This window comes from Macrotis lagotis, chromosome 7 (assembly GCF_037893015.1).
Source record: "Macrotis lagotis isolate mMagLag1 chromosome 7, bilby.v1.9.chrom.fasta, whole genome shotgun sequence".
Classification (NCBI taxonomy): domain Eukaryota; kingdom Metazoa; phylum Chordata; class Mammalia; order Peramelemorphia; family Peramelidae; genus Macrotis; species Macrotis lagotis.
In genome coordinates this window covers 201,558,035-201,630,123 of record NC_133664.1, presented here as the reverse complement: position 1 = coordinate 201,630,123, position 72,089 = coordinate 201,558,035, and the positions used below count along the sequence as shown (strand labels likewise).

Below are 72,089 nucleotides of genomic sequence, written 5' to 3'. Positions count from 1 at the left end.
ATATCCAGAGAAGAAACTGGGGAATTTAAATGAAGACTAAAACTTATCTTCAATTTTTAATAGTAGTATTATGTATTATCATTTTTTTCTAATGTTTTCTTTCTTCTGTTTGGATCTTATTCTTCTCTCACAATATGATCAATATGAATCTGTTAGCATGACTATAAATGTAGAACCTATATCAGATTGCTTTCTGTCAGGGGGGACAGGGAGCAAAATGTAAAACTCAAAACTTGCAAAAAATGATTGGAAAAATAAATAAATGAAATATTTTTAAAAAACAGTCCTATAGGTAGATGCTGTTATTATTTTACAGATAAGGAAACAAAAGCACACAAAGGTCAAGTGATTTGCCTAACATCACACAGTAATTAAATGTTGAAGGCAACTCAGATCTTCCTGATCCCAGTTCCAATGCCTAATCTAACTCCTCAAACTACATTACTTTTAAGTAGTTTAGGTGGGAGGCCAGAGTCAATAAGACAGACTGCGTTTGCAATTTTAATAATTTCCCAGAGTGCCCAAATATAAGTTCATATATGCAAACTTCAGAACTTTCTTTTTTCTAAACACTGTATAAGAAAATTCATTAAGGAAAATTAATAGAAAGAAGTAAGAAAAGCTGGAAAAAGCAAAGAAATATGAAAAGAAGCTGCCATTGTACCTTAAAGCGTATTGAAGCTGGTGTGGGATTGGGAGGGGTAGCATTTTGTGCTTCAGTTGTTCTCCTCAGCAAGTACAAATCTCCTTCAAACCAAAGAAAGTCTATTTTTCAGTGCCTCCCCCTCATTCAAAGACATTCCTACCTAACTGAAGGGGATTACACAATTGAATTATTGAATGAATGAACAACAACTTGATGTTTAATACTAATGTTAAAAAAGAAAAATACTCAATGTTAGAAAGTATGTGGGAAGGGGGTGGCTAGGTGGCATAGTGGATAAAAGCACCAGCACCAGTCAAGAGTACCTGGGTTCAAATCCAGTCTCAGACACTTAATAATGACCTAGCTGTGTGGCCTTGGGCAAGCCACTTAACCCCATTTGCCTTGCAAAAATCTACAAAAAAAAGTATATGGGGAAAACTAGGACATTAATGCACTATTGGTCAAGTTGTGAACTGATCCAACTGTTCTGGAGAGCAATTTGGAATGATGCCCAAGTTACGACCAAACTGCAATCCTTTGCTCCAATAATACCACTACTACATCTATATGCCAAAGAGATCATAAAAAAGGGGAAAAGATACACATGAACAAAAATATTTATAGTAGCTCTTTTTGTAGTGTAAAGGACTGGAAATTGAGGGAATGAATATCAATTAGGGAATGGCTGAACAAATTTGGGAATATGAATGTGATGGAATATTATTGTTGTGTAAGAAATCATGAGCAGCCAGACTTCAGAAAAGCCAGGAAAGACTTGCATCAACTGATACTGAATGAATTGAGCAGAACCAGGAAAACACTGTATACACATTAATAGCAACATTGTGTGTTGGACAATCTTAAGGTGATGAAAAGTGACAGCCACATCCAGAGGGAAAAAAACTATAGACTCTAAATACAGACAAAACATATTATGTTCCCTTTTTAAAACTTCTTTTATGTTTTTTTCTTTCTTTCTCATTTTTTTTTCTTTTCTTCTTTCACAACATGGCTAATATGAAAATTTGTTAAACATGATTGTACATGTGTAACTTATATCATATTATTTGCTGCCATATGGAGGGATGAGGGAAGGAAAAGTGGTAGAAAAATATGGAACTCAAGAGCTTGCCAAAATATGAATGTTTGTTTATTTATTTTTTAGGTTTTTCCAAGGCAAATGGGGTTAAGTGGATTGCCCAAGGCCACACAGCTAGGTCATTATTAAGTGTCTGAGACCGGATTTGAACCCAGGAACTCCTGACTCCAGGGCTGGTGCTCTATCCACTGCACCACCTAGCCACCCACTATGCCACCTAGCCACCCCAAAATACGAATGTTTAAAACTATATTTGCATGTAATTGGAAAAAATAAAGTAATTTTTTTTAAAAAGACTAGAATTAGAAGGAAGAATGGTAGGAAGCATATATCTTGTTTGATTCCTTTTTCAATTTGAACTGGTGAGTCAATGACTATCTGCTAAAGGAAATAGAGATTCAGAAGTCACAAGCTCAGAAATCTTGCTGGTTGACTTCACCCTTCAAGTACACAGCATGTATTTGTAGCACATTCTGTGGAGAATTTGAACATGAGTTATCTATTTCTTATAGGCTTTCACTGCATTTTTGACAATTAAAATCTAAGGTTCTCTCTTGACTCATGTTCAAAGCCATCATGCTACACCTTCCAGGTCATAGAATACAAGTGAATGGTACAGTAACAACTGCTTTCTGGTACAATATATGAGATCCATTACAGTCCAGGAAGTATGGTTCCCACTTTTACCATAGTCTTTCCAAGAAGTTGTCTTCTGGGGTGGCTAGGTGGTGCACTGGATAGAGCACCAGCCCTGGAGTCAGAAGTACCTGAGTTCAAATTCGACCTCAGACACTTAATAGTTAATTACCTAGCTATGTGGCCTTGGACAAGCCACTTATAACTCCATTGCCTTACAAAAACCTTAAAAAAAAAGTTGCCTTCCAAGAAATGAGACTTCAGCTCCTAAAGGTTAATCCATCCCTTTTTTGCTTGCTGTCTTTCATCAAGCATCTATTCTAGTTACCAATTATCCAATGAAAAAACGAATCAAAGAGAATAGCTTTGATGCAATGAAACTCGTATAACCCAGTGATGAAAATCTCAAGCTCGTAGTAGTACTCAAGTCCCAATTCCAGTGTGCTTCTCCCACAGACAGCTGTCATCAATTAATGCCAAATTTCCATTTAATCAATTGACATTGATTAGTTTTTAAAAAGGAATATTTCTGAAGATATGGAAAGAATGCACTCCATTTCTGACTACACAATCAAAATACTTTCACTTTATTTTAATGATTAGCAAACCAAAAGCAAATTGTCCACACATGCTCTAAAGTCCATGTGGGGATTGCACTGGCTGAACATTCTGTACACTCATATAATAACCGGGCTCATTGCCCAGACACCATTGCATGGAGAGCTCCAAAAATGAGTAAGAAATTCTGTAACAACTATAAGCATACAGTTAAAGAGGTAAAAAATGGATTTTCCACAAGGACTAAATAAAAACCTAAAGAAATAAAGCAAGAGAAAAAAAGAAACAGAAATTTTGGAAGAAAGAATTGAAAAAGAGTATAAAAAAATCTTAGAACCAAATGTAGTAAACCTGACCCAATAAGTGGACTACTAGAAAACTGGAATAGGCAGAATGGAAATAAATAACTCCATAAAATAGCAAGAAATATTGAGAAAAAATAAATAAAAAGAATGCAAAAATAGAAGAAAATATGAGATTATAATATTAAAACAACTAACCTGGAAAACAATTGGGGGGGGGGGGAATGGACACTATATATTTTAAGATCACAAATGGAAAACTACCCAGTTCTATTAGAACCAGAGGACAAAGTAAAGTTAGAAAGAATCCAATAATTACATCCTGAAAGAAACTCAAAAAGTCCCTGAAGTATCATAGTGAAAATACAGAACCTGAGGAAAAAATACAGCAAGCATACATAAAGAAGTAATTAAAGTACCAAGTAAGCAGCTATTATAAATTAATAATGAATGAATATATCATTTATTGAGCACTTAACTATATGCAAAGTTTGGACTAAGTTCTAGGAATACAAAAAGAAGGGGCAGCTAAGTGTTGAAGTGGAGAGAGCCTGAAGTCAAGAAGTCTCATCTTTCTGAGTTCAAATCTAGCCTCAGACATTTACTAGCTCAGTCACTAGCAAGTCACTTAATTTAATGTAAAATCATTCCAGTATCTTTGCCAAGAAAACCCTGAATAGCGTTACAAGAATCTAAGACAATGAAAAATAACTGATTAACAAATACAAAGAGAAAAGTGAGACAATCCTTGATTTCAAGGTATTCAAGTCCTAATACAGGAGGAAATATTTGTGGAAGTTTCCAACTTACTAGTTAAATGGAAATCAGCCCTGGCTTCTAGGATAGTAGTAAAGTAGATGGTTATTAAACATTTTTAATGCCATTTCAACTGATAAAATAACATTGGTTTCTGATGTTGAACTATTTGATAGTGTCAAGGACTTTGGGGGCAAGAATTTCATAAATGAGATAAGATCTTGAAATGCAATATTCTAGAAACTAAAAGAAATAGACTTGCAAACTGGCAGACAGAAAATTTTCCAAGTGCTACTAGAACCAGATTAAAATGTAATTTTAACAACAAAATAAATACAAATACAATTCAAGATGGATAAGGTTAATTTGTGGTTTTCTTTCTTTCAAAATAAATTCCTTATCTATTTATTTAGCAAATACATGCAAAAATAGTTTTCATCTTTTTGCAAGCTTTTGAGGTCCACCCTTCCTTCCCACCCCTCTCCATGGCAGCCAAAAATCTGAAATAAGTTGTACATGTGCAATCATGTTTCCATTTTAGTCATGTTGTAAAAGAAGAATTAGAACTAAAAAAGAGGAAAAACCATGAAAAAGAAAGAAAAATATAAAAAGAGATTTTAAAAAGTGAACATGATCTGCACTTGGAGTCCATAGTTTTTTCCTCCAGATGTGGATTGCATTTTATGACTCATTAGAATTGTTCACTGAATAGTTGATTATCATACAATATTGCTGTTAATGTATACAATGTTCTCCTGATTCTGTTCACTTCATTCAGCATCAGTTTATAGTCTTTCCAGGCTTTTCTGAAGTCTGACCACTCATGATTTCTTGTTGCTGTTGTTGTTGTTTTTAGGTTTTTACAAGGCAATGGGATTAAATGGCTTACCTAAGGTCACACAGCTAGATAATTATTAAGTGTCTGAGGTCAGACTTGAACTCAGGTACTCCTGACTCCAGGGTCAGTGCTCTATCCACTGCAGCCACCTAGCCACCCCCACTCACGATTTCTTACAGAACAATAGTGCTCCATCACATTGATACCCTATGTTTGTTCAGTCATTCCCCAATTGATATGTATTCCCTTGATTTCCATGAATCTTTGCAATACAAAAAGAGTTGCTATAAATATCTTTGAACATGTGATTCTTTTCCCATTTTGTATGATCTTTTGGGGATATAGTGGTGGTCTTGCTGTGTCAAAAGATATGCACAGTTTGGTCACTGGGCATAGTTCCAAATTGCTCTCCAAAATGGTTGGATTAGTTCACAACTCCACCAGTAATGCATCCCAGTTTTCCCACATTCTCTCCAACATTGCTTTTCTTTTTGACTCTAGTCTTAAACATCAAGTTGTTCATTCATTCAATAACTCAATTGTTTGTATAATCAACTCTGGTTAGGTGGGAGTGCTCTGAATGAGAGGGTGTCACTGAAAAATTAGACTCTTGATCTGATGAAGGGGATTTGTATTTGTTTAGAATAATAATTGTAGGGTGGCTAGGTGGTGTAGGTGGATAAAGCACTGGCCTTGGAGTCAGGAGTACCTGGGTTTAAATCCGGTTTCAGACACTTAATTACCTACCTGTGTGGCCTTGGGCAAGCCACTTAACCCCATATTCCTTGCAAAAAAAAAATAATAAAGAGAATAATAATTGTAGCACAAAATGCTCCTCCCAATTACACCCCAACTTCAGTACCCTTAAGGTACAATAGCAGATCCTTCTCACATCTCTCTGATTTTTTCAGCTTTTCTTCTGCTCATTTTCCTTACTAAATTTTCTAACACAGGGTCCAGAAAAAAAGGAAAGAAAATTCTGGTGTTTGCAAAAATGAACTTATATTTGGGCATTCTGCAAAATGATTTAAAATAGCAAATACAGTCTTTCTCATTGACTCTGGCTCCCCACTAAATTTAATCTAGTAAAAGTAATCTAGTATGAGGAATCTAAGATTAGGAACTGGAGCCAGAATCAGGAAGATCTGAGTTGCCACCAGTACTTAATAGCTGTGTGACCTTAGACAAATGATTTGACCTTTGTCTGCTTTAATTTCCTCATCTGTAAAATGGGGATAATAATAGTATCTACTTCCCAGAGTTGTTTTGAGAATAAAATAATATTTGTAAAATTCCATGTGAATCTTAAAACCTCATATAGATACTAGCTATTATTATTATTATTATTATTATTATTAATATAAGGAAAACTTGCAAGCTTGGACATAATAAAAAGAAACTCAATTAGCAGCTTTAAGTAATATAGAAACCTTTTCAAGCATGTAGAAAGAATACACTTTCATCTGCAGGATGGAATATTACCACAGCTGACATGGTACTTGGTCCCTTTTCCTCCCTTTCCTATCTTCCATCCCTTCTTATATTCTCTGAGAGATGATGAGAAGTAAATAGGTTTTAAACAAAATAAATACAAGAACAATATAACATATATCTTAATTTGTGTTTTCTAAGTCAATATGGGCCTCCTGGGATCTCTTTGTATTTGAGTTTGATGCAGCAAGTTTACAGATCAAAGATGTCAAGGTCTTTCTCTGACTCTTAGGGCATCACCAGTTGCCTTGATCTTTATGCAGTCACTGGATTTCACTCACTCTAGAAGAGAGAGTAAGGTTGATGATTTTGCAAACTTTCTCACTTCAATCCAATTCATGAACAAGTCAGGACATCACCCCATGATGATGTGATTGGTCCTCTTATAAAGAAATGAAGAGCCAACAACAACAGGTTGTAAAATCAAGAAAACTTACCCTGAAAAGTTAGTAAGTGGAGGGGGCGGGGGTCAGAGAAAAGAGAGGGAATGAATCTTTAATGCAAATAGAGAGTATTTAAACATTTCTCATAAAAAGACCACAGTTCTGAATAAGAACACAAAAGTCAAGAGAAAACTAGACAGCAAATTTATATGAGCAAATATAAGTTATCTGTTTGATATTATATTGCTAGTCATGTGGGAGAAGAAACTAATGTCTCTCCAGAATCTTCTTTTTTTTCTCCAAATGATATTGAGGATCTTTACTAAGAAAAATAAAGGATTTGGGGGTTAGTTGTTTTCTGAGGATTTGAAGAGGGGGAAAAGGAGACAGGGTAAAAGAATAGTATGCTAATGAAGAAAGGAAAAAGAGAACAGAATTTGTTACTGCTTTTGATTAGAAAGTACATGCTAAAAATATTCAAACATGGAGAAACCTCTCTTATCCCAAATGGACAAAGAAGGGTTAAAAACACACATAATTTGGTGCACAAAAAATACATCAAATTCAACATGAAAAAAAGAGAATATGTAGGGATAAGCAAGAGGAAGAATAATATCAGGAATAGTTACAAGCAAAACAAACCACCTGATCTGAGAAGAGGACAATAGATGGGGGGAGGAGGGGTAACTTAGACTCTAAATGAGTGCTTTAGTTGGCCTCTTCAATAGTTGGAGAATGTGGTATATGAAAGAATGAAATGGAATATTGCTATATCATAAGAAATAATGAAAGAGATGATTTCAGAGAAACCTGGATAATATAAACTGATGAATAAAATGAGCATAATCAGACCAATTTATATTAGAATAGAAATATTGTAAATATCAAAGTGTAGTAAAAATAACAATAATAATAATGTTTTTCAAAATTATATTTCTGGTAAAAAGCCTAATTTCTTTAGAACAGTATTCAGCCTTCATTTTACAATAAGTAAGAAGATATTGACTTTCTGCCCCTATGTTAATTACAAACTCAGGAAGACAAAGATCAGGATGTTGGAAGACTTGCCTGCTGAACCCAAAGAAGTGAGATGGAGACCAAGCTATGAATTTTGGGGAGTACATTTTATTACTAATAACTATGTGGGGATACCTCCCCAAAGCACATAGCACCAAATGTCCAAAGAACAAGTTTTTTATAGTATGGGGGGTGGTATTGTGAGTAAGCAAGATACAAAAGCAGAGATAGCAGTTAGATATATTTCCTTGTCAAACTATTAAAACATATGCAAACATATGGCCTAGTATAGATCTTGCTTCATGTCTTAACATGTTTCTTGGGACAGAGGGATTCACATATTCATGGGCTTCCCACAGGTTCAAAGTGAGTGGAATTTACTATCTTATGGTTCCAGCTGCATCTGGGGGAAGGGAGGCAGTCTTGGGAGAAAGCAGAAATTTTACAGATACAGCAATATGATTCGGTTAACAAGATTGTTCCGTGTATCTCAGACAAATTTATCGTATATCTCATGATCCCAGAGTTAAGCATTTGGGTCCTGTCAGATTATTCTTAGCCCCAAGGCGCCTAGCCAAGTTTATATTTCTGAGGAGTTTCTCAGGGCATCTTAAGGGCATCATATATTCTACAGGTCATTTTCGACATCATCCTGCTTTTCTATGTGTCCTTTTGAATTTCTTTACATTTTTTCTATACATTAAAAAATTTTTCCATGACCTTTTTTTTGGAGGTTCTTTACTATTGCCACCCATCCCCAAAATTCTCCTCCCCAATAAGAGCTGAGAGAAAGAAAAAGAAAAAAACTTTATACACGGATTACACAAATACTAATATTGTATTTCAACCCTGCCCTCCTGATGCTTAAAGCTCAGGAAGAGATAACAATTAATCAAATAATATTGTATGAGGATGTTTTGAGGAGCAATTGGGTAACTAAAGATTGTGCTACCTTCGATATCCTTTATCCTTCTATTTTTGAATAAATATGTCTGTGTCTTCCTAAGTTTTTTGCGACCTTACTATAATGGCCTCTACCTATAGGGTTCCAGAGGATAAAACTTCATGTCTAACCTATATTTTCAGTCATTTTAGTTTAACCCTATATTTTTTAGGTTTACGGGTTTTAGAGTTCACATAAAGAAAAGTAATTGTGAAAAACTTAAAATCTCTGATCAGTGTATCACTGCATGGACCTATGGAGAAGCATTTTACCTATCTGGTGATGGACACAAGGAGCAGAGAAATAATTTTTAATATAGTCACTTTTTGGATTTATTTTCGCTAATTTGTTGCAAAAGTTTTTTTCTTTTTCTTTCTCTCAGCTCTTATTTGGGGAGGAGAATTTTGGGGATGGGTAGCAATAGTAAAGAACCTCTTAAAAAAGGGTCATGGAAAAATTTTTTAACGAATAGAAAAAATATAAAGAAATTCAAAAGGACACAAAGAAAAGCAGAATGGTGTCGAAAATGACCTGTAGAATATATAATGCCCTTAAAAAAAAGTAAATGGCATAAAATGGAAGTTCACAGTTTTTTATATAGAATTTTTGGGTGCTATTGAGTGTATGGAAATCCTAACTCCCCCCATTAAGTATTTACACTCAGAATTTTTTTAAGGGAAAGAAAAGTGTTAGGACCATTCTGTAGAGCAATTTGGAACTATGCCTGAAAAGCAATAAAACTGTGCATATCCTTTGATACAGTAACACCACTACTAGATCTACCATATTTCCCCACATACAAGACACACTCTTTTTTTGAAAACTTTGGGGCCTAAAAATTGGGAGCATCTTATATAGTAGTTGAAGATTTTTTGACTTGCACCTCCCCCTTTTTTGTGCTTGTCTTTGCACTCATTGTTTCCCATTTATTATTGATATATTAGGTTATATTTTGCCATATTCTGCCCAGAAATGCCTCAGAAAATAGCCAAACATCGGTTTGATCCTCCTCCAACTGAGAAAACAATCTGAAACTGGCTATGGGAAGAAGAAACCCTATTGAAAATGCCCTGGCAGACCTTCTGGTCATGAGAGGCAAGGCATTCAAATGGCCTGAGTTAAAGAGGGAATTGAAGAGATGGATTGAAGAACAAAGGGAAAATAGAACTCCTATGTCCACAAAGATGGTTCAGTAGGAGTCCAGAAGAATTGCTGATAAAAAGTGACTGATTTCAAAGGACAAAATTGGAGCAAAGCATACTATGTTCACTTTTTTTTTTTTAGTTTTTTGCAAGGAAATGGAGTTAAGTGGCTTGTCCAAGTCCACACAGCTAGGTAATTATTAAGTGTCTGAGGCCAGATTTGAAATTAGGTACTCCTGACTCCAGGGCCGGTCGGTGCTCTATCCACTGCGCCACCTAGCTGCACCCTATGTTCACTTTTTAAAACTTTTTTTATGTTTATTTCTTTCTCATAGTTTTTTTGGTTTTTCCCTTTATTTCACAACATGGCTAATATAGAAATATGTTAAACCTGACTGTACAGATATAACCTATATCAAATTATTTGCTACCATGGGGAAATGGAAGAGAAAGGAGAGAAAAATGTAGAATGCAGAAGCTTACAAAAGGATGAATGTTGAAAACTATCTTTGCGTGTAATTGGAAAAAAATAAAACAATATTTTAAAAAGCAAATACAAGATTAGGACTTGGGGAACAACTCATAGGATATACCTCACTAACTTCTAATATTTTTTGATAGATCTCAGAAATCATCAGAAAGAACTGCAGATCAATAGAATGATCAGCTTCCAGTAGTCACCTATAGTAATACTCACTTAATCCTCATGTAAATCCAATTCATGAACAAGTTAAGACATCACCCTCTTAAATGATAAAAAGTCAATTCCATATATAACCAGTTGTTGTTTTGATGTTGCTGTTTTTTTAGTCCTTTGTTCTTGAAGACTATAACATCAGGGAGGTAATGTCATGACAAATAATTGAATTGGATTTGGGGGAGGGAGTGCTTCACTAAATCACCAGTCTCACTTTCTCCTCCAAAGCCATCTGGGTCCAGTGGCCAGATAAAATCAGGATGACAGGAGATGGTGCTGGATGCAAAGTAATCAAGGTTAAATGACTTCCCCAAGGTCATACAGTTAGTGTCAGGTGTCTGAGGTTACATTCAAACGCCTATCCTCCTCACTCCAAAGCCAAGGCTCTATCCACTGAATCAATTGGGTGGGGTTCAACCTAATTAACAGAACATGTACCTAGAGGGACAGGAGCAATATCATTACTCAGCCACATGGCCTTCAGAGGCTGACTGACCTTTTCAGGAGTTAGTCCTTAATGTAAATAAAAGGAAAAGGTAGATCACAAATTAATAATTAGTTATTAATGTAATAGTATAATATTAGTTCCTCTCATTTTAAAGATGTAGAGGGCATGGAATAAGATATTTCAAAAGGCAGAAACAATAGGTTTACAATCAAGAATAACTTACCCAGAAAAACTGAATGTAATCCTCCAGAGAAGGAAAAAAAAACAAAAATACAAAAACTTTGCCTTCAATGAAATAGTTTCCAATCATTTCTGATAAAAAGTCCATAGCCGGGGGCAGCTAGGTGGGGTAGTGAATAGAGCACGGGCCCTGGAGTCAGGAATACCTGAGTTCAAATCTGACCTCAGACACTTAATAATTACCTAGCTGTGTGGCCTTGGGCAAGCCACTTAACCCCATTTGCCTTGCAAAAAAAAAAACCTAAAAAAAAAAAGTCCATAGCCTAATAGAAACTTTGAAATACAACACAGGAATTTAAAAAATTTTTAAAAGATAAAATAAACAAGTAATTGAAAAAACTTTATAAGAATGAAGTGTTTGTATTCCAAGGGGTGGGGGCCCACTTTAAGCCTCCCTTAAGAAAATAATGTCATCAGAGATCATGAAAGGAATCAACTAAAATAGAGGGGCCTGAGTGATGTTTTTGTTAAGTTTTGATTATTTGTTTTGAAAGATTAAAGGAAAGGGAGGAGAGGAAATGGTATAATAGATAAAGAAAAGAGAATGGGGATTTATTTCACATAATCAAGGGGTACAAGTAGAAGGGACAAAAGAGGTGGGGAGGGGCAGCTAGGTGTCATTTAAGAGGGTGATGTCTCAACCTGTTCATGACAGGGTAAAATGTAGTGGGCTAAAATTTAGGGTAGAACATGAAAAAGTTAATATCAAAGACCAACTCTGACCCAGAAGGAAGTTTAGAGACAAAAAAGGTTTATTTAAGTATTACTTCAGAAGTCAAAGAAGAAAGGAATCAGAGGGAGCAGAGGCAGTTGGGGGTGACTGATCCCCTGAGGGATGAGAAGCTGGACAGTCTATCAATAAAAGAGGGGGCAGGAGATAGGAACAGCTGCCAGTGGCAGCTAGACTGATGAGAATAGCAACTTTCATTTGTAAAGACCGGACTTAGAGAAGTCACACATGTAGTATGTGCTGGGCAGAATATGCTGGGAAAAGATGGGACATGTGAAGCAATTCTCATCTTCAGTGGATTTGCATGTCAGAAGGACCTGAGGTATAATCCACCACTTATCTAAGTATCCCATTTCTGTGGGAAAGACCACAGGGATAAGTATGGGAAAGACATGACATTTACCTACCAGTAGGTCTCTGAGTTTCACAATGAGGAAATATTTGTCTAGCTAACAATGGAATGGAAACCAGAAGTCTACAGAATATATTGAGGTGTGCACAACAATATTTCTCCCACCCAAAGGACATTCCTGGTGACAGATAATACCTCCTTACTATTTTTTTTCATCATAGGGAGAAAGGAAAGGGATCAATAAGAGGGAAAATTGATCTAGGAAGGGATTAGTTATAAATAAAAGAAATCCTAAATTCATGAAATGAAAGAAAATGAAGAGTAAGAATTTGTATTTGAAACTGGATGAGGGAAGAGAAAGAGAGTAAAAGTTATTTATATCAAACATAAGAGCATTGATTCTGAGCACACTTCTTTTCCTTGCTGCTCTTCTTTGTAAAGAGGAGGCAGGAAACAAGATAAGAAAAAGTATAAGAGAACAAGGGGAATAAAAATTGTAAAAGGTTTGTACAGAAAATCCAATGTAGCTGAGATTAGAAGGAAGTGTGCTCAAACTATCCACTTTGCTATTCTCTCTCAACCATCTCTTCTTTACTTAACCTTATTACCTTCCTAAACACTCACCTTCTTCACCTTGTTAAAGTATCTAAACTTGATTCCCACTTAACTACTTTCACTCATTAGTGATCTCTCACTTTAGCTCACAGTAATACTATCCAACTGCCTCTCCAAAAGACCTAAATTGTGAACTTTGCAGTAGCTTGTAAACTTTTGTGCAAACTGTGAATTAGACTCTAAGCCTTTTTGACCTCCCTGAGTCAGAAATTGGTGAATTCTTCACTCAAAAGAACCACAACTGTATCTCCTCACCCCACTTACTCCAACAATTTTACTTCCCTCATTGGACACAGCTGTCCCTCTCTCAGACAGCAATGTCTCTATTAGATAAGCACCTTTAGGTGATCAAAGAAAGAAGAAACAGTCCTATATCCTCAAAAATATTTATCACTGTTCTTTTTGGAAATTCAGGGGGGTGCCCACTATTTGGAAAATGACTGAACAAATATTATATTAATATTAAATAATTAAATTAAATATTATATTAAAATTAAATAATATTAAAGTAAAAGAATTATTGGTGTGCTTTAAGAAATTTAAAAAGATAACGTCAGAGAAACCTGTAAAGATTTGTGAACTAAAACAAAAAGACAATAAGAAGAATCAGGATTTTTTATATTTATACTGTATAATTTATACTATAATACCAACATGGTAAAGCTAAAGTGGAAGACTTAAGAACTCTGATCAATATAATGATCAATAGTGATTTCAAAATACTGAAGAGGAAGAATGCTGCCCACCTCCTGACTTAGAGGTGATAAACTAATATGAAAATGAGGAACACATTTTTGGGCATGACCAATATGGAATTTGTTTTATTTGATTATGTTTAATCATTAATCATTTCACCTGGGACAGGGAGGCATGGGATGGAAGAAAGAAGGAAAATAAAAAATAAATCCTTGATAATTAAAAAATAAAATTTTATTTTAAAAGTAGAAATTATTTCCTCATCAATTGGAGAATGGCTGAACAAATTGTGGTATATGAATATAATGAGATGTTGCTGCACCATAAGAAAATACAAATATAATTGAGTCAGAGAAACATGTGAATTGATATAGAGTGAAATGAACAAAAAATTTAATGAAAAAATAAAATGAGAGGAAAAAGCTCAGCCAAAATGTAACATGAGAGGGGTGGCTAGGTGGCACAATGGATAAAGCACTGGCCCTGGAGTCAGGAGTACCTGGGTTCAAATCGGGTCTCAGACACTTAATTACCTAGCTGTGTGGCCTTGGGCAAGCCACTTAACCCCATTACCTTGAAAAATCAAAAAAAAAAATGTAACATGAGTTTCTCTGACTCCAATCTCTGAGAGTGTCAGACTTGCTATATTGTACTTTTACAGTGTTCTCCAATACCCTGAAATGGTTGGGAACTCTCTTGCTTTAGTTCAGGTCCCACCAATTGTATTTCTCCCATTTTAGGGGCTCACTTCTTAGTATCCCAGTTCCATTTAATCACTTAGCACCAGATTAGCTTCTATGAAGGGGTATTTACTTCAAAGATATAGCAAGAACAAATGTATAAATAGTTCCCCTCAACAGGTCAGAGACATAATCTTCCCTTATACCACCTTGGTCTCTTAGAAGAGAGGAGTAATCTCTCAGTTTAGCCCAGTTACTACTAGATAGCTCAAGTTCAAGTTTAAAGCTGATAGTGGATCTTTCAAGTTCATTGCCTAGATTGATGTTCTTCAAGATATTGCTGCTGGGTTGGTGGCTGAATTCCTAGATACCCCAATCCTCTGGCTTACTCCCTGTACCTACAATGAAAAAGCACAAATGGAAGTCTCATTTTGGGGACCACATGGCCTTAGAAGAATGGAAGGAACAGAAGACAGTGGTCCTCAGGCTCTTTCCACTTATTGTTTCGTATAACAAGCTATAAGTGAAGATTCAAATGCAGGAAAAGTTCTTAATGTTTTCAGGAAGTTTAAAGATGCAGAAAATTCTGTTTGGAGCCAATAGAAAAAGGATACACCTAGTAAAGTAAAAAATCAACAAAGAATGTCCATGAATAGGCCAGTTTTTCCAGTCTCTTAGAAGTAGTTCCCCCATTAATCTCTACATGTGTTATAACTATCTCCACAATCTAAGCATGTATAAAACTCCCATTAATAAGGTCAATGAACTTTAGTGAAGTACCTTGTCTCTTGCTTGACAAGGACTAGGCAAACTCCTGCCTAGTCTGAAAGGATTGTCTTTGAGCTTCTGCACCTACTCCCCTCCCATTGTCTACCTAACAGATACCACTTGAAGACACTAAATTGATATGTACAATCTATGTTACCCATTCCTTAATCCCACCCTAATTTATGCCATCCATTTTATCCCTTTCCAGCATATACCATATATAACCCTAGCCTTATCCTGTACTAGCTGTTGATTCTGCCTGGTTGCCCTGGGGTGGCTACTGTTACCAGCTGGTTGCACTGCCCTTGCAACTGTCCTTAATTTCTCTTAGTTTTGCTAAATTGTCTTAGGGAAGTCTATTTCTCTATGAAACATAGCTTATGTTCTTTATGAATCATGTTACTGCTCACTTTCCACAGTAATATATAAATAAATTTCTTTTGTTCCTAAATTCTTTTAGGTTTGAGTTATCTTTTAAGTAAATTCTTTCACTTAAAGAACCCCATGGGTGACTCAGTGGCTGCAGTGGATAAAGCACAGGCCCTGGAGTCAGGAGTACCTGCATTCAAATTCTGTCTCAGACACTTAATAATTACCTAGTTGTGTGGCCTTGGGCAAGCCACCCCATTTGCCTTGCAAAAACCTAAAAAAAAAAACAAAAAAAAAAAAAACAAAACAGAAATCTCTAGCTGAAAGTGTTTTCCAGTAACACCAACAAACCCGCCTCACTGTTTGAAAATTTTGCCATCTCTAGCAAATGGACAAAGAAGCATTTTATTTTTTTTTGTTTTGTTTTTTGCAAGGTAAATGAGGTTAAGTGGCTTGCCCATGGCCACACAGCTAGGTAATTATTAAATGTCTGAGGTCACATTTGAACTCAAGTCCTCCTGACTCCAGGGCTGGTGCTCTATCCACTGCACCACTTAACCACCCCTCAAAGAAGCATTTTAAACATACTATCTAAATCCCCAATCTAAAACAGCTCTTTGATTCTCTGAGAGAGACTGGTGCCATATAGGAAAGAGTCTCAAAGTCATCACTGTGTCATAATCTCTTACAGTCTCACAGTAAAAAATCACAATCATCCCCCCAGTGCAAAGTTTTGCAGATTCAGCAAACAAAAAAACATTTCACAATATTTTCTAAAGACTATTTATTGCTTGCTTATTCTCAATAGGTGTCTTACTTGGTGCTCAGATGGACTTCCTCAGCTCAGAAGCAAAAAGAAAAGAAAAAAAATAAAGACAAAGTAGACTCTTGTTTCAGATGCAAGCCTAGTCTATAAAAAGTTTTCCAGAACATATGGAACCCTTACCACAGAGATGTAGAACCTAGGCTTGACTAGAAATGACCTTTTCACTTGAAGATGGAGAAACAACCCTGGGTAAAAACTTTTTTTAAAAAAATTTCACTTTTTCCCCATTCATTTTTTAAAAATTTGAGTTCCAAATTCTTTCTTTCCCTCCTCCCCCCTATCCCTTACCCACCCCTTTGAGAAAGCAAGCAATTTGATGCAGCTTATACATTTACAATCCTGCAAAACATATTTCCATATTAGTCACATTGTGAAAGAAAGCATAGGAAAAAAAGAAAAAGAAAGTTTATTTTAAAAAAAATATGCTTTGATTGGCATTTACATTGCATCAGTTCTTTCTCTAGGAGGTAGATAGTATTTTTCTTCATAAATCTTTTGCAATTGTCTTGGATCATTTATTGCTGAGAATAGCTAAGTCATGATGAAAACTGTTTCATCATTTCCTCTATGCCTGTAGTCATCTGACTGGGATCTGGACAAGATCTTTCAAATGTCCCTTTCTTCACAGGGGACTCTGGAATAGAAAGTGAGGCTGAGGACTTCACATAGCTCTGCCCCACTCATATCCAATTCATCCTCCTCAAGTCAACACTTTCATCATGATGTCATTGGTCCTCTTTGAAAGCAAAGTAGAGGGGGGGCTAGGTGGCGTAGTGGATAAAGCACAGGCCCTGGAGTCAGGAGTACCTGGGTTCAAATTCTGTCTCAGACACTTAATAATTACCTAGCTGTGTGTCTCAGAGATTTAATAATTACCTAGCTGTGTGGCCTTGAGCAAGCCACTTAACCAAAAAAACCTAAAAAAAAAAAAGCAAAGTAGGAATAACAAGGATTCTGCATGACATCTCTACATAGATAGAAGGGCTTCGAAGCAAGTATTGTGATTTAAACTCTGTCACACATATTTCTTAAACTTGTGCTTCACTACAATTATAGGGGTATAAGTTTAAGCTTAAGGAGTTTACTAGATTCTTAGAAGGACATTTTGTATTTATTGTTCTTACCTTGTTATCTGAGAGTAGTAGTCATTAACCTCTGGGAATCCAAGCTACCAATCCAAGCAAAGTTAAAGACTACTGCTATTTCTTCTTTTTTTTTTTTTTCAAAAAGCTGGGACAATTTACTTTCTGTCCTGAGTAGTTTCCATTTTTTATTTGATTTCTTGAAATATAGCTCTGAAAAGACAGACTTTAAAAATACATTGTGTAGGGGTGGCTAGGTGGCGCAGTGAATAGAGCATCGGCCTTGGAGTCAGGAGTACCTGGGTTCAAATCTGACCTCAGACACTTAATAATTACCTAGCCCTGTGGCCTTGGGCAAGCCACTTAACCCCATTGCCTTGAAAAATCTAAAAAAGAAAAAAAAAACCCAGTAAAAAATACATTGTGTCTTAAATGGAGCCACTTGACCACCTTAAAACCCAAATCACTTTGGTTTTCATTGAAAGAACAAGTAAAAAAAAAAAGAAAAAGAGAGAAAAAAGAAAAAAAAGAAAGAACAGTAATATCAAGTGTCACAAGTCTCAGTGACTCATTGTTTAGGTTTTGATTTAATAGAAGCCACCAGGACCAAGGGAACATTGTATCTAGTAATAGCAATTTTGTTTTATGAACCACTTTAAGTCATTTTGGCTATTATAAATACACAAGTTAAAAATTGAGGACATATGAAGAAAGATGATATCTGTATCTAAGGAAATAAAAAGGGGGAGAGCTAGTTGGCACAGTGGATAGAGTACCAACCCTGGACTCCAGAGGACCCGAGTTCAAATCCAGCCTCAGACACTTAAGATTTACTTAGCTGTGTGACCTTAGGCAAGTCAGTTAACCCCACTGCCTTGCAGTATATATGTGTACTTTGATTTGTATATGTTTTATATATATCATTATGTATAGAATAATTTTATACAAATTTATATTTTTGTATCTAATGATAACCATCTGAGGGAGGAGGAAAAGGAAAGAAAAAGAAAAAAATTGCATAATAATGTATAAATTTGGAAGGAATAGCAAGTGATACACACACACACACACACACACACACACACACACATATATATATAAATAGTGTATTTTATGTATTTATTTATGCATATTTATATGACTTATTTTTCTGGGTCTTTAATAGCAGAATTTGTAGATGAGGTCAATTTTCACATAGACTAAAAAAGTCCTCCTTTTAATTATATCAAATTAGCAATTTGTAAAGGGTTCTTTGGGGTGGCTAGGTGGCAAAGTGCATAGAGCACCAGCACTGGAGTCGGCAGTACCTGAGTTCCAATCTGGCCTAATAATTACCTAGCCCTGTGGCCTTGGGCAAGCCACTTAACTCCATTTGCCTTGCAAAAAAACTAAAAACTAAAAAAAGGAAAAAAAGGGTTCTTTGAAAAATCTTCCTCAATTGTAAACAGATATAAAGTCTTGGCATCTTAATCCCATTAAGATAACCTCTACAGCTATCTCCTTACTTTTATAGCAGGGAGAACTCCTGGGGGTGGGGGACTGCAAGTATTGGGGTGGTTTGTTTATCAGTGAAGAAATCACAAGGCTCCCTGACTCAGGAAGGTAAGAAAAGGCATAAATTTTTATTTACAGGTTATTGTAAAGAAAATTACAAGATAATTCTGAGTTCCTTAGGGAGGCAGCAAGGTAAAGAGAGTGAATTTTTAAAAAGTAAAGTTTAAGCAAAGAAGAAACAGCTACAAACTAGATTGGCAAGAACTTCATGGACAGTTAAGAAGGGGAAAAGGGGAGGGGAGAAGAAGAATTCAGCTGAAAATGAATTCAGCCTTTGGAGAGGCTGAGCAGAATTTTTAAAGGGAGTATAGCCCATCTTCTTGGAAGGGAAGAGTGAGGAGAGGGATTAGGTTGGTATCAGGAGGGACTAATCAATGGTTTGATGCATAGTATATGGTTGTGCCAGGAAAGTTAAAAATTATAGATTAGAGTTAAATTCTTAAATTAATTAAAATTAATTTATTTTATAATTTTTTTTTGCAAGGCAAACAGGGTTAAGTGGCTTGCCCAAGGCCACACAGCTAGGTAATTATTAAGTGTCTGAGACCAGATTTGAACCCGGGTACTCCTGACTCCAGGGCAGGTGCTTTATCCAGAATACCAACTAGCCGCCCCAATTTATAATATTTTTGCTGAAGGCATCAGCTTGACTGGGAGTTAAAAGTTTTTGACAACACAAGGTAGCCTGAAGAAATTTATGATGTATAACAAGGAGGATCTGGTGAGATAACTTGGAAACACTAGTTTACATATGATTAATTATCAGAATAATATAGAGGCAATATAAAAATAGGGATGGTTTATCAGTTTTAAAAGAAACTATTTTAATAGAATATCTGTTTACTAGGTACATTCCTTACTTATAGGGGTTTGTTTGTAAAGTAAAAGAAAAAGATTAGAACATTTGTCTGATTACAATTTTTGTCTCTAATACAAAAAGAAAAAAAAATTATAATATCTTTCTCTACCCAGTTCCTATGCTCTACTTTAAAGTTCTTTAGCAAAACTGATAAAGCATGCCTTTTATTAAATTGTTAGATGTTTTACTTGATTGGACAAGCTGGAAGTGACATTTCAGATTCCTCTTTCTGATAGCCAAAAAACTATTAAAATCCCACCATACAGCTCTATTTTGGGGGAGTTAGGTCCCTAGCTAGATGCCCCCCACCCCATACACACCTGTGTAATTTCCAACCTAGAGAAATATTAATGAATGCATTTGTTAAATTCTGTTTTACTCTTTCTTAAGGCCAAAATTCTGTTATCATTTGTCCCTCATTAGGCTAATTAAACCTAGGTTTAATGTTTGTTTCTGATTAGGACAAACTCTGGGAAGATTAACACTTTATCTGAGGAGGAGCCCACCTCATTTTGGAGATTTCCAGATTTGCAGTTTCATATGCTAGCATCTATTTTATTGTACTATGATATGGAAATGCTTGTTTTATTCCATTAATTGAAAATAAAAATTTTTTTAATAGAGTGTAAAGTCATTTTTTTCTGTCTGGTCAGAAACTCTGAGGGACTGCCTCGCCCCTGTGATAGCTTTATGATGGTAAATTGAGTCATCCTTTGTCTCAAATCTTACCCAATTCTCAATAGTTGAATCATAAAGACTAAATCAGAAAGGCCAAGGTCACCCACTGCAATCTGGGCCACCTTAACCTTTGTCTTGCCATTGTACTTCAATGACTCTGGAAGAGAAACTAAGTCTGATAACTTTGTACAACTCTGCCTCACTCATATCCAATTCATGAAAAAGTCAAGACTTCACTCTCTAGATGTCATTAATCCTCTTTAAAAAGGAGGAAGGAACAAGATTTTTTCATAGGGTATACCACCATTTTCTAGGGAGCCCTGTAGCAAAAAGAACTAGACAAATTTCCTCTGAATTTAAGTATCAAAAGGCATTTCATCCAGTGAATTCCTACCACACCTTGGAAGTCCCAAGAAAATTGCAAACTCACCCAATGAGACAAATAAGGGTTCATAAAAATGACAAAGAAAGTGTGATATTTTGGGTTTCTAGGCACAAAGGTGCTTTGTCTTCTGAAGTTCAGGAAATATTGCTCTTTCGATAAAACAAACAGTGGAAATCTGTCTAAATTTATATATAATTTATATATATATATATAATATATATATATAATATATAATATATATAATATATATATATAATATATAATTTATGTGTGTGTGTGTGTGTGTGTGTGTGTGTGTGTGTGTGTGTCTTTGACCTCTAATAATAAATCCCATTGTATCAAGGGTCACTGGGTGTGCCTACATCCTAGAAGGAGGAAGATTCATATAGTTTTATGAATGTCTTTAGCATAACTGATAAGTGCCAGATAAGGTACTCCTTTAAATGGAATGTCTGATAACCAGCTCCTAGGCCACCTCCTATGTTGGGGACCATTCCCTCCTTATATTGGACAAATTAGATGTAGGTTTTAAAACCCTGTCTTCTTATAGTCAAATAATATAAAAACTCCATTTCCAAGATTCTGTCTCTGCAATTTAGTTCTCTAGCCAGACCTCCCATGCATACCTGCATAATCATTAAGCTTAGAGAAATAATAAATATTTATGTTAAACTAATTGTTTTGCTCTTTCTTAATGACAAACTCTGGAAGTTAACATCTGTCCCTTATTGGAACATACTCTGAAGGTTAAGGACAAACACAGATACCCTTCCTCAGTGTGTATATATATATATATATATATATATATATATATATATATATATATATGCATATACATATATAAACATTTCTGAACTAAACACTAGCAATCTCTTGATGTTAATGCAATATTTCTCATTAGCAGCAATATCAATATAGCACTCAACATTTTTGCGAAGTTTGCAAAAATTATCCCAATGGAACTAACCTATGTGAGAATATATCCCAGAAAATAATTAACTGTACCATTGTAGTCTAATTTTTTTTCTGCAGAACAGTGCTCTAGATGGGGAAAAAACATTAGAATTGGAAGAAAAAAAAACAGCATAGTAATAACTAGCTGATCTGAAAGCAGCTGTTGCCCAATAGAGTGAATCTGTTGCCACTGGTTACTTGGGTTTTGGTTCTGCCTGTGATGAATCACCATTCCGGCCAGGGAATGCAGGTTTTGGAAAGAAGTTAGAGATTTATTCAAAGAAGTTACAACACATAACCAAAAGTGATAGAAAAGTTAAGTGTTTAAAGAGTAGATCATGTGGATTGCTGATAGGCCAGAGGACCAGGGTTTCAGTGGGAGTTTGGAAGATAAAAGAGATGGAGCCCCTTCCCTGATTTCCCAAAATTCTTCCTCATAGTCCATGGGAAGGGTGGAGACCTGGGTGTGACCCAAGTCCCACATTGGAGATTTTGCCTTTTGGGGTCTCTTTTGGTTGGTCTTGCACATACTTCCAGTGTCTGCTGGTTGACCCACAAGACTATGCAATCCAAATCAGGTTGAAGGTCAGGCCCTCGGGTATGACCTAAATTAGATGATAAAGGAAGAAGATTCCCTTAACAATGGAAACAAAAGATTTACAGTTTGTCTCCTACTGAACCCAACATTTCCTTTCTCTGTAGCAAATCTAGTGGGTATAAAAGATCCACCATCTAATAGTGATACCTTGCCCAGAGAGGAGTCAGCCTAGCAACTTTATATCTTACTAAATACTACCTAACATCAGAGAGGTTCAGTCCACAGAGATGCCATGTCTTGTAAAGAGCTAACCCGGTTGAGTAGAGTTACAACTCATCCATTACTCATACTGAACCCTGAAGTGAACTTTGTAATGACTTTATGGAGATAGAAGAGATATATTAAATGTATGTGTATATACATATATATATATATATATATATATATATATATATATATATATATATATATATATATATATATATATATATATATATATATATATTGATGGTCTATAGTTTAAGACAGGGTGCTGGGTCTGGAATCAGGAAAACTCTTTTGAGTTTAAATCCAGGCTTAGACAGCTATATGACCCTGGGCAAGTCACTTAACCCTGTTTGTCTAAATTTCCTCATCTGTAAAATGATCTGAAGAAGAAACTCCTTTTTATTTAAACTAGTTGTAAGTAAGGCAGTTAGGTAGTACAGTGGATTTAAGCCAAGCCTAGAGTTCAAATCTGACCTCAGCTCTCTGACTGAACAAACCATTCATTTGCCTTAGTTTCCTTATCTGTAAGATGAGCAAAGGAAGGAAATAGTAAACCACTCCAGTATCTTTGCCAAGAAAACCTAAATGGGATCACAAAGAGCCTGATATAACTGCAATGACTCAACAACAACAAAAATAGGTTAGGAGTTTTGAGTTGCCTTGGCCATAGGCCTTCCCTAACCACCTAAATTTTTTTGTTTTTGCAAGGCAAATGGGGTTAAGTGGTTTGCCCAAGGCCACACAGCTAGGTAATTATTAAGTGTCTGAGACTGGATTTGAACTCAGGTATTCCTGACTCTGGGGCCGGTGCTTTATCCACTGCACCACCTAGCTGCCCCATAGCCTCCTAAATTCATTATAAATTTGTGCCCTTCTTCCTTTCCAACAGATATTATGTATATATATTTGTAGGAAAATGTGCCCCAGATTTGGAGAGGTAGAGATGACATTTTGACATGTAATTTGAAATAAAGATTTTTCTATGATTTAATAATACAGGCTGATTGTCAATAATAGGAAAGAACCCTGGTGGGGGTCTTATGAGAGAATGCTGGGAAAAATAACCAACTACAGGATTATCCCTAGAATTCATGGTAACAGCTACACTCCCGGGAACCAAGTAGCAAGCGTGAATTCAAGTAGAGAGAATGAATTGGAGTTGGGTGGAGCTACATAAAGAAATGAATAAGTGAAATATGTTAATTGAAAAAAAATATCAAAATAGCATACATTTACTGATAATTATGCTAAAATGTATACAGTCATCATTGACATTACAACCACAACTCCTAAGGACTCTTGATGAAGCATGCCATCCACCTCTAGATAGAGAAATAACTTATGCATGAAAAAATATTTTTTCTTTCTATTTTCTCTTTCATTCTCTCTTTCTTTTGATATGACTAGCATGGAAACTTGTTTTACTTTACAATATATATTTGTATATAACCAATTTTGTTTTTCCCAACATATGGGGAGTAGAAAAGAAAGGAAGGAAGAAAATTTGGAACTGAAAATGAAATAAGATTTAATCAAAAAAACAACAAACACTTTAATACTTGGTGACTTCAGTGGAAAGGTAGGTACTGGGGAGAATGATGAAAAATAGAGTCAAAACATGGTTCAAAGTAACATAAAAGGCAAAGTCTTCTAGACTATACAGAAGATTTAGGTCTATAGCTCATGATCAAAGAGCAACAAATAACATTATTTTTCAAAATGAAATTAATTAACAGGAAAAAAATATCTGATCACTGATGTAGGAGTTATTTCCAGATCAGTTGATTGTACAAAAAAGCAATGTTGCAATCAATATCAAACTGTATATGGGAAGATTAATAAACTTTCCAGGGTTTAAAATTCAGTACCAAACTGCTAGGCTGATAGAAAACTATAATTAAGACCAGAATACAGGCTAAGTGGATGAATAACAGTGACTTAGCCTCTTTCATTTATTTTGCTTTCTAAACTTTAGCAGATCTAGAAAGCATTTAGATTGCCAAATCCATAGATAGTTATCTGTGCAGAAGAATTTAATCTCCATTCAGATCTGGTTGAAAAGGAAAGACCTGATAATCTCAGCCTAGAGTAATTCAACCTTGCTCTTGTTATCTGGGTGGAGTAGCTATTTTTAGTCTAGATAAACCTGCCTAGAATTGGGAAAGGTTTAAGCTCTTTTATTTAGCTAACAAAAAATGGAATTGGCTAGGGCAACCCACACTTATTCCTAGTAGAATGGAGACTATAGAACCAACCATCACCAGAAGACCAATAGAGTCTAACACCAGGCAGGGAGAGTGCCCACTGAGGGAAGAGCATTGACATTACTGTAAGTTATTGGTGGTTGTGAAATTTCAGTAGCGTGAGTTGTTTCCCTTCCACACAAATTGCCCATAAGTAGACCCCTATGTCTATGAAGCCTATTTTTTCCACTGATGTTAGTCTGTCAACAAGTAGGTATGTCTATTAACTTACTGATGATATGTATATTTGATGATGTGTATATTAATTGACACGTTTTTGATGTGTATATTTGTGACAGTGTATTCTCTTGAGCAGTATTCTTTTATAAAGTTTATTACTATACTTTTTCCTTAAACTCCTTTTTATTTGAACTAGTTGTATCAATAAGGCAGCTAGGTAGCAAAGTGGATATAGCAGGAAGCCTGAAGTCAGGATGTTAGATTCATCTTCCTAAATTCAAATCTGGCTTCAGACACTGGACAAATCATTTAAACCTATTTGCCTCAGTTTCCTCCTCTGTGAGATGAACTGGGGAAGAAAGAGCCAAAACCATTCCAGTATCTTTGCCAAGAAAATCCAAAATGGGGTCACAAAACATGAGACCTGACTGAAAATAGCTATCCTCTACCTAACTATTGGAAAAGTAAAAACATTACCAGGGGTTTATGAGCTATTGCTTTGAGTGGATGTAGATACAGAGTAGCTTGAATCTCTATTGTTGATTCTGGGGTATGTGGGGAGCTTCTTTGAAATTATTATATCATATTATATATATATATATATATATATATATATTATATTATATTATATAAATGAAAGAATAGAATGCAAATGTTTGAAACATAATTGAGGTCTAACCTGACCTATTTGAACTAGCTATGGAATTAGTGAAAATGAGAATTGAATAAAAGAACAGTTTGCTATTATTTCCTAAGGGATTTTTCCTATTGTAAATCAATTGCCAAAGGATGCTGAAATAGTCTAAAAACTACTTCAGCCAGCAAATACTTCAAAATCTTGAGATTTTAGAGTAGGAAAGCACTTCTGTGGCTAACTAGGATAACCTAAACTCCAAATGTGCTGAAAAGCATGCCTGAAAAGTAGTCATCCAACCTTTTCCTGAAGTCTTTCAATGAGGGAGAACACCACCTCCCAACCCATTCCACTTTCAACCTTTCTACTTGTTAGGAAAGTTGTTTGTTTTTTTTAAACATCAATTCTATTTTGTGGTTTTTATCCCTTGCTCCTAGCTCTATCTTCTTAGGTCATACAGATCTAGTCACACCTCCTTTCCACATGACAGTCTTCAATTGCTTAAACAATCATCATCCTTTATCTATTCAATCTTTTCTTTTTCTTTTTTGACAAGACTGGTGAATGTTTTATTGTTGGAAATTATTATGTTATCATATACAGAGCAAAAAGAAATTGGATTGCTCTACTTAAATGAGTATTAAAGAAGTAAACAAATGATCAGTTCATATAGAAGTAATGACACAAGAATTTTCTTACAAGTTCTAACTTCTTGTTGAAGCTTTTATCTTTTTCCCCTGCCCATGATTATATCTCATTGACAAGATGAACTATATTTACCTTGATAAATTGGAAAGATTAGAAAGCCCTCCATACCTAGGTCTGGCTGTCATCTTTGGCTAATGTAGTTATCACATGGAAGCATAAAAAATAGGGGTAACAAAGTTCAAAATTTTGCAAAGTGTTTGCCCTTTCTAGTGCTGAGTTTCTAGTTAAAGAATTGTCCATTTTCCTTGGGGAGAAAAACAGTCTTCAGAGGAAAAACTTGTTAGAGTGAAGTTTGCTGAAGAATTAAGTGGAGATCTGAGATAATTTTTTTCTGCTTTCCCTGAGGTTTTGAACTATTTCGTGCTAGAAGCAATGTCTGATTGATCAGATACTGTGCTAAATTTAGTTCTTCAAGAACAGTTTTTTACATTGAGGTTTGCATCTGATCAGACAGCAACTGCTTTAGAAGAATCCAATCTAGCTCTGCAAAAAATTTATCCAAAGTCACCAAAATTTTGAAGAGTTTATTTTTTTACATAAAAACAGAAACAAAGGATGTTGTTTATATGTGAAGCTTAAGCAGCAAAATCACATACTCAGCTTTTTTCTTAACCAAAACAAATATCTCCAGTTCTTTCAACTAATCCTCATATAACAAGGCCCTTCATATGCCCTACTTTGAACTCTCTTTTGCTTATCAATGTCCTTGAAATGAACAAAATATTGCAGGTATGATCTGACCAGGCCAAGTAAGAAAAGATAATGATTTCTTTAATTCTGTAAGATTTGGCTTTCTTTTTGCAACTTAAGGTCACATTAGATTTGATGGATTTCTCATCACAAGATTGATTTTTTGCAGTCTACTAATCCCCACAGATCTTTATGAAATTAGTATCACTCAACAATCTTGAATGTCTGAAATTGATTTTAATCTCAAGTGAAGAGTTTATATTCAATCTTATTAGATTTAACCCAATAGTTTAATCTTTAAAGACATTTTTGGACTTTGCCTGTCATCAACTATGCTAAATCTCCCTCCAAGCCTTGTATCATTTATATATACATCTATTAGTCTAATGGTAGCCATCTCAGGTGGAGGGTGGAAAGGCAGAAGAAAAAAGGGGCAAAAAAAAGAAATTTACATGATAAGTTTGTTGTATATTTGAAAGGAATAGCAAGTTGTGTATAATAGACTTGTGGTTTCATATGCAATCAACTTTTTTATTATATTATGTTATAGAAATACTTGTTTTTATTCCGTAAATTAAAAATAAAGAAAATGATGCTTAAAAAAGAAACAGTAACCATTAATCTAAACATAAGGATCCCGCTTTCAACCTTGTCCGCTCCTCGGCACGGCCTCCTGCGCGGCCGCGGCTCAGGCTCCTGCGGCGGGGCGCTCCCTCCCTCGCCGCCCGCGGCTCCCCAGCCCGTGCGCCATGGCCTTACTCACCACGGCCGTCCGGCTCCACAAATGCATCCTGTCTTGTTCTTGCTGTCCGACATGCCAGTGATGCTTCTTCAAATCTAAAGGACGTCCTTAGTGACATGATACCTAAGGAGCAAACCAGAATCAAGAACTTCAGGCAACAGCATGGCAAGACTGAGGTGGGGCAGATCACTATGGACATGATGTATGGTGGCATGAGGGGCATGAAAGGATTAATATATGAAACATCCGTTTTGGACCCTGATGAGGGTATTCATTTCCGTGGCTACAGTATCCCAGAGTGGCAGAAGTTGCTCCCTAAGGTCAAGGGAGGAGAAGAACCCCTTCCCGAGGGTTTATTCTGGCTGCGTGTGACCGGACAAATTCCAAATGAGGAACAGGTGAATTGGCTCTCCAAAGAATGGGCAAAACGAGCTTCTCTGCCCTCCCATGTGGTCACCATGTTGGACAACTTCCCTACTAATCTGCATCCAATGTCTCAACTCAGTGCAGCTATCACTGCCCTTAATAGTGAGAGTAACTTCGCTAGGGCTTATGCTGAAGGCATCAATCGGGCCAAATACTGGGAGCTGATTTATGAAGACTGCATGGATCTCATTTCCAAGCTACCTTGTGTTGCAGCAAAGATCTACCAGAATCTGTATCCAGAAGGCAGCAGCATTGGGGCTAGACACCAAACTTGACTGGTCCCATGACTTCACCAGCATGTTGGGCTACAATGATGTCCAGTTCACTGAGCTCATGTGCTTATACCTCACAATCCATAGTGACTATGAAGGTGGCAATGTAAGTGTCCATACTAGCCATCTGGTGGGCAGTGCTCTTTCAGATCCCTATCTGTCCTTTGCAGCTGCCATGAATGGTCTGGCTGGGCCACTTCATGGATTAGCCAGCCAGGAAGTACTCGTCTGGCTGACACATTTGCAGAAAGAAGTTGGCAAAGAGGTATCTGATGAAAAATTGCGTGAATACATCTGGAACACATTCAACTCAGGCAGGGTAGTACCTGGCTATGGCCATGCTATATTAAGAAAAACTGATCTGCAGTATACCTGTCAGCAAGAATTTGCTTTGAAACATCTGCCTAATGATCCCATGTTTAAACTGGTGGCTCAACTCTATAAGATTGTACCCGATGTCCTTTTGGAGCAGGGCAAAGCCAAGAATCCTTGGCCCAATGTAGATGCCCATAGTGGGGTGCTTCTGCAGTACTACGGAATGACAGAGATGAATTACTACATGGTTCTCTTTGGGGTTTCACGGGCACTGGGGGTGCTGGCACGGCTGATTTGGAGCAGAGCTCTGGGCTTCCCCCTAGAGAGGCCCAAGTCTATGAGCACAGATGGCTTGATGAAGTTTGTAAACTCCAAGTCAGGGTAAAGATGGGGACTGGGCAGGGCAGGAAGGGGGACGAGAATGCCTATGGAGTGAGGAGACTTCTAAGCCAGACAGTACATACTTTCTTGTTTTTGTTTAGGGGGCCTTTAAAGATTTAGGATTAAATTATATTTGAGGCACTGACACTTAAGTTTGAGATTATTTAAAATGTAAATTAAGATTTTTTTAAAAAAAGGATAGATGAGACTATCCCCTAACCAGTCCCTCTCCCCAGCCCAGTATAGGAGTTGTCCATTGACTTATAGATTGAACAAGACTAATACAGATCTGGGCCAGGATGGGGCCCCCTGCCTCATATAGAGTGGAAGCCTAGGGTATGCCCTGCCCCAACAGGGTCAGTGTTGGTTACAGGGAATTTGTATTCACTTCACTTTGGAGATTTAGGGTTTTGTTTTACTTAGCCTACCCCCAACCCCAACAAACACTTCCCCAAAAGTAGGTCAAAAACCAGAACCCTGGCCCCCAAAATCATTTTCCATAAGAATCATGTTGGGAGTGTCAGCACCAACCCCAAACACATTTACATACAACCTAGTGCTCACATCCCCCGCCCTCCCCCCAATGCCTGAGCTGTTAGTTGGCAGGGCATCTTCTGCCATCAGTTAGAACAGAGGCAATAGCATTTATTAAGATTGACACCAGGGAGTTGAACTTGGTTTTGTTGTTTATTTCTCCTTTGGAAGATGAGGTCTTAGGATACCTTACCTTTCACTATTTTAAAGGAATTGCTCCTTCATGCAGACTTAATATACTTGCTACTCCTTGGGCTGAAAGAGTTTTGGACTTTAAATACTGGGGACTTCCCTCATCCTTCATTTTGTATATACCACTGGTTTTGGCCTCTTCCTCTGTTAGTCTGTGTCTGTCTCACCCTCTCACCCCCCACCCCCTTTACTGTGAACTGTGTTCACATCCAAATAGACAGAACCAGGCCACAAACCTCTAACCACTTTTTTTTTCCATATGTATTCTAAAGAGCAGGAGCCTGCAAATGGCCCAGCATGCTGTCTTTATGGTACTGCCCACAGGGATAATTTTTTCCTAAAACTTGGGAAGTGACAATGACTTGAAAATAGATTTGATCCTGTTAGTAATTAGTCCCCAGGGCTTAGGGCATTATTAATATAAGTAACACACACAACACAAACTTGTTTATCTATGTCATCCTGCTTCCAGCACCCCTCCCCCCAAACTTGGTTCATTGTTTAGAGTCCCATTTGCACAGGTTTTTCAGTGATTCAGAATGCTCTGCTGCCTCTTCTTTAAGAAAGGACTGAAATACACTCCTCTCACAGTCTTCCCCTTCATCCAACCCCTCCAATCCTGCCTGTGTTTGTGTGGATCTCCTGTCCCTAGAACCAAGCTTTTGAGATGGACATAGTATCTATGAACCGCTGGGTAACTTTCAGAGAGTCCTGTTGCAGACTTCAGGTTGTTCTGTATAAAACAAAATAAATGTTTTTATTAACAAAAAATAAATAAATAAATAAACATAAGGATCCCTATGACTGCCTATTGACCATTTACATTAAAATGGAAAATGTATTTTAATTTTATTTTGTTAAGTGTTTCTCAATTACCTTTTATTCTGATTCAGGGTACACTAGGGAGTTTTTCCAGTTTGCTTTACACAACTCATAGATAAAAATTGTACAAGACTAAGTACAGATATCTGAGTCATTCTACTAAAGATTTATCTTCCAAGTTGACATTGAAGCCTTAACAACCATTCTTTAAGGCTGACAATTTAAAAAGTCACAAATCTAATTGTATTATCAGCCCACATCTTTTAAAAAATAGAATAACACTTCACATATATATATATATATATAAGTATTTGTGTGTGTGTGTGTGTGTGTGTGTGTGTGTGTGTGTGTGTGTGTAGCCTGTATTTAATTACTTAATCTCTTGAGGAAGGGGAGGCAAGGGGAGGAAGAGAGGGAGAAAAATTTGGATCTTATAAAATTGTATTAAAAATGTTAAAAAACTATATATGTAATTGGAAAAAATAAAATACTATTTTCAAATTAAAATAAAATTATGATGAAAAAATATAATAAAATTAGCAGGAGAGTGAGTTGGAACAGAGAGGAGGAGAGACAAGCTGTGACAGGGTGAAAAGCATGATAAAGTAGCAAGAAGTTGATCTAAGTAAAACAAACTAAAATTGCTTAAGGGCGATTCAGAAAGAAAGAAAACTGGCAAGAATCAAAGATTTGGGTGTGGTATGAAAGAAGGGCGATATTACAGATATCATTTATTTATTTCATTATTTCATTTTTTTTCCCTTTTTCTTCTGAAGTTAGGAGGTAAGAGAAAATGTATCATACCAGAATTTCAAGGAAGAAAAAAACAAAAATTTGATTTTTTTCAGACAAAAAACCCCCAAAGTTTGAAAGGGTTACATTTGCCAATAAAATAGAGGAGGAAAATAGAATATATGAGAAAACAAAACTCAACAATTTGGTGTTTTGGTTTTGGTTTTTAAAGGAAACACACTTAAAACATCAAGATCCAAGCAGAGTTAAAATATGAGATTATGCCTCAACTGAAACCAAAAGAGGAGTAGCAATTATGAATGATCCCAAAACAAATCAAATACAGAAAGTTAAGAGACAAAATGGGAAACTATATGATTATTGTTCCACATTTCCCCTCCTTACTTGTGGTTGCAGCCTCTCAGGATGAACACCTTTTCTGTAATTTACTCTTAGTGAAGCAGTTTGCCCAGGATCACAAGGCCAATCAGGTGTCAGAGGAAGGACTTGATGTATCCTTCTACTCCAAGGATGATACTATCCAATATCCCATATTCCTTTTCTTTTTTGCACAACAAGAAATAACAAATAGAGGAATTCATAATTCGATGAATCATTTATAGAATTCCGAGAACCATGAGCAACTTTGATTTGAAAGATACTAAGTGGAAAGAACATTAACATTGGTTTTGTTTTTTTAATTTGTCATTTGTTTATTTTTAACAGATTATCTCACTCCCTACCCCCAATTCTATGAACTCTAGTGGCTCCCTATTGCCTCCTGGAGAAAATACAAAATATTCTATTCTGATTCAAAGCCCATCTCAACCTAGGTCCCTCCTGCCTTTCCAGTCTTCTTGCACCTTAATACCCAACCCCTACTCTTCAAAGTAGTGACATTGGCTTGTTGGTTGTTCTACAAAAAAAGACCTTTCATATTCTCTGATCCTGGAATTTTCTCTGGTTATCCTCCAAGCTTGGATCTCACTCCCTCCTCTACTCTGACATACCTTCCTGGTTTCCTTTAAGTCTCAATTAAAATCTCATCTTCTTGGGAAGCCTCCACCTCTCTTAATCATTTCCCATTTATCTTGTATATAACTTGTTTTGTATATATTTGTTTGCATGTTTTCTCTCCCAATAGATTTAAGTTCCTTGAGGGTAGGGATTATTTTTTGCCTCTTTTTGTGCTTAGCATAGTGTCCAATATATATGTGTTTATCCATAGATTGGCTGATTGATGAAATCATGTGCAGGCAAACTCCATTACATTTGTATATCTGGTGCTTAGTACAATTTGATTTCTGTGAACAAATAATAAAATATATTTCCCTTCTCTAGATAATGTCACAGCTGGTGACATGAGAGGCAGAGTGCTGGCCCTGGAATCAGTAAGATCTGGGTTTGAATCCAGCCTTAAACACTTACTAGCTGTATGACCCTAGGTAATAAGCTCTGTAAACCTGAGTTTCTTCATCTGCAAAATGAGGATAATAGGGGCAGCTAGGTGGTGCAGTGGATAGAGCACCAGCCCTGGAGTCGGGAATACCTGAGTTCAAATCCGACCTCAGACACTTAATAATCACCTAGCTGTGTGGCCTTGGGCAAGCCACTTAACCCCATTTACCTTGCAAAAACCTAAAAAAAAAAATGAGGATAATAAAAGCACCTATTTCTCATCATTATTATGAAGATCAAATGAGATAATATCCATAAAACAAATATTAAAACATGAGAATCAAATGAGATAATATCCATAAAGCAAACATTAAAACATAAATTCTAGTTATCATTTATTTACTTTATTTATTATTTTTTATTCACATTTTGTACAAATGTTTTTTACATTAATAAAATATTCTTGTTTAAGAGTAAACAAAATACCCCCCCTCATGAATATAGACTTGCTTGAGCAATAAAGGGGAGAGAAAAAAAATTAAAATTAAAAAAAATAATAGTAATAATTGTAGGTATGGCCAAGTGGCACAATGGACGAACCCCAGCCCTGGAGCCACGAGCACCCGAACCCACATCCAGCCCCGTAGACCCAACAATCACCCAGCCGTGTGACATTCAAGCCACCCGATCCCCACTGCCCTGCAAAAACCAAAAAGAAGAAAAAAAAAGACCCAAAATAAAGTAAAATAGTAATAATAGTAGGGGTCTAATTATTATTATTATTAAAAAATGGTGAGGAATTACAAGTAGAGCAAGGATGGATTGCCATCTGCATCAGTAGACAGAGAATCTATATCATTGAGATTGCAGTTGCATTCAAGCATTAAATTACAAAAATGACAAAAATGACAAAAAAAGGAAACTCAAAAAGGTAAAGATATCCAATTTAATAATATAAATATGAATCAGAAAAAAATCCACTCACTCTCAATCAGGACCTACAAATTACTTTTTTTTTTATTTTTATTTAATATTTATTCTCATTTTGTACAAATAATGTTTTTTACATTAGTAAAATATTCTTGTTTAAGAGTAAATGAAATACCCCCTCCCCCCCCATAAATATAGACTTGCTTGAGTGATAAAGTAAAGGGGAGAGAAAAAAATTAAAATAAAAAAAATAATACTAATAATTGTAGGTATGGCCAGGTGGTGCAATGGACAGAGCACCAGCCCTGGAGCCACGAACACCCAAGCTCACATCTGGCCCCGTACACCCAACAATCACCCAGCCATGTGACATGCGAGCTACCCAAACCCCACTCCCTGCAAAAACCATAAAAAAAGAAAAAAAAAGACCCAAAATAAAATAAAATAGTAATAATAGTAGGGGTGGCTGGGTGGTGGACAGAGCATTGGCCCTTGAGCCAGGAGCACCTGGGTCCAAATCCAGCTCAGACACCCAATGATCACCCTGCTATGCAGCCCCAGGCAGGCCACCCAGCCCCATTTGCCCTGCACCTCCCAAAAAAATAATAATAACAAAAAATGTGCTTGAGTCTTTGTTCCAACACCAACAACTCTGTCATGGGTGGATCTCATTCTTTATGATAAGTCCATGGCAAAAGTTACTTCCATGGTTTTCCACCTTTGCCATTGCTCATCGTAACTCCCTCCTTTCATATTTCTCCACTACCATGTACTATATTTTCTCTCTCCTTTCACTCTGACTCTGCTGTAGGGTCGCTGAGTGGCACAGCAGACAGATCCCTGGTCCTGGGGCCAAGAGGCCCTGAGTCCCCATATCACCCCTTAGGCCCAGCATCCACCTGGCCCTATGGTCCCAGATAGGCCATCCAATCCCAGCCCCTTTCAAGAAGTAAAAAAGAAAATGTGTTATATCTGAACACTCTCCCCCCATGGTCCATCCTCTCCTCCACCACTCACATCCCCCCCTTCCCCTTGTCCCCCCTTCTTACTCCAGATGTCTATACCCCATTGAGTATATATATGCTGTTTCCTCTCCTAGCCACCTCTGATGAGAGCGAAGATTCCCTCATTCCCCCTTGCCTTCCCCCCTTCCATATCATTGAAATAACTCACTGTAATAAAGAAAAAACATATTATATGAGATATCTTGGCCTATTCCCCCTCTCCTTTTTCTTTCTCCCATTACATTTCCCTTTTTTTCTATTGACTCCATTTTTACACCATATTTTATCTTTGAATGCAGCTTCTCCTGTGCTTCAACTATAAAAGCTCCCTCTACCTGCTCTGTTAATTAAGAATGTTCATATGAGTATTATCAGTGTCATTTTTCTATACAGGAATATATGCAGTTCATCATTATTAAGTCCCTCATATTTTTCCCTTCTCCTCCAATCTCTATGCTTCGCCCAAGTCCTGTATCTGAAGATCAAACCTTCTGTTCAGCTCTCGACATTCCAAAAGGAACATTTGAAATTCGTCTGGTTCATTGAAAGTCCATCTTCTTCCCTGGAAGAGGACATTCAGCCTTGCTGGGTAGTTGATTCTCAGTTGCATTCTAAGCTCTTTTGCCTTCCAGTATATTGTATTCCAAGCCCTATGAGCTTCCAATGTAGTTGCTGCTAAGTCCTGTGAGATCCTGATTGCTGCTCCATGGTATTTGAATTGTGTCCTTCTGGATGCTTGTAATATTTTCTCTTTGACTTGGGAGTTCTGGAACTTGGCTATAATATTCTTGGGGGTTGGTTTTCTGGGATCTCTTTCTCTCAGAGATCGGTGGATTCTCTCCATTTCTATTTTGCCCTTTACTTCTAGAATATCAGGGCAATTTTTCTGATTCTTGAAAATTCTTTGAAAATGATGTCAAGGCTCTTTTCCTGATCATGACTTTCAGGTATTCCAATAATTTTTAAATTATCTTTCCTAAGTCTGTTTTCCATATCAATTGTTTTTTCAATGAGATATTTCACATTTTCTTCTAATTTTTCATTTTTTTTTTGTTTTGAAGTATTGATTCCTGATTTCTGGTAAATTCATCCATCTCCCTGAATTCTATTCTTTGTCTGAAGGATTTGTTCTCTTCAGAGAGTTTTCTTATTTCTTTTTCCATCTGGCCAATTTTGTTTTTTAAAGCATTCTTCTCCTCAGTAAATTTTTGAACTGTTTTATCCATTTGACCTAAAGCTGGTTTTTAACATGCTATTTTCTTCAGCATTTTTTTGGATCTCCTTGAGTAAGCTGCTGACTTCATTTTCATGTTTTTCCTGCATCTCTCTCATTTCTTTTCTCAGTTTTTCTTCTAACTCCCTCATTTGATTTTCAGTCTTTTTTGAGCTCTGCCATAGCCTGAGCCCAATTTCTGTTTTTCTTGGAGTCTTTAGATGCAGGAGCTTGTGCTTCCTCATCTTCAGACTGAGTGTTTTGATCCTTCTTGGGCTCATTTGCAAAATATTTCCCAATGGTGTTCCTCTTTTTTTCTCTGCTTGCTCATTTTCCCAGCCTGGGCCTGGTTTTGGGGTGCTTCCTGAGCTTTTGGGACACTCCCACAAGGGTCTCAGTGTATGAGGATCTGTCCTCCCTCCTGGTCTGTGAATGACCATATGTGCCCCCCTCTGCCACGGGGCTGAGGTGGGGGGGCCCTGCTGTTCTATGGTGGGGCCTAGACTGCAATCAGGATCTGAATGTGGTCAGAACCCCAGAGTCCTGTTCCAGGGGCAGAGGACAGAGCTCTGCAGTCTCTCTCTTCACTCCCCTCCCTAGGTTCAATGGGCTCATACCCTGGGGGCTCCTGCTTACAGCCTCTCCCTGCTTCTGTTCCTGGAACTTGGCTGTGTTGGCAGTGCTGCTTGCTGTGTGCCCTGAGGGCTGGGCTCCACGAGCTTGCTCTGGCAGTGGTACCCCCTTCCCCCAATTTGTGCCTGATGCTCCCTGGGGGCATAGCTCAGGCAACTCCCCAGCTACTGTGAGCTGTGGTTCCCAGTGCCCTGGGGCTGCCTCCAGGAGGCTGAAGTTCTTTCACTCTGGTGGGCCACCCCTCTGGCGGGCTACCCCTCCAACCCCAGGGAGCAGAGCCTTTCTGCTCTTTTCCAGGTTACCTTGAGTAGGAGAACTGCCACACTGGGTTCTGTCTCTAGAAAATTTAGTTAGAGTCCTTAGCTTATGAGTTTTATGAGAGAATGCCTAAGAGAGGATCCATTCTTGTCCAGGATCTACAAATTATTCCAGTTACTTTTTCTTCCTTAAATTCATTAATAGTTGTTTTCTTCTTTCATGAAGTGAATGGTGGCATGACTTTCACATGATATTTATTATACAGATGTTTTGTTGTGCATGGACATCCTTCTCACTTTCCCTTTTCCAGAACCATTTCACTCCTTGATCTGATTTGATAGTGATGGTCTGAATGCTATGGGAGTCTCTTGGTCTTTGAATAGGGTTTCCTCTCCTGTATCATCAAGATATCCCAATATTCCTACAGTGCCAGGCAAAATGCCAGTATTCTGGTGACAGAATGGTAATACCACAGTACAGCCAAGCCTGTTCAATGGACTAATTATCAAAGCAAGCTTACCCTCACATATCATTGAGGCACCAGGACATTTAACACATCTTTATAGCTGTACTCGACTTCTAGATGCATACACCATCCATCCAATGTGGATTCACATCCCCTTTTTTCCTTCCTCCATTTCTAGCATTAATCACATACATAATGCCCCTTAAAGGTAATCAACATCTCACACCATTTGTCAATGAATGTATGTCTACATGGGTTTCCAATATAACACTAAAAATATATTTTTTTAAATCCCAGAGTTCTATTTTAACAAAGAAATTCTGAACCCTGATTTGGGATCACCCTTTTATTTCTCCTTCAAATTTTGGAGAAGGGGATATTCTTTTACCTCCCCCTTTGCTACCAAATTATTTAGTACAATGATCTATAAAGTATAATCTCAAGGAACAATATTATTGAATAACTGGTTAAATTCCTATAAGCACAACAGCAACATTGTGATAGGATCAACCATGGTGGACTAAGCTCCTCAGCACATTTCAGCGATCAAGGACAATCCTAAAAGATTTTAGATGGAAGCAGGTTGGTGGTGCAGTGGATAGAACCCTGGCATTGGGAGGATCAGAGTTCAAATCCATCTTAGGCACTTAATTACTTACTTAGCAGTGTTACCTTGGGCAAGACACTTAACCCCCTTGTCTTGCAAAAAAAAAAAAAAGACTTGTGATGGAAAATGCTATCCACATTCAGAGAAAAAAACAACTATGGACTTTGAATACAGACCAAAGTATATTTTGTTTACTTTTTAAAACTTCCTTTTGTTTTTTTCTCTTTCATTTTTCCCTTTAGTTCTAAATCTTCTTTCACAACAAGACTAATATGGATTCACAATTAGAAACAATGCTTATGAATGAACAAAGAAAAACAGCAATAGTGCCTTGTGGCTTAGTGTTGGGCTGCTTTCTATCAGTAACTTCCCACCTCATCAAAAATATTTGAGATCCATTCAGTCTGGATCAATGTATACCATGGAAACAAAGTAAAGATTGGCAGATTGCCTTCTGTGGGGGTGGGGGAGGGAAGTGAGATTAGGGGAAAAATTGTAAAACTAAATAAGATATTTTAAAAAAGACTAATATGGAAAATTTTTAAACACAATTATACATGTACAACTTATATCAGAATACTTGCTGCCATGGGGAGGGGGAAAAATATGAAACTCAAAAGTTTACAAAAAGATGAATGTTGAAAACTATATTTGCATGTAATTGGAAAAAAATAACAATAAAAATAAATGAATAAGGGCATGAATGACTTTCTGTCATTCATTTCCCTCACATCCTCTGTGGTTCCATTATCCTGATTCTGAATCCTTGTGAAAGAATGAGGGAACACCTGAGTTAGGGTGGAATCATACTTTATTGTGACTGATTATTGGATGTTAAAAATGTTTCATTAAATATAACTGTGAGTGGAGGGAGGAGTTGGGCAGGGCAGGTAAATAGTATCTCCATCAGTCAATGCTATTATCAGCTGTAACAGTGGCAAGTCTCAGGCCTAGGAGCTAAAGAGTTCTTTTTGGGATGCTCCTCATTGTGGTAGGATTAGGCAATACATCAAAAAATGACATGAACCAATAAAAAGAGGTCTCCAAAGATAATAGTCACAATGGAACATAGAGTTGAATATCATTAACCAAGTGCCACTACAACAAAGGAATACTTTTTGATGGATATTTCAGAATTAAAACACCTGCCACAAACAAATCCAGTTTCTCTCACTCTCACTCCCCATAATCTAGTTGTGACAATCCAGAAGGTAGGTGATATAAGAATGGATTAATCCTGATCAATGATCTTATTTTCCTGCATGGTCTTCTCAATCCAGGAAATGTAATTCTTTACTTTTGTGTAGATTCCAAAAGTACCACATTTGGGTCCCCAGGACACCAGGCCAGCTGCATAGAATTTGGTGCTCTCTTCATTAGGAACTTGTACAGCAAAGGCCCCACCACTGTCCCCTTTACAACTATCACTCCCCTTCTCCCCTCCAGCACAAATCATGTTATTGGAAAAAACAAAGGTGCTGGTGTCTACTTTGGAGTTTTCAGATTTTTGAGACTGACACTTTTCCAGGGGGACCACGGGTAAGATTGCCCCTCTAAGTTCAACAACAGTTATACGTTTGTTTGCTTGGCCCCAACCTGAGATCAATCCCAGGGTCCCAAACTTGAGATCATAGTCTGGTGAACTGACTGGCAGGCATATGGGAGAAACTTTAGGCCCTATTTTCACTGGGTCTTTTAGGCGCACAAGTCCAATGTCATTATCAAAATTCGTCCTTGTGTCTAGGTCACCAATGGCTTTCCATTCTGGATGAATAAAGACTTTATCAGCAATTAGCATCTGAGCCTTTTCCAGTTCTGAATGGCGAACCAAGGTGGTTCCCATATACATAGTAGGGTTGGAGTTCCCCTCTAACACGTGGGCAGCAGTTAACACCCAATATTCATCAATGAGGGCTCCACCAGCTCTTGGATGCTGAAAGAATACTTGCCAGGGGAAACTGCCAATATCTGCACTTTTGCCCCCAAAAATCCTCTGGTGTCCTTCAAATGGCTTACTGGGAACTCCACAAACTAGGGATCAAAGAAAGATAAATTAGCAAAGAACTATTGAAAAGATATTGACCTCAAACCGATGCCTAACCATTCTTGTCCTGTTACCAACCTATAGTGAAGACTCTGCAGACCATTCATTTTATCCATTTCCTCAGGTAGACTGGGTTTCCCATAAAATACTATGAATTACCACTACAGTCAAATGAGTAAAAAGAAAGGAGCTGGTTTCTGCTCAGTCTCGACTGAGCCAAAACTATGACTTAGCCTAGATGATGTGATCAAGAGAGGAACTGGCTTCTCTCTTCCCTATCCACACTCATTGCACTATTTCCTATAAATTGCTCGGAAATACAATCCCTTTACCTTTTTTTTTACTCACTATTTCAGGAACCCCATATGATTTCAGTTGATGACCAACATCTAAGGTCTTCCCTGAATAACTTAGTTGGATTCATCTGTTCTTTATCCCTAGTTCCTTCTGTATAAGAAAGCAATTTAGTCACTAAAGAAAAGGGGTGTCTATTTTGAAATCTGAGAGTAGTAGATGGCTTGATTATCAAGTTAAATTTTTCTTAGAGGAAACAATTTTATGATAGTTATTTCTAGCCACTCCACTCATAAAAAATGTAGTTAGCTAGCTAACGTTTAACACAGATAATAACACTAATAATTTCACCAAACAATAATTAAGATGTTTCATGATTGGGTAAAAGTGAATCTAGAATTGGAAGAATTAAGCTATTAAGAAACACCTTTCTTTTCTTAGGGTCCTTTGTGGATAACATGTTGGTTTGTTGTGCTTAATTATTATAAAAGAAGGAAGCAGTATTGGGAAATTATGTTTTAAAAACCCTTAAATAGGGACAACTAGGTGGTGACCTTGGGCAAGTCACTTAATCCTATTGCCTTAATAAATAAAATTTAAAAATAATAAAAATCCTTAAATAAGGGATGAAAAACTAAGAAAAGAAAAATGAACAAATCAGCTTCATCTACAGAGTCAAGGCAGGTAAATCCCAAAATTGGAAGGGGGAATGAGAAATATTTATTTTGAGAATATAGATGAAATTCTAGTTTGGAGGTCACAAAGGGAGTCTATAGCTGTGGTATAGGATTTCTGCTCTAAAGAAGCTCACGGGCCATGCTATTCTGAAGGTAAAGGGGGGAAATTTAATTGAGATTAGGCTAGAATGCTTAGTATTACTCAGTCTTGAATCTATGTATACTGATTTTACACATGCTGCTAATTACCTGATCCTTTCAAATTATACATGGATTTATACATTTCCTTTTCCCTTGTAAATAAACTCAGAAACTATATTTTTGTGGTTTTGAGTATGTAGAGACAGGATAGAAGGGAAAAAGGGAATGGTATGCTGGAACTGGACATGGGAGGCAGAGAAAAGAGGCTATAAGTGAGGGTTGGAGAAAGCAGATCTCTAATGCTAAAGAAGATCCCAGAGGCATCAGCAAGATGTTCCATCCTTAACAATTTCATCATATGTGTTTACACCTGGATTTTCTGAGGAAAAATTAGTCTGTCCATCTAATTTGATTATGGCTTCCTTGCACCTTACATTTCAATTGCTAGCTCAGAGTCTTTATCCAGAGGTTCTTAGCCCACCATCTGTAAACTTAGATGGAAAAAATACATACACATTTATAAAATCTATTACAAAATAATTATATTCCAAAATATTTTTCTTTGTAATTCTAAGTATTTTATGCATTTAAAAATGCTTTCCCATTTGACTTAATAATAAAATATAAATTTTAGCTTTCCCAGACTGCCCTGACACAAAAAGTTAAGAGCTCCTGTCTAGACTGTCTTACCAAACTTATAATACCAATTCTAATCTTGATTTTGATCTCAACACTGACCCTCACTAGGTGACATTATCTATTTGGATCTGAGAGGGACCAGTGGCATCTAGTCCAACTCCTTGGTACAGGTGAGGAAACTGAGACCAGAGAAATGAGCTGAAAGTCCAGCTCAATGTCACACAATCTACACATTGGGCTAGGATTTGAACCCAAGTCCACGCAAACTCTGTTTCAGCTTCTTCACTTGTACAGCAGCCACCTTGAAGGGTCCTCGAGGGCCTTGACACATGCCTGGCCCTCCTCAAATGCTGGTTCTCTGGCCCACCTCCCTCTGACCACTCCAGTCAGTGCCAGCCCAGTCCCAGTACCTGGCACACACTCGGGCAGCTCTGGACCCAGGTCCTTGCTCATCCAGGTCCCATTGGCAGCACAGTGATACTCCCCTGAAACCAACAAGGCCAGTGGAGACCCTTCATCAGGACCCCTCCTTAGTCCGGCTCCTGACCCCCGGCCCCCAGCTCCAACCCCCGGCCCTTGCTCCCTGGTGCTCTAAAGACCCACAGGCTAGACATTTAGCCCTTCTACAAATTCTGGACAGGAAAGGGGTTGGCTTTTCCCTAACATATGGGACAGTATCCTCACAGCAGGGGGTATAGGGGAGGGGAATATGAAACTGAGGCAGGGAGAAGTTAAATAACTTGGCCTGGGTCATACAACTAGCTGCTATCTGGGGTTTGGTTGGAATATATGTCTTCTTGATCCCCAACCTAATGCCTCAACCATTATAGCCTTGTGCCTCTCCTTTGGCCTTTCAATTCCAATTTAATGTACTCATTTTTACAACTTCTCTCCCAAAGGAAAAACTTACCAGTCCCTTCGATCTTCATGTAATAATATGGCTCATTGCAGGTATATTGAATCACAGCCCCAAACAAGGTATTTTCTGTATCATCTACATTACCATTTTTAATAGGCTCAGGGGAACCACAGTCCACCGCTAGAAAGGAAAGTCAGAACAGAGGTTATCCAGTAGCCACCCTCATCCAACATTTGTTAGAACAAGGACTCTAAGCCTGTATCCCCTAGACTCCACTGCTTTCTAAGATCTTTAAATATCTCTGAGATGAGCCTTCCTTTTTCTCCTGTCTGTGTGGGTATCTTAGCTGGTCTCTTTGTTCTAACCCTCCATTAAAGAATAAAACCTTGCAGAACAAGTAACCATAACCCCATTAGATTTCTCTCTCTCTAATGATGTGCTAATGTGATGATACTGATGTACTAGAAACAGATAACTTGTAAAACTCCTATTACCTTTCTGTGTTTCACCTGGCCTAAGGTCAGTTCTGTCCCAGGGCCCAATAAAGTCTCTCTGTCTACATTCCCAAGACCCAGTCTATCTCCTTCTATATCTGAGGGAAAGCACTTTTATACCCTCAGTCCCATTTTGGAGAATATCCCATTCTGTTACCTACGTTTGCATTTTAGGTTGGAATTACTCCACTGCCCATTACTTTGACAAGTAGAATAGAAGAATGTTGAGCTGACTTTTCCCTAAAGAATAACAAGAACCACCATTAACCAGGAAGGATGTGAGGAAATCAGAGTACCAGAGGGAGTCCCTTCCTGGTGTTCAATAAGGAACCCTCTTCAATTTTAACAAAGAGACACCAAAACAAGTGTGTAGCTTCATGGTTGATTTCTATTTGAAGTAAGTGAATGGAATGCCAAAGGAACAGCAGAAATAGGGGTAACTCAGTCCCCCCAAGGAGGGATTAAATACTGAGAGGAAGCATACTTGGGCTGCCCTGATTGAAAAAGAAATATTTGTCTATGAAATGCCATGGAAGCTAAACTTTTGAAAAGGACTTGATAGTGGTCACCTTGAATGGAAGGAAGGGGATATGGGGCAGGGCCCTGAAGGCAACTTACGTTCACCATTTCAAAACCTTCCAGACAAGTTATCTTCACAGTATCCTTATAGACATATTTGGCTTTTACAGGATCCTGAACAGAGTTGGCTGTGAATTCTTTAGGACATGGCATTGCTTTAGAAGGACAATGGCAGCAACAGAAAAGAAAATTTTAATGAACAAAAAGTTCAGAATCACTTGACTTTAAAATGACATGCTTCTCTGGTCTCTGCTTTATTTAATAAAAACACACTTCTATGGTAATTAAAAAGAGCCATAGTCATTAACTATAAAGTATTTTTTTTTACAATTCATTACATCCAAAGATAGTGTTCTATTATAATTCTCATGTTACAGATTATGCAACAGGCCCATCAAGGTTAAATGGTTTGACAAAGGACACACAGTATATTATTGTCACAGGCAGGACTGGGACCTTGATCTTTTGGCATCATATTGCTTCTCAATATCACCTTATCATCTAATTAGTGATAAGTATCATTAATAGCTAAGTATCAATTTTTGAATCTAATCCATGCAATCTATTTTAGCTAATAAAGCAATCTAATTCAGCAGTTTAATTCTATTCCAAAAACATTTAGGTGCCTGAATTCCTGCCTCAATTTATCTAAAAACTATACATAATTTCAGTTTCTGTGTTCTTCTATAAAATTCTATTACATTCTTCCCATTCATCATCCACTTTCTATTTTTTGTTTTTGCAAGGTGATGTGGTGAAGTGACTTGCCCAAGGTCATATAGATAGGGAATTATTAAGTATCTGAGGCTGGATTTGAACTCAGGGCCTCCTGACTCCACTATGCCAACTAAGCTGCCCCCATCATCCACTTTCTCTCAAGTACCCACTATTCCTCTCTTTTGGTTACCTGTGTCAAAAGGGTAAATGTTTAAGAGAAGCTAGCATCACTTTTTTTTAGGTTTTTGCAAGGCAAATGGAGTTAAGTGACTTGCCCAAGGCCACACAGCTAGGTAATTATTAAGTGTCTGAGACAGAATTTGAACCCAGGTACTCCTGACTCCAGGGCCGATGCTTTATCCACTGCACCACCTAGGCTCCCCCTAGCATCACTCTTTAAGACTCCTCATAAGATAGTTTAGTTTCCCATGATCTCTCCTCTAGAATAGAAACAAAAGGTATGAGCTTACAGGTGGATATCTGTAAGGAGGAGGACTCATGGATGCTGAGGCAATTTTGAGAGAGAAATACTATACTTTTTGGAAGTTGCTCCTCAATCCTTTTTAGGCTCTCTATCCTTTCAACAAATAAATGTAATGATGTGTCTATAAATGTGTCTATATGTCTACATAGCTGTTTCCTCAGGTATCTGGCATAGGAATATTACTCGGATACAAGCTTTTATAGGAACAGCTTCCATGGCTACTCACGATCTCCATGGTAACGAAGTTTCCAGCCCTTTTTTTGCCCTGTTTGATCAGTCTGGAAGATGATATCAAGAACGTTGTCCTTGGCTTCAATTATTTTCTGCCCAGGGAAATTACCACAGTAAGGCCCAAACTCCTGACCTCTGGCTGAGAACTGGAGGGAAAAAATTAATGAGACTAAGCCAGGAGAGAGTCATAAAGGAAAGAAGGAAAAGTGGCAGACAGCAGGCATGAAAAATTAAACATGGTTGTAACAGAATCTATGTTACTCGCCAGAGACTTGGGACGATTCATAATGGAAGTCCCTTGTAGACTTAAGCATATTTGACTGGTTAGGAGAAGACTTTTTGATTGTCTTTGGGCACTTTTTGTACCCCCTGTGATAATAAATATTTGATAAATTGATTGATTAGGGAGCTGAAATCTGAAGATCCTCCAAAAGGAGCAGAGCCTCAGGCTCATTTTTCTCTTGAACTGCTTTCTCTTCAGTTTTTCTCCCTTGCTTTGAGGCCTTTGTTGACTGTCCAGTGAGAGGATTGCTTGGGGAAGAGAGAGGCTTTGGGCCTGCCTCCCTCCTTCCCATCCCAGGTCTAGATGTGGTCCCATGAAATGGGCCTCAATCTTTTGCTTTAACATTTGTACTTTTCTGTTTTAGATGAGGGAATTCGAGACTACAGTTTTATAAGACATCATGAAAGGAAGTCTCTGGGCATCCTGGCCCCCAGCATTGCAGCAAGTCCAGTATCAATGCCTCAGAGAGTCAGATGCCACATTCTAAAGTGATCTTTGGTAGTGGCTGAGATGATTGATCATGCAGATGACTTGGCAGTGGATGACATGATTGATCATGCAGCTGTGTCTCATCTGGATGAGAACACAGTAGGAATGAGGAATATTATGTAGAACCCAAGGTATGACACCAAGGTGGTATGGAAGAGAGTATGTTCCTGTGGTATTGGGGGAGTATACTCATTTTTACTTTTGTCTTTAAATGAATAACCCCTTCAAAAAGCTAATTGGCATTGAGTGATTAGATTAAACCAAGGCTATAGTCACGGCCCTTAAGAATTGGGAGAAGATATAACTGGTGAGGGACTGAGTCAATGACAGTAAAGAAGGAGTCCCCCAAATCCCTACAGCAGAACTTCCAAAGTCCTGAGGAGGACATGGAGTTAGCCTGGCTGGCCTCTCAAGCTGATAATTTACTTGCTACAATCTAAAAGAAGAAATGAATGAAAGAAAAAGAAGCAAGAAAACAAAAAACCAAAGGAAGGAAAGATCTGCTTTCAAGGGACTCTGAAGAAGAACATGTCCTTCATTCTCAAAGAAGATCAGGATATCAGGGAGGTGATGCTGTGACAAGCACATGAATTGGATTTGAGTGAAGGGGGATGATGTGCTAAGGCACCAGCCTCACTTTCTCCTCTAGAACCATCTGGGTTCAGTGGCCAGATATGAATCAGGATGACTGGAGATGGCCCTGGATGTAGAGCAATCAGGTCATACAACTAAGTGGCAAGTGTCTGTGGCTGAATTTGAATTCCTAGCCTTGACTTCAAGGCCAGTGCTCTATCTACTGCATCATCTTGCTGTCCTTTCAAGGAGGAAACTTTTGCATGGAAAGGAAACAAAAATAATTATCCACCACGCACGAGCAGGCTGTCCGGACAGTCTCCTTCTATATCACCTGCTTCCACATCAAAATCTTCTCTCTTAATAGTCACCACCACTTGGAAACCTTTCTCCAAAAAGATCCGGTAATCACAGAGGGAGTTCTCAGGGTATAAGCCGGGATAGTTAGGGCTAGTAATCTCCCCAGTTTGATCAGTAAACATATTTCCACTGCAATTCACTTCAAAAGAGAGAAGGAAGAAAGGAGAAAATCAGCAGAATGAATGAAAATCTTGTTATCTTCTATTAATCTTACTCTTTTCAGTAGATAACTTTCATTCAGAACAAATACATGCCTCTAATTAAGATCTATATTCATTAATTTCTTGATGGCACGTCATTAATTAGAGTCACAATTCTTATTAAAGATGCCAGACCATAATAAAGTCCCTACTAACCTGCATATGATAAGGGTAGAATCTTTTGAGGGCCTGAAACAGTCCATGTTTGAATGTTCTCCCTTATCTAATAGTCTAACCTTCTTCCTTTGTCTTGTTTACCCAAGGATGTTTCTTCCCTACAATTGATTAGAAATTAGTATATAGAGTCTAATATGCATTCTAGAACATATATTCTTAGAAGTTATAATTTATATTTATCAAAAGCTAAGTTTAATATGGGTTAAGTAGATGGTGCAAACAAACTTCCTCATTCATGTTTCAGGTAATCCTGCATCCCAGGTGACTATCACTGCTGAATGAATGGATGAATGGATGAATGGATGAATGGATGGATGGATGGATGGATGGATGGATGGATGGATGGATGAATGACTCACCACCACAATTCTTCATGTCATCATGGAGGAAGTACTCTGGAGGGCAGGAGCAGAAGTAACCCCCTATGAAGTTGTTGCAGAAATGACTACAAGGGGCATCTTCAAAATCTGTGCACTCATTTATATCTGAAAGTACCAGAGAGAGGATGGAAGTTGGGAAAAGAGATCTATATAAAAGATTTTTTTTTATCTAGTTTACATCAAACTAGAAAAAAAAAGCATTATATTATTATGTAATTTTACTATCTCATACTTTATTTTTCTTCCTTAAGGATATGACTTCTCTGTCATCATATTCAACTGAGATCAATGTATAGCATGGAACCAATGCAAACACTAACAGAATGCCTTCTGTGGGGGTGGGAGAGGGAAGCAAGAATGGGGGGAAAATTGTAAAACTCAAAATAAATAAAATCTTTCTTTTGTTTTGTTTGTTTTTTTGCAAGGCAATGGGGTTAAGTGGCTTGCCCAAGGCCACTTATATAATTACGCAGCTAGGTAATTATTAAGTGTCAGAGGCCCGATTTGAACTCAGGTACTCCTAACTCTAGGGCTGGTGCTCTATCCATTGTGCCACCTAGATGCCCATAAAATCTTTCTTAAAAAAAAAAAAGAGGTTTAACTGAAACCCACAAGATTTGGGTTAGTATTTAACCTGCATAGCAGGAAAGAGATATGACTTTTAATGCTCTTTGATGCTAACATGGGTTCTTTGGTCTACATACTACTGGCCCTATTTTAATACACACTACCAAGTTTCCCAGTACTAAGAACTAACATAGCAGAAAGATGAATAAGTTTACAATATTTGAAGCTTTGATCTCAAATATTTCTCAGGAAGAAGCATCTAACACTGAAGATGATACCCTTAATATCTCACACAGTATTAAAGTCTATAGTAGTAAAGTATAATTAGCAAATTAATTAGTCTGATAAAATAATAATTTATTTGATTTAATGAAAAAATTTAAATGTCTCAGTGGCAAGTACCTTATGTGAAAATATATTAGAATTTTACAAGTGTATTTTAATGTTAAACTTGTCTCACAGCAGAAACCCAAGCTAAGTCAAGACTTTTGCATCTTGGCGTAATGGAGGGAGAACTTTTTTCTTTATAAAAATTATCAGTAGAACCCTGATTCATGAACTTGTTATTATCTCATTCCTATTTCACACACTAAAAGTGGAACATTATAATAAGACACTAATGAAGAAATACCATACCCACGGCAACATAGTAAGCAGCAAATCCTGTAAAACGCTCTTCATTTGAGAAGTCTGACTCAAAGATTATTTGGAGGTTGTTATATGGGATATTGTACTCCTTCACTATTGGAGAACTGGGGTTCTTGCTAATCTTCTGCCCACAGAGAATCCCTTCTACAAGGCCTCCTGATATGACCTATGAAGAGAATTTGAAAGAGGTATAGAACTAGGGAACCAAAGAACAGAAAATGTTCTGAGTTATAAGGACTTGAAAAAAAAGGAATGAAGGAAGAAGAACCAGATTTCCTTTCCCAGAAGGAAAGGAAATTTTACAATCCCTCCCTCCACTTCCCTCCTCCAAGTCCTTAGTTCTTCTGTACCTATACAATACCTTCACTGAATCATACTCGCAGTCAGCTGACAATTCTAAGTCCAAATGAGTGAAGTAGAGATGGATGCCATACCCATCAGGAACTGTGATCTTCCAAGTCTTCTTTGCATTATTGGGATATGCCTGAGGGTAGTTAGGGGACAAAATTTCCCCATACATGGAGGTCTCCTCAGCCCTTGCCAGGACTGTAAACAAGATACCTAGAACAATACACCTAGAAAAAGACACAGAAGGGTGACCTAGATGCCCAGGGGTTGGCACTGTGAATTTTATCTTGAGAATAACATGGAAGCAAGTAATGTCAAAGGGAACAGGAAAAAAATAAGGAAAGCCAGTCCTGTGTTGGAAAGGAGAAAATGTCAGAGGAAAATAGATAAAGGTCCCTTAGATGTCAAATATCTAAGCATTTCTATTAACTTGTAGCAAGATCAGGCTCTCTCAAGGGGATGAAAAGAGTGAAATTCAAACCTATATTAAGGAAGGCACTGAAAATATAAGTACAAAAGCAAAATAGTCTCTGCCCTTCAAGACCTTACACTTTACTGGAAAAAAATATAGCATCTATCAGGTAATGTAAAATAGGTAGGTTGAACTAGGTGGCCTCTGTACTCTCTTAAAACTGTATATTTATAATCTTGTGAACCCATGATCCTAGTAGAAACAAAGCCAACTGAGAGGGAAAGCTGTTATGATTAGGAAGGATATAGAACTATCAGGATGCAATACATATTTTTAATACTACATTTGATCCTAGCCAAAAGGCCAAGAAGTGATGCAATACATATTTTTGAAGGCTAAAGTCACCTGAAGTTCATGTGGCATAATAAATAGAGGGACAGCCTAGATATGAAATGAGATCAAGTCCTGCTTCTGATATATGCAGACTGTATGACTCTGGACAAGTCATCTGACCACTCAGGGTCCCCAGGAAATTCTCTAAGATTATAAATTTTTTTGTCTTTTTTTTTAATGGAAGCAACTGGGGTTAAGTAATTTGTCTAGCTAGCAAATGTCTGAATCAGGATTTGAACTCTGGTCCTCCTGCCTCCAGGGTCAGTGCTCTATCCACTGTGCCACCTAGTTGTCCCTTTAAGATTATAAATTTTATAACAGACACCACTTAGCATCAGGAGAGTATCCTCACTAGGAAAACCTTAAATCAATTAACACAGATCCATACCCCTCTTCCAAAACTAAAATGTCACCTCTGACCCCAAATCAAATGTAATTATCAAGCACTGTACAGTAAGTACCATATTTTCCAATGTATAAGATATATCCTTTTTTTGAAAAATTTGGGGTCTAAAAACTGGGAGCATCTTATATAGTGGTTGTAGATTTTTTACTTGCATTTCCTGCTTTTTCACTTGTTGCTTTTGCACTCATTGTTTCACATTTGTTACTGATATAATAGATTATGGTTTCCTATGTTCTGCCCAGAAATAGCTCAGAAAAGATTTTCTTCCAGTGCCAAATTCAAGTTCAAAGTGATCCAGTTTGCAAAAGTGAATGGAAATTATGCTGCTGAAACTCAGTTTAGTCCTCCTCCAATTGAGTAAACAATCCAAAACTGACTATGGAAAAAATAAACCCTCCTGAAAACTCCAGGACAGAAGAAAACCATGAGAACCAAGGCAGCCAAATGGTCTGTTGTAGAGAGAGGATTGAAGAGATGGATTTCCTGTGTTCACAAAGATGGTTCAGCAGGAAGCAAAAAGAATTGTGATGAAAAAGAAGTGACTGATTTCCAAGGAAGACACAATTGGTGCTTCAGGTTCATGAAAGGGAATGGACTAAGCATGTGTCCAGACTAGCCCAGGGAGTGCTTGTGGTCAACCCCAGACCAGAGCACAGGCAGGAGAGCAGTCAAAACTTCTCCTAAGACAGTGATTCATCATCAAACATAGCTGAAGACGAGCTCATGGATGGAGTTTTGAAAGCAATGAGAAGTTGTGTGAATTTTATGATAAATAAAACTTGAATTCAATAACTTCCTGTAAAACTTTTTTTCAAAATTTGGGCCCCAAAATTAAGGTGTGTCTTATATATGGGGAAATAAGATATCGGTTAGTCATTTTTCAGCCTTATCTGATGCCCTGTAACCCCATTTGGGGTTTTCTTGACAAAGATACTAGTTTGTCATTTCCTTCTCCAGAATATTTTACAGGTGAGAAAACTGAGGCAAACAAGGTGATATGATTTGCCCAGGGCCACAGTTAGTAAAGGGTCTGAGGCTGGCTTTAAAGTCACAAAGAAGAAAGAGACTTCCTGCCTATAGACCCAGCATTCTATCATTGTACTACCTAGCAGCCCCATAGCAAATGCTAGGGATACAAATACAAAAACTCCCACCCTAAAGGAACTTCCATTCTGATTGGGAAGCCTACATAGGTAGAGTAATGACTGGCAGAAAAGGGAGTTACAAAGGATTGTAAATGGGCTTCTATCTACAACAGGGCTAATCACTAACACAGCCTTTTCAAGTCATAGAATCATAGCCTGAGAACTGGAAAGGAAACTTAAAGGTGCTTCACATTTTATAGATGAGGAAACTGAGGTTGAGAGGATAATTAGCTTGCCCAAAGTCATAGAAGTAGTCATGATAAACAAGGGATTTGAACCTGTCAACTTTCTCCAAATTCAGGATTTTTCTTTACCACAGTTATAATAGAATCTGTAAAATATAAACTCCTTGAAAGTAGAAAATAGATATTCCTATAGCCAGAAGCTAATAAACTGGCAAAAACATGCATATTGAACTGAACTTTTAGAGAAATCCTGGGAATGTCTGTAGGATCCAGGGAGGGAGAAGAATTGGAGAAACTGAAGAGATGAGGGCAGGTGAAGAGAGAAGGGAGAAAAGAGAAAGACAGAAAAGATGTGAAGAGAGAAGGGGAGAGAAGATACTGAGAGGAAAGGAAGGATAAAAAGTGAAAGAGGGAGAAAGAGAAACAGAGCATGAGAGAGAATGATCAATGGAAGCTTCTAGAGGGGACAAGAAGGATGCAAGTAGTGGAAAACACCTCTAGGACTTCTTGACCACTCACCATATGCCTGTTGATTTGATAGGTCCTGAGAAGCTGGTCATCTCTCAGCTCTGGCTTTCTCCACCTCTGGACTTTGGAGTTCAGAGAAGAGATAGGTTTCACTGTATTTGTCTGAGCAAACCTGCTAATTTAGGAGTGAAATTCACCTGGAATTCAATGACACTTCCATACATTCAGATTCTACCAAACAGTACTACCTATAACTTTCTGAACTTTATCCTTCTATCATCTTCTGTTTCTCCCTTCTCCCAGCTTGACCGCTAAGACTGAGAAAGCTTTCTTCTAAGCAATGAATTCAGTTTTTCTCCCTGTTCTTCAGTTTTTCTATTACTCTGACTCTTTTTATGACTTTCCTCATTCATTAAACTCTCACAGCACACATCTTAAAAAAAAAGTTCCTTTTTCACAAGGTACCTGGGGCATACTCTCCCTGGACTTTTGATTCCTTGATTCCCTTTCTCACATTAGACATTAGATCATCTCTCCACTATATTTAATTACTGAATTCTAATTTCACTATTGATTCCTTTAGAATGCTAATAAAAGTACATCTTAAAATTTACCCCAGCTTTCTCTGCTAATCTGTTGGTGAAAGGCAGTCAAAAAACCTTTTCCCTCATATCTTGGATTGAAATAAAGCTAAAAAGGTAGATAGGGAAGGCAAATGGTAAAGTAACCAAAAGAAATTATGGAAGAAGGAATGAGAACAGGACTCTCATTTCTTGTTTTAATTTTTTAGTCTTTGCCTTCTGTCTTAAAGTAAGTCTTCCCATAGTTTAATCAAAATGCATATCATCCTGGTTAACAAAGGTCACTGTGAGCTGGAATAGGAAGGAATAGTGGGGTTGACCCCAAGGTTGAGAGGGAAGAGGAAGCTCCTCTCCCTCTTCTTTGTCTAAAGATTAAACCATCATAATTAGAAGTATTCTCCATATTGGAGTTTGTATCACTTGTTTTTAAGGTTTTTTACCTTCTGGAGCTGATGGGGAGGAGTGGATCAGTTTCCCTTACTTCTGCAGGTAGGCATCCTGAGAAGCACGTGCAGACAAGTACAGAGGGCAACCAGAGAGCCTAGTTCCTCCTTTGCTTCTCTCAGCCAGTCTCTGTGTCCTTCCGTGTCCTGTTTCTACCATTACCCCTCAATGTGTCTGCTTCTCAAATTCCCTAAACTAGATGAGGAGGGGCTAGGAGACCATGAAGCAGGAAAAAAAGGATTCAGTCTTGATCTTAGAGCTCCCTCTGCTTTTGGAATAGGCACTGCCCACTTCATCCTTGGCCTGAGTTTCTTTATGGAGGTCTTATGTGTTGGACAAAGATTAAAAAAAAAACAAAAATGGGGAATTTTGTTATTATGCAATCCTCTCTTCCTAGCCAAAGGGGGTGTAACAAAATGAATCTGCATGTGGTTTTGGGGAAATCAGGTGGTTTGTGGGAAAAGGAGGGGAATAGGAGTCAAACCCAACCCATAATAGTTTTCTCTCCCATGGACCAATTCAGTTAGCTACTAAAAGAAAGGGGTTTTTAATCCAAAACCTTGCTCAAAATTTCTTTTTATTTTAGTTAAAATTGCTGGATATCAGGATGAACACAAACCTCATTCTGATGCTTGTGATTGATTAGAGACTTCAAGTCAAGAGAAAGGAAAAAAAGGAACCCATGATTGTGTTTTCCAGCGGGGCTTCCTCCCCATCAGAGCTGTCTACACATGCCAGAAATTAGAGCTTTTCCCTCATTTTACCTGAATTCATTCTTTTCTTTAGAATGAGTGCACACTGGATTCTCTCTTTACCTCCAGATTTGAATGGCATCCATATGTCTGCCATATTTTAGAAAGAATCCAGGCCAAGACTTCTAGTATGAAAGAAGGAAGGGAAAGGAATAAGTACTTATAAGTCTTCTACTATCCACCAGGCCCTTTGCTAAGTACTTTATAAATATCTCATTCAATTCTTACAACTACCCTGTAAAATAGGTGGTGCTATTATCCCCATTTTATCAGTTGATGAAACTTAGGCAAATAGAAGTTAAGTGACTTGCCCAAGGTCATACTAGTATGTGGTTGAGGTTGGAGTTAGCCTCAGGTCTTCCTGACTACAGACCCAGCACTCTATTCACTTAGCCACTAACTACCTCATGAAACTTGATACCATTTTAAATGCTTATGTAAATTATAATGATCATGATTAACCTTGGCTGTTATTAATCATATCAATGAGAAATGTCATCTATGGCCCAGTGGTTCTCCTCCTGGAAAGGTAGTCTTTAATCTAAGACTTGAGATTAGGCAATCTGACCCTATAGGAAGAGCTAGGCTTTCCCACATTCTCTAGATCATTATTCCTCATATAGAGTTCTACAATGGGAGAAAATGTCTGAAATGGATTATAACTAACATATTCCCAAAAAGTGTCAACAAAATCCATTCTCAGGGAAAGATAATCAATGTACAAAATATACATCAGGGATGGGACAGTTATTTCTTCTTCCACAAGAGATATAAAATACTACTAAGCATGAATTAACAGAATCTAAAATCCTAAAAAGATAACCCATCATCATCATTATAATTTTCATCAAAAGATAAAAAGAGATTCTGGCAAAGATGGCAGAATACGAGAAGACAATACAGCCTAGCTCTCAACAAAAATAATGGAAAAGCACCAGACTAAATGTTGTTGATGATGATAGCTACCATTTATATAGCATCTACTATATGCCATATAGAGTATATTCAGGAAAGACTATCACCTGTGATGTAAGGGTTGCTTTCTACAGTTGGTGTCCACCTGATTCATTCAACTCACACCTATAGCTCCAAGAAGCTGTAGCATGCACAGCAGCTACATACTGGTAAACTATTTCAGACAGGCTAATCCAGGTTGAGAGTAACTGAGGGAACTCAAACCCATTGGTGAGCTGGGGAGGGTGACTAACTGAAGATGTGAGGTTATCTCCCAGTGACATGGGCAGATAAAAACAATTTCTTTCAAGTGGCCATGAAAGTGGGTTAAAGGGGCAGCTAGGTGGCATAGTGGATAAAGCACCAGCCTTGGAGTCAGGAGTACCTGGGTTCAAATCCAGCCTCAGACACTTAATAATTACCTAGCTGTGTGGCCTTGGGCAAGCCACTTAACCCCATTTGACTTGCAAAAACCTAAAAACAAAAAAGTGGGTTGAAGCAGGAGCTCTTTAGTGTGAGAGATTTATTAGACATCAGAGACACCAAGGTCATCCATTATATCCCAAGGCATCACCAGTCATCTTGACTTGTTCTTATTAATGGCCTTCACTGACTCTGGAAGAGAGAATGAGGTTGACAATTTCTCACAACTCTGCTTCACTTAGATTCAATTTATGTACAAATCAAAAGACATCATCCAGATGATTTTACCATTTTTATTCTCTTAAAGTTCTGTGGCAACAAACAAATGATGAAGTAGCAGGTATGGCTACTTCATAGCTATAGTGATAACCCTGCACATGGGCAACCCAGACCATAGTGTCATCTTTCTCACTGGAAGCAGCAGTGAGATTTAGCAACCCCTTGGATATCTAAGCAATTTTTTTTGTTTTTTTTCCAATTACGTGCAAAGATACTTTTCAACATTCATTTTTTGCAGGTTTTTGAATTCCACGTTTTCTACCACCATTCCTTCATTCTCCCCTCCCTATGGCAGTGAGTGATCTGATATAGTTTGTACAAGTGTAATCATGTTTAATATATTTCCATATTAATCATGTTGTAAAAGAAGAATTGGAACCAAAGGGGAAAAATCATGAGAAAGAAAGGAAAAAAATAAAATAAGTTTTAAAAAGTGAACTTTAATATGCTTTCTCTACATTCAGTCTCCATAGAAGCTCCCTCATCAGTTCAGTGACCAAAGACAATCCTAAAAGATCTACTATGGAAAATGCCATCCATATTCAGAGAAAAAAATTATGGAGTCTTAATGCAGTCTATTTTTATTTATTCATTTATTTATTTTGAATTTTACAATTTTTTCCCCTACTTTGGCTTCCCTCCCCCCAGCCCCCATAGAAGGCAAAGTGTTAGTCTTTACATTGTTTCCATAGTATACACTGATCTAAGTTGAATGTGAAGAGAGAGAAATCATATCCTTAAGGAAAAAGATAAAGTATAAGAGATATCAAAATTATATAATAAGATAATTTTTTTTAATTAAAGTACCTGGGTTCAAATCCAGTCTCAGACACTTAATAATTACCTAGACATGTGGCCTTGGGCAAGCCATTTAACCCCATTTGCCTTGCAAAAACCTAAAAAAAAATACATGCAATGTGTACACCATTATGGACAACACAAAATTCAGTAGAACTGAAAAAAAAATGAACAGCTCTGGTTGTGAGATAACTCAACAGGTTATCTCAGGGTCCAATAGCAGTACTGGGTAAAGCAAGGCTGGCAAGTAAATGCCAGGTTACCAAAGTTAGGGCTGAAGAGACATATTTCTGGAGTGCACACCATGAAGGGGAGAACTGTTTTGCAATCAAAATTAATCTAGTCAACAAGCCTACCAAAGGGAGTGAACAACAGGTTCATGAAAATGTGATTGACATTTGCAGGAAAGCAACACCATCATCAGTGATTATGCTCCTACCATGGTGAACTCTGATGAGGTAAAAGAAAAATTTTATGAAAACTTGGAGACCTTCTTCATCAAGGTGTTGAAAGAAGATTTATAATTTTAGGTGACTTTAATGTAAGAGTAAGCATAGACATGGCAAGGAGTCCTTGAAAGGAATGGAGTCAGAAACAGGAACAGTAATGATTACTCACTACTGAAGACTTGCTCATCTCATGACCAACATTGTCTTCCATTTGCCTAATGCTATAAAACTTTATGGATGCATCCTCCAAACAAACACTGACATTTAATGTCACTGTAAGGAGAAGAGACTTGGATACAAGAGTGACAAAGATAATGTGTCGTACAGTATTCTGAATGGATCATAAGAATTATTCTCTCCAAACTCAATATTTACATTCAAGAAAAAAATACCAACTACCAAAAGACTTAATGTCAATAGATTAAAAAACTTCTCCGAGTGAAAGCAATTTGTTGCTAACTTAGAGGGAAAACTAAGCCAACATGCTGTTGGTAAAAGAGTAAGAAAAGAGTAAGCAGTTTTCAGGTATTTGGTGTACAGAACCACAAGTACTCATTTGGGCCAGAATACTTGCAAACATCAAGATTGGTTTGAGAAAATAATGGGGAAATTCAGAAGCTGCTAAACGAGATATAAGAAACAAGGAATTTATCAGGGGGATAGTTCATCAATGAGAGATGGAGAATTCTTGCTTCAGTTGAAAGACAGATGAATTTCAGTTTTACACTGATAATAACAATCCAAAGCAAGTTTATGATTCCCTAAAAGTTACTTATAGGGGTGGCTAGGTGGCGTAGTGGATAAAGCACCGGCCCTGGAGTCAGGAGTACCTGGGTTCAAATCCGGTCTCAGACACTTAGTAATTACCTAGCTGTGTGGCCTTGGGCAAGCCACTTAACCCCGTTTGCCTTGCAAAAAATCTAAAAAAATAAAAATAAAAAATAAAAAAAATAAAAGTTACTTATAGGCCAAAGACCTATGGTGCATCTGAACTACTCAGGGCTGATAAAACCACATTGATTTAGTGATAAGGATATGATCTTGGAGAGATGGAATTTCTTTTTTTTTTAATATTTAATATTTATTTATTCTCATTTTGTACAAATAATGCTTTTTTATAAATTAATAAAATATTCTTGTTTAAGAGTAAACAAAATACCCCCCCCAAAAAAATAGACTCGCTTGAGTGATAAAGGGGAGAGAAAAAAATTAAAATTAAAAAAATAATAGTAATAATTGTAGGTATGGCCAGGTGATTCGACGGACAGAGCACCAGAGCCCATATCCGGCCCCATTCACCCAACAATCACCTAGCCATGTGACATGCAAGCCACCCCAACCCCACTGCCGTGTGAAAACCAAAAAAAAAAGAAAAAAAAAGACCCAAAATAAAATAAAATAGTAATAATAGTAGGGGTGGCTGGGTGGTGGACAGAACATTGGCCCTGGAGCTAGGAGCACCCGGGTCCAAATCCGGCCTCAGACCCCAACAATCACCCTGTTATGCAGCCCCAGGCAGGCCACCCAGCCCCATTTGCCCTGCAACCCCCCCAAATAATAATAATAAAAAATGTGCTTCAGTCTTTGTTCCAACACCAAGAACTCTGTCATGGGTGGATCACATTCTTTATGATAAATCCATGGCAAAAGTTACTTCCATATTTTTCCAATGTTGCCATTGCTGATAGCAACTCCCTCCTTTCTTATTTCTCCACTACCATGTACTATATTTTCTCTCTCCTTTCACTCTGACTCTGCTGTAGGGTAGCTGAGTGGTGCAGTAGACAGATCCCTGGTCCTGGGGCCAAGAGGCCCAGAGCCACTCTATGGCCCCTTAGGCCCAACATCCACCTGGCCCTATGGCCCGGGACAGGCCAGCCAATCCCAGCCCCCTGCAAGAAGTAAAAAAGAAAATGTGTTATATCTGAACACTCTCCCCCCATGGTCCATCCTCTTCTCCATCACTCACATCCCACCCCTTCCCCCTGCCCCCCTCTTACTCCAGATGTCTATACCCCATTGAGTATATATACTGTTTCCTCTCCTACCCACCTCTGATGAGAGCAAAGTTTCCCTCATTCTCCCTTGCCTTCCCCCCTTCCATATCATTGCAATAGCTCATTGTAATAAAGAAAAATCTTATCATATGAAATATCTTGGCCTATTCCCCCTCCCCTTTCTCTTTCTCCCATTACATTTCCCTTTTTTTCTATTAACTCCATTTTTATACCATATTTTATCTTTGAATTCAGCTTTCTCCTGTGTTTCAATGATAAAAGCTCCTTCTACCTGCTCTATTAACTAAGAAGGTTCATATGAGTATTATCAGTGTCATTTTTCTATGCAGGAATACAAGATGTTCATCATCATTAAGTCCCTCATATTTTCCCCTTCTCCTCCAATCTCTATGCTTCACCTAAGTCCTGTATCTGAAGATCAAACCTTCTGTTCAGCTCTGGCCATTCCAACAGGAACATTTGAAATTCCCTTGGTTCATTGAAAGTCCATCTTTTTCCCTGCAAGAGGACATTCATTTTTGCTGGGTAGCTGATTCTTGGTTCTATTTCAAGCTTTTTTGCCTTCCGGAATATTATATTCCAAGCCCTACAAGCTTTTAATGTAGTTGCTGCTAAGTCCTGTGTGATCCTGACTGCAGCTCCACAATATTTGAATTGTGTCCTTCTGGCTGCTTGTAATATTTTCTCTTTGACTTGGGAGTTCTGGAACTTGGCTATAATATTCCTAGGGGTTGGTTTTTTGGGGATCTCTTTCTTGGGAGGATTGGTGGATTCTCTCCATTTCTATTTTGCCCTCTGCTTCTAGGATATCAGGGCAATTTTCCTGTAGTAATTCTTTGAAAATGATGTTAAGGCTCTTTTCCTGATTATGACTTTCAGGTATTCCAATAATTTTTAAATTTTCTTTCCTAAATCTGTTTTCCATATCAGTTGTTTTTCCAATGAGATGTTTCACATTTTCTTCTAATTTTTCATTTTTTTGGTTTTGAAGTAATGAGTCCTGATTTCTCATAAATTCATCAATCTCTCTGAGTTCCATTCTTTGTCTGAAGGATTTGTTTTCCTCAGAGTTTTCTTATCTCTTTTTCCATCTGGCCAATTTTGCTTTTTAAAGCATTCTTCTCCTCAATATGTTTTTTGTTTTGTTTTGTTTATTTTTGCAAAGCAAATGGGGTTAAGTGGTTTGCCCAAGGCCACACAGCTAGGTAATTATTAAGTGTCTGAGATGGGATTTGAACCCAGGTACTCCTGAATCCAGAGCCAGTGTTTTATCCACTGCACCACCTAGCCGCCCTATCCTCAATAACTTTTTTGAACTGTTTTATCCATTTGACCTAAGCTGGTTTGTAGCATGCTATTTCCTTCAGCATTTTTTTGGATCTCCTTGACTAGGCTGCTGACTTCATTTTCATGTTTTTCCTGCATCTCTCTCATTTCTTTTCCCAGTTTTTCCTTCTAACTCCCTCATTTGATTTTCAGTCTTTTTTTGAGCTCTGTCATAGCCTGAGCCCAATTTCTGTTTTTCTTGGAGTCTTTAGATGCAGGAGCTTGTGCTTCCTCATCTTCAGACTGAGTGTTTTGATCCTTCTTGGGCTCATTTGCAAAATATTTCTCAATGGTGTTCCTCTTTTTCCTCTACTTGCTCATTTTCCCAGCCTAAGCCTGTTTTTGGGGTGCTTCCTTAGCTTTTGGGACACTCCCACAAGGGTCTCAGTGTGTGAGGCTCTGTCCTCCCTCCTGGTCTGTGAATGAGCATATGCGCCCCCATCTGCCATGGGGCTGAGTTGGAGGGGGCACCTGCTGTTCTATGGGGGGGGCCTAGACTGCAATCAGGATCTGAATGTGGTCAGAACCCCAGAGTCCTGTTCCAGGGACAGAGGACAGAGCTGGGCAGTCTCTCTCTTTTCACTCTCCTCCCTCAGCTCAATGGGCTCATGCCCTGGGGGCTCCTGCTTACAGGCTCTGCCTGCTTATGTTTCCTGGATCTGGAATGCAGTGGCCAGGCTGCTTGCTATGTGCCCTGAGGGCTGGAATTCACTTGCTAGCTCCGGCAAAGGTCCCCCTGCCGTTCCCCCAATTTGTGCCTGGTACTCCCCAGGGTGTAGCTCAGGAAACTCTCCGGCTGCTCTAAGCTGTGGCTTCCAGTGCCCTGGGGCTGCCTCCAGGAGGCTGAAGTTCTTTCGCTCTAGTGGGCCACCCCTCTGGCAACTCTGGGGAGCAAACTCTGCTCTTTTCCAGGTTACCTTGAGTAGGAGAACTGCCTCACTGGGTCCCTCTGTGGGTTCTGTCTCTCGAAAATTTATTTAAAGTGCTTAGTTTCAAAGATTTATGAGAGAGAGCCTAACACATGATCCGCTCTTGTCCCCATCTTGCCTCTGCCCCCCGAGATGGACTTTCAACAGACCATCATCAATCAATGATAAAGCCATATTTCCAACTAAAGTAGAAGTTTGTGAATGCCATCAGGCTTTTCTGGTGTGGTAAAGCACCTGGTGTTGATTCTATTAACAACTGATACTTATAAGATGAAGATTCCATTGCCCATACAAAAGTTGACTTAAATTTTCTGGGTTATATGGCAAGAGGTAGTTATCCTCCAGGAGTTCTAGGATGACTGGCCATCTCTATAAAGGTAAAGGGAACAGAATGCCTTGTGACAATCACAGTGGAGATTCTCTCTTAGTTATTGCTAGCAAGATTCTTGCCAATGTCCTCCTTAATAGGCTGATCTTTTCCTCAGAAAATGAGCCAATGTGGCTTCAGAAAGGGTCAAGGAATGGTAGAAATGGTGTTTGCTATCCAACAGCTCCAGAAGAAATGCCAGGAGAAAATCAAAGGTCTGAATACAACATTGATCAATCTGACCAAGGTCTTTGTTACTTTCAGTAGTGAGGAAAATTATATCAAAATTTGGTTGAAGTTCATCAGTATTATATATCACTTTTCATGATGGCATGTTTGCTCAGGTTCTGGATAATGGATAATGCTCTTGTTTTTCCCAGTAACCAATGGCTGTGAGCTTGCTCCCATGCTTCTTAACATGATGTTTTCAGCAATATAGTCAGACATCTTCAACAGCAGGAAAACAGTATCAAGGTCAGCTACCACATTGACAGGTAAGTTATTTAAGTTGAAAAGGCTACAAACCAAGACTAATCTAGGGGGGGAGAGTTGATGCATGATTTATATTCACAGATGACTGTGCACTCAACACAGCCTTTGACCCTGAGATCCAAAAAGGAATAAATGGATTCTCTTTAGTTTGTCCTAAATTTAGCAAAACAATTAACACCAAGAAAACTCAGTTTCATCACATTCCTATGGGAAACCATAGGTCATAGCTAATGGAAAAATATGGAATGCTGTGGATAAGTTCACCTGTCTTGGCAGTATACTTTCCAAGGATATACATACAGATGATGAAGTTGACACTCACATTGCCAGAGTTAGCTCAGCATTTGGGTGACTGAAGAAAAATGTGGAAGAGATGAAGTATCAGATGTGACTACCAAATTGACAGTCAACAGAGCCGTTGTTCTGACTTCATTGCTGGGTGCCTGTGGAACCTTGGATAGCATACCAGTTCCATGCCAAAGAAACTAAGTCACTTTTATTTGAATTGTCTTGGGAAGATTCTGAAGATCATCTGGCAAGAGAAGACACCAGACAATGAGGTCCTTTATCAAGTTGAACTGCCTAGCATTCTAACTTTGATGCCGAAAGTGCCAATACGCTGGCCATGTTGCTCAAATACCAAAAAGTTCATCTGTCTAAAACACTTTTCTACAGAGAATTCATGCAAGGCAGAGCCTCTCATGGTGGCCTGAAGAAGGATACCCTCCATGTCTCTCTGAATCGATTACATGTCAGGGGAAACAATGGCAAAGGACCAGAATTTAATTCACCCAGAATGGTATGCTCACATCATAGCAAATGCTCTAAGAGTGAAGCAGATTTGTAGTAGCTCAAAAGAAATGTGAAATTTAGAGACATCTCCACTCTAAATATTCATATGGACTATTTATGCTTGACCCGTTGCAGAAATTTCTGAGCTTATATTGATCTAATGTCATCATTGGACGGACTCATCATACCCTGACTCCAATTGACATAGAATAGGAATGACAAATAACAAAGCAAAGACTTTAGAGCAGGGGGAGGCCTGGAGTACCCCCTCACTGTAACATATATCAGGTTCAAGGATACAGACCATAGATCTGGGCTGGGACCTATTGCTGAATATCCAGGGCAGGGACTACCAACTAGGGTGAGCTTATAGTTCTGTCACTCTGAATTTGTAGATCTTTCTTCCTAGTTGACTGCCACTGTTGGATCTCCAATGAGGGTCAAGCCTACAGTTGTATTGCCCAAACCCAAACCAGAAGAGAGAGTTTGCAAAACTCAGACCAAGGAGACAGCAATTGGAAAATGTCCTAGATTGGATTACTTAAGGATTCTGAAAGTTTGCAGTTCCCTGACCTAAGTCAACACAGAGATCCTTGAAGTGCTCAGTACCCAGAGAAAACAATTGTGAGAGGCCAGATAAAATACATTAAGACCATTCAGAACTCCAAACATTCCCTCCACAAGTGTGCAGCACCTGAGACTCACACAAAGTTCCAATTCAGGAGCTAAAATTGGGGGAATAAATAAACAATAAAAGATAAAAGACAGGGTGGAGGCAAGATGGGGTCAAAAGAAGAGCCTCTCTTAGGTGCTTTCTCTATATATATTTCTTTTTTTTTTCTTTTTAGATTTTGGCAAGGCAAATGGGGTTAAGTGGCTTGCCCAAGGCCACACAGCTAGGTAATTATTAAGTGTCTGAGACCGGATTTGAACCCAGTTATTCCTGACTCCAGGGCTGGTGCTTTATCCACTGCACCACCTAGCCGCCCCTCTTTATATATTTCAAAACATAAAATAATGACTCTAAGTAAATTTTTGAGAGACAGAACCCAAAGAGGGATCCAGTGAGGCAATTCTCTAGCCCAAGGTAACCTGGAAAATAGTGGAAAGGCTCTGCTCCATGGGGTTAGAAGGAACTTCAGCCTCCCAGAGGCAGCCGGGGAGCACTGGGCACAACTTGGAAGATCAGTGGGGGGACCTCTACCAGAGTGAGCATGTGAAATCCATCCCTCAGGGCACTCAGCTAGCAGCATGACCAGGAAAGGGAAGCAGTTAGAGTGGGTAAACAGGACCCCCCAGGAAACTGAGCTTTGAGTACTCAGCTTACCAAAGGGAGGGGAGTAGAGAGAGACTTTCGAGATTTGTCATCTGTCCCTGGAACAGGACTCCGGGGTTCTGACCACATTCAGATCCTGATCACAGTCTAGGCCCCCCCATAGAACAGCATGGCCCCCCCCACCTCAGCCCCATGGCAGAGGGGTGTGTTTGTGGTCATTCACAGACCAGGAGGGAAGATAGAGCTTCACACACTGAGATCCTTGTGTGAGGGTGTCCCAATAATACTCAAAAGCTCAGGAAGCACCCCAAGACCAGGCACAAGCTGGAGAAATAAGTAAACAGAGAAAAAAGAGGAACACCATTGAGAAAGACATTGTCTATGATCCCAAGAAGGATCAAAATACTCAGTCTGAAGATGAGGAAGTACAAGTTCCTGCATCTAAAGACTGGAAGAAAAACAGAAATTGGGCTCAGGCTACAACAAAGCTCAAAAAAGACTGAAAATCAAATGAGGGAGATAGAAGAAAAATTGGGAAAAGAAATGAGAGAGATGCAGGAAAAACATGAAAAAGAAATGAGCAGCTTAGTCAAGGAGATTGAAAAAAAATGCTGAAGAAAATAACATGTTAAAAACCAGCATAGGTCAAATGGATAAAAACAGTTCAAAAAGTTATTGAGAAGAATGCTTTAAAAAGCAGAATTGGCCAGATGGAAAAAGAGATAAGAAAACTCTCTGAGGAAAATAAATCCTTCAGACAAAGAATAGAACTCAGGGATATTGCTGAATTTACAAGAAATCAGGACTCAATACTTCAAAACCAAAAGAATGAAAAATTAGAAGAAAATGTGAAACATATTATTGAAAAAACAACTGATCTGGAAAACAAATTCAGGAAAGATAATTTTAAAATTATTGGGATACCTGAAAGTCATGATCAGGAAAAGAGCCTTGACATCATTTTTAAAGAATTCCTAAAGGAAAATTCCCCAGATAGCCTAGAAGCAGAGGGCAAAATAGGAATTGAGAGAATCCACCTACTTCTCCTGGAAAGAGATCCACCCCCCCACCCCAGGAATATTATAGCCAAGTTTCAGAACTACCAAGTCAAAGAGAAAATATTACAAGCAGCCAGAAGGACACAATTCAAATATCATGGAGCTGAAGGCGGAGCCAATATGGCGACAATAAATGATCAAGTCTTAGGCGCTCTCTGATAAAATTTATAAACTAAGGACTCTAACTAAACTTTTGAGCGAAAGAACCCACAAAAGGACCCAGAGAGGCCGTTCTCCTACTCAAGGTAACCTGGAAAAGAGCAGAAAGGCTCTGCTCCCTGGGTCAGAGGGGCGGCCAGCCAGAGGGGTGGCCTGCTAGAGTGAAAGAACTTCAGCCTCCCAGAGGCAGCCCCAGGGCGCTGGGAGCCCCAGCTCTCAGCAGCAGGGGAGTCTCCGGAGCTACACCCCAGGGAGCACCAGGCACAAAGTGGGGGAACAGCAGGGGACCTCTGCCAGAGGGAGCACGCAGCCCAGCCCTCAGGCCACACAGCTAGAAGCTTGGCCACCACAGCCCAAATCCGAAACAGAAGCAGGCGGAGCTGGTAATCAGGAGCCCCCAGAGCATGAGCCCATTGAGCTGAGGGAAGGGAGTGAAGAGAGAGAGACTGCAGAGCTCTGTCCTCTGCCTCTGGAACAAGACACTGGGGTTCTGACCACATTCAGATCCTGATCGCAGTCTAGGCCCCCCCACAGAACAGCAGGGACCCCCCCCCCCCACCTCAGCCCCATAGCAGAGGGGGCAGCTTTTAGTCATTCACAGACCAGGAGGGAGGGCAGCCTCATACACTGAGACCCTTGTGGGAGTGTCCCAAAAGCTCAGGAAGCACCCCAAAACCAGGCCCAGGCTGGGAAAATGAGCAAGCAGAGAAATAAGAGCAACACCATTGAGAAATATTTTGCAAATGAACACAAGAAGGATCAAAATACTCAGTCTGAATATGAGGAAGCACAAGCTCCTGCATCTAAAGACTCCAAGAAAAACAGAAATTGGGCTCAGGCTATGATAGAGCTCAAAAAAGAATTTGAAAATCAAATGAGGGAGTTAGAAGAAAAACTGGGGAAAGAAATGAGAGAGATGCAGGAAAAACATGAAAATGAAGTCAGCAGCCAAGTCAAGGAAATCCAAAAAAATGCTGAAGAAAATAGCATGCTAAAAACCAGCTTTAGGTCAAATGGATAAAACAGTTCAAAAATTTACTGAGGAGAAGAATGCTTTAAAAAACAAAATTGGCCAGATGGAAAAAGAAATAAGAAAACTCTCTGAAGAGAACAAATCCTTCAGACAAAGAATAGAATTCAGGGAGATGGATGAATTTACCAGAAATCAGGAATCAATACTTCAAAACCCAAAAAATGAAAAATTAGAAGAAAATGTGAAATATCTCATTGAAAAAACAACTGATATGGAAAACAGACTTAGAAAAGATAATTTAAAAATTATTGGAATACCTGAAAGTCATGATCAGGAAAAGAGCCTTAACATCATTTTCAAAGAATTACTACAGGAAAATTGCCCTGATATTCTAGAAGCAGAGGGCAAAATAGAAATGGAGAGAATCCACTGATCCCCCCGGAGAAAGAGATCCCAAAAAAACAACCCCTAGGAATATTATAGCCAAGTTCCAGAACTCCCAAGTCAAAGAGAAAATATTACAAGCATCCAGAAGGACACAATTCAAATATTGTGGAGCTGCAATCAGGATCACACAGGACTTAGCAGCAACTACATTAAAAGCTTGTAGGGCTTGGAATATAATATTCCGGAAGGCAAAAAAGCTTGAAATAGAACCAAGAATCAGCTACCCAGCAAAAATGAATGTCCTCTTGCAGGGAAAAAGATGGACTTTCAATGAACCAAGGGAATTTCAAATGTTCCTGTTGGAATGGCCAGAGCTGAACAGAAGGTTTGATCTTCAGATACAGGACTCAGGTGAAGCATGGAGAATGGAGGAGAGGGGGAAAATATGAAGGACTTAATGATGATGAACTACATTAGAAAAATGATACTAATAATACTCATAAGAAACTTCTCATTTAATAGAGCAGGTAGAAGGAACTTTTATAGATGAAGCACAGGAGAGAGCTGAATTTGAAGATATAATATATTGTAAAAATGGAGTCAATGGGGGTGGCTAGGTGGCAGAGTAGATAAAGCACCAGCCCTGGAGTCAGGAGTACCTGGGCTCAAATCCGGTCTCAGACACTTAATAATTACCTAGCTGTGTGGCCTTGGGAAGCCACTTAACCCCATTTGCCTTGCAAAAAAAAAAAAAAACCTTAAAAAAAATCCCAAAAAATAGGCTAAGATATTTCATATAGTAAGATTTTTTTTTTTATTACAATGAGCTATTTCCAGGATATGGAAGGGGGGGAAGACGATGGGGAATGAGAGAACTTTTGCTCTCATCAGAGGTGGCTCGGAGAGGAAACAGCATATATACTCAATGGGGTATAAACATATGTAGTAAGAAGGAGAGAAGGGGGGGATGTGAATGATAGAGGAGAGGGTGGACCATGGGGGAGAATGGTCAGATATAACACATTTTCTTTTTTATTTCTTGCAAGGGGCTGGGATTTTATTATTATTTATTATTATTATTATTATTATTATTATTATTATTATTAGGGGGTGCAGGGCAGATGGGGCAAGGCCCCATGGGCTCAGGGCTGCACAGCTGGGTGATTGTTGGTTGTCTGAGGTGGGATTTGAGCCTGGATGCTCCTGGCTTCAGGGCCAATGCTCTGTCCACTGCACCACCTAGCCACCCCTATTATTATTATTATTATTTTAATTTTTTCTCTTTATTTTTTTGCTAATGATGGTCTATATTTTTTGGAGGTGGGGGTATTATGTTTACTCTTAAACAAGAATATTTTAGTAATGTATAAAAACATCATTTGTACAAAAATAAAAATAAATATGTATAAGCAAAAAAAATTTTTAAATTTAAAAAAGAAAAAAGAAAGTGAGACAAACCAAATTAGGAAGGAGTGTATCTCATCTGGAAGCTGGGGGGAGCCACAGTAGCTTTTTGGACAAGGGAATGACATGGTCAGATCTATGTCTGAAGCAAATCAATTTGCCAACTTTGAAGGATGGATAGGAGAGCTCAGAGTTGGAGAAAAGGAGATCAGTCAGGAGGCTGTGGCAATAGTCCAGTTAGTCAGCTGGGGCTAATCTGATGGCTTAGTTTCTAGACTGGAATGAAATGAGACCCTGGTAGTCCATCAATCCATGATCAAAAAGAGGTTTACTCAGATGTAGTCTATTCAGCAAGGATGCAACATTGATTCCTTTGGGTGTAACTTCTCCTCAGAAGTCTGTGAGAGGAATTACTGTCTCCTGACTTTCTTGTACCTGAGCCTCCAGGAAGCTCCATCCATGGTCTGAACTGTAGGTTATGATTGGGTTACAACTTTGGCATCAATACCTTGTGAGGAAAACCTCACTTGAATGAAATAATACCTAAGTTTATTGCTCCCACCTAGGATACCTCAAGGCAGGGTGGGATGAGTGTGATGATGCAGAAAAGGAAAATAGGAAGGATTAGCCAGTCAGACAGGAAGAGAACTAGGAAAGAGCAACACTGGGAAAATCCAGGGAGGAAAGACTATCCAGTAGAAATGCTAATGTACTGAGAAGAGATGGGGGTCAATGGTGGCAAAGGGGGCAGAGAGGGCAAGAAGGGTGAAGATAGAGAAAAGCTAGTTACCATGAAGTGACATTGCAGAAGTCAGTGTCTATCATAGGTATTTGGAGAGTTAGGACTTGTTCTTCTCTGACCCAACCACTGAACATTTGGGCTATTTCTAATCTTTTGCTGCTGCAAAGAACAGTTTAAGTATTTAAGTCGACAGATTTCTCAGAGCTTTGCGGTCTTTGCTCTATTCTGATTGGGTCATGGTAGACCTACTTTTTTCCACAACTCCACCAGCACTGAGTTTTAACATTCCATATTTTAGTTATCCCTTTCACATCACAAGGAGTAGTAGTATGACTCTCCAACAATTAAAAAAATTTACCATAAAATTTTTAACCCTCCTTTTGTAGTAAAGTCTGAATTACTATGTATTAAAATAATACTATCCATATATTTTATGCAAAAAAAATAAAAGACAACAAAAATAAAGAGCTATTATGAAGTCAGACATGCAAAAACACAAATCTGGAGAGAAGAGTAACTCTATATCAACAAGCAAAGAGTTTAAAAAAGGGGAAAAAACTTAATCAAAAGGTCAGCTAGAATTCCTAGAAGAAATAAAAAACAAGAGTTCCTAAATGACATAAATGCAATGAGAGTTCTAGAGCAATGTCAAATTCTAATAGAAAGGGAAGCTTGTAGACCTCATATTAACTTAGAAAACCACAAATTAACACAATCTACATTGTATTATATTTTTATTTATTTTGTTAAATATTTCCCATTTACATTTTAATTTGTTTTGAGTAGCTGGGCCCTTTGATTTTATCACTCTCAAAAGAAAGAACTAGAAAAGAAATGACAAAATTTTCTTGCACAAGACTGAATGATAACCAAGAAACCCAATGATTAACTACAATAAATGACTTTTTCTATCCCAGAATTGCCTCTATGTCTTTGTGCGCATGTGTCTATGTGTTTCTGTCTGTTCAATCTTCCCTTGTTTGTTCAGTTAAAAATCAAAACTTTTGAGATGACCAATTCTCCCACTTCCTTATGTAGCTTGTTCTTTTAACTCCTATTTATTACTATATTACTATATAAATTGTTCTTCTGGTTCTGTTCATTTCTCTTTGCATCAGTTTGTATGTCTTTTCAGGTTTTTCTGTAACCATTCTGCTCATTATTTTTTATAGCACAACAATGTTCCATAACTGTCATAATACTACACATTCTTTAGCCATTCCCCAATTGATTGGCATCCCCTTGAATTCTAATTCTTTACCACCACAAAAGAGAGTTGCTAGAAATATTTTTAAACAAATATAATTTTTTTGGGGGGTGGCTAGGTGGCGCAGTGGATAAAGCACTGGCCTTGGAGTCAGGAGTACCTGGGTTCAAATCTGGTCTCAGACACTTAATAACTACCTAGCTGTGTGGCCTTGGGCAAGCCACTTAACCCCATTTGCCTTGCAAAAACCTAAAAAAACAAATATAATTTTTTCCTTTTCCCTTGACCTCTTTGGGATACTGACTTATTATCAATATTGCTGGGTGAAAGAAAAATGCAGTTTTATAGCCTTTTGTGCATAGTTCTAAATTGTTCTCCAAAAAAGATTGGATTAGTTCACCAACTCCACCATTGCATTAGTGACCTAATTTTTTCACACTCCTTCCATCATTTGTCATTGTCTCTGTCATGTTGGCCAATTTTATCAGTATGAGATAGTACCTCAGAGTTGTTTTAATGTGCATATCTCTAATCAGTAATGATTTAGAGGATTTTTTAATGGAGGTATTGATAGCTTTGAATTCTCCTGAAAACTACCTGTTCATTTTCTTTGACTGTCAGCTGGAGAATGGTTTTTATTTTTGTAAATTTGGTTCCATTTCTGATATGTTTGGAAAATGAGGCCTAGTGTATGCAGGAATTTATTTTGCAAGATTCTATATATTTGTAATGGATTTTGTTTTTCTTGCCTTCTCAGTGGGTCCAGGGAGAAGAATGGTAGAGAGAGAATTCAGAACTGAATATAAAATTTAAAAAACATTTAAGCTTATTGGATATAAAAATAGCTCACATTTCTAGTGGAAGGTTTGTAGAGAATTTGATCTTTGGGTGAACCGAGTGAAATCTACACTCACTGTATAAATGAAGTAAAATGAAGAATTGAGGTAATTCTGCAGATAAGGAAAATTAATACCATTTAATCACTTTCATAAATCATAATGAATACAATATGTTACACTAATGAGTGATGTCACCCATGGCCTAGAGGGTTTGGATCCCAGAGAAATAATTTCTCTGAACTCAACCCAGAGCTGAGATGTATCCTATGGGCAGCCTGGCTTCAAGGAGGGAAATGGGGCTCTTCTCTAATTCTTTGGCTTTGAAGGAAAATCGCTCAAAACAAAGCTTAGGGATGGCTTACATTAGGAGCCTCCCAAAGAGAATCAAAACAGGTAATAGGTCTGGAGGTGAATGGGTATGGAGAGGGGGAGTGGAGAATTAGAGGCCACAGTGTCCAACCATCTCATCTTACAGAAGAAGAAACTGAGAATGACTGATTAGTCAATCAATCTGCCAGTCTTCTTATCCTTTACTCCCCTCTTCATTTAATACACATTAATATACAGAATTCTTCCTTGATGTTTGAATAAGACTCACCTTTGCCTATCTCATCTTGCCTTTCTCATTTTTGTCTCTATCACCTTTGCTTCTATCATCTTGCTGCTACAATCTTGCCTCTTTCACCTTTGCATCTCTCACCTTTGCTCTAGCATCTTTGCCTCTCTCCTCTGGCTCCCCTCACCTTGGCCTCTCTCTCTCTCTCTCTCTCTCTCTCCCCTCACCTTGGCCTCTCTCTCCTCTGGCTCCCCTCACCTTGGCCTCTCTCTCTCTGTCTGTCTGTCTGTCTGTCTGTCTGTCTCTCTCTCTCTCTCTCTCTCTCTCTCTCTCCCCTCACCTTGGCCTCTCTCTCCTCTGGCTCCCCTCACCTTGGCCTCTCTCCTCTGGCTCCCCTCACCTTGGCCTCTCTCTCTCTCTCTCTCTCTCTCTCTCTCTCTCTCTCTCTCTCTCTCTCCCCTCACCTTGGCCTCTCTCTCCTCTGGCTCCCCTCACCTTGGCCTCTCTCTCCTCTCTCCCCTCACCTTGGCCTCTCTCTCCTCTGGCTCCCCTCACCTTGGCCTCCTTCCCCTCCCCTCACCTTGGCCTCTCTCTCCTCTGCTCCCCTCACCTTGGCCTCTCTCTCTCTCTCTCTCTCTCTGTCTCTGTCTCTGTCTCTCTCTCTCTCTCTCTCTCTCTCTCTCTCTCTCCCCTCACCTTGGCCTCTCTCTCCTCTGGCTCCCTTCACCTTGGCCTCTCTCTCCTCTCTCCCCTCACCTTGGC

The 72,089-nt window shown here is 38.2% G+C and overlaps 1 protein-coding gene and 1 pseudogene across 4 annotated transcripts; one reads left to right on the top strand and one right to left on the bottom strand.

Moving 5' to 3' along the window:
• Positions 1-27,753: 27,753 nt before the first annotated feature.
• Positions 27,754-29,544, top strand: LOC141493331 (citrate synthase, mitochondrial pseudogene; annotated as a pseudogene).
• Positions 29,545-38,722: 9,178 nt separating this feature from the next.
• C1S (complement C1s) lies at positions 38,723-53,428 on the bottom strand. Of its 4 annotated transcripts, none has more exons than XM_074194526.1 (12): positions 53,144-53,428; positions 52,174-52,319; positions 49,127-49,340; positions 48,754-48,931; positions 47,530-47,655; positions 46,733-46,932; positions 45,084-45,234; positions 43,696-43,811; positions 43,239-43,317; positions 42,635-42,763; positions 42,135-42,209; positions 38,723-39,960 (listed from the first exon to the last, which is right to left on the bottom strand). In XM_074194526.1, the coding sequence occupies exons 2-12, from the start codon at positions 52,212-52,214 to the stop codon at positions 39,161-39,163; spliced, it is 2,109 nt and encodes a 702-aa protein (XP_074050627.1). In that variant the 5' UTR covers positions 52,215-52,319; positions 53,144-53,428; the 3' UTR covers positions 38,723-39,160. The 4 variants fall into 4 exon arrangements, with proteins under 4 accessions (XP_074050627.1, XP_074050624.1, XP_074050626.1 ...); XM_074194523.1 differs by having other exon boundaries at positions 52,174-52,297; XM_074194525.1 differs by having other exon boundaries at positions 52,174-52,294.
• Positions 53,429-72,089: the final 18,661 nt, after the last annotated feature.

Bases quoted from the DNA above. Each gene is read 5' to 3' on its own strand.
- C1S (XM_074194526.1), bottom strand. From the start codon at position 52,214: ATGACCAGCTTCTCAGGACCTATCAAATCAACAGGCATATG. The intron at 49,341-52,173 runs GTGAGTGGTCAA...GTCTTTTTCTAG, and splicing joins ATCAAATCAACAGGCATATG to GTGTATTGTTCTAGGTATCT. The intron at 47,656-48,753 runs GTATGGTATTTC...TGGTACTTTCAG, and splicing joins TGCTTACTATGTTGCCGTGG to ATATAAATGAGTGCACAGAT.